The sequence below is a fragment of the Coffea arabica genome, chromosome 3c (assembly GCF_036785885.1).
Source record: "Coffea arabica cultivar ET-39 chromosome 3c, Coffea Arabica ET-39 HiFi, whole genome shotgun sequence".
Taxonomy (NCBI): domain Eukaryota; kingdom Viridiplantae; phylum Streptophyta; class Magnoliopsida; order Gentianales; family Rubiaceae; genus Coffea; species Coffea arabica.
The window spans coordinates 34176395-34248483 of NC_092314.1; the positions used below are offsets into that span (position 1 = coordinate 34176395).

Here is a 72089-nt window from a genome sequence, read left to right on the forward strand (position 1 = left end):
CAAAACATGAAGATTATGGGGCCCCAAGCATCAAGATTCAATCTTGGTACATTTGACATCAAATTTGTGCCATAAAACCTGAGCTATTATCGCATAAGATGAGCGGGAAAAATGCAGCAAAAGAAAAGAAACACAGGCTAGATTCTGACAATGTTTGGCCAAGATTCATTAGACACTTTTAACATACTTTGATGAACACCATAGCCATTAAAATACATGCGGAAAACACCAGGAAAAAGAACGCACTTGTGGATGAGATTAAACCAATCGAAAATAATTTCCAAAGCATTAAAAGACCAGCGAAAACTCCATGGATTCATCATATACCCCATAGAAAAACATAAATCTCTATCCCTCCAAATCCAGGCCAAACCCACACGTTGACTGTCAAGCGAAAGAGCAAGAAACAACAGAAAACCTAATGGAATTTCAACAAGAATCAGCGAAAGTTAATCAGGGAAACAAACAAAGAGAAGCCTTGCTTAGCACGCACACATGGATTACAACCCTTCTTCTTTCCCTCATACCCAACCAGATTCGCAAATACGACTCGCATGGAGGACGAAAACAGGTGTAAAGGCCAAACTTTCAGCAATCTATCATAACCCAGCAACATATGAACAAATTCCAGAGTAAAAAATGTTACCTTTAGCTTCTGATCAAAGCTTGATGTAATCCAAAGATGAAGCCTTTGTTCTCCGTCTCTCCCGCAGCTGCTTCTCTTTCTCTCTGGTCTCCTCAGAAACTGTAGCCTTTTCTTTTGCGTGCGTTTTCCCTTTGTCTTCCTAGCTTTCTTTCACTTGCTGCAATCCTTCGGTTCCTCTCTCCTCTCGGTTGCGGCTCTTCTTTCCTTTCTCTCTAGCCCTCCAACGCTACTCCAGTCCTCTCTTCCTTTTTCTTTTGCCGTCAAAACTTCTCTAAAACCCTCTCGCCGTTCCTCTCCTATCTTTCCTCTATCACCCCCTTGGCTGCGTTTCTCCTTTTTCAAAACCCTCACTGTTCTCCCCCAAAAACCCCTGCTCTCAGCCGTCACCTCTCTCCCCCTTTCCAGTCTTAGCCATCATTTCCTCTTTTTTTTTCTTTCTTTTTGCTTCATGGCTTTATATAGACATCAGCTACCCCTCAAACCTAGCATCTACGGTCCCCTCTTTTCTGCATTTTTCTGTGATCATCCGGGAGCCCTTGGATGGCTTTTGCTTCCTAAAATTTTAGTTGCCGGATAAAGGGTCGGATGGCCTTGTACCACGCTAATCTAATGGATCAAAATATTGGGCAAAATGACCGGAAAACCCACTGGACAAAACTGCATTTTTTGTTTCTTGTATACTGCTATATCCGCATTCTTTTTCTTTTTCTTTTTTTTTTTAAGGCCAACTAAATGAGCAACAAATAACATAAGAGAAACGGAAAATAAAAAATAATAATAACAATAATAATAATTAATAATCTAGAATACTATAAAATGCTAGAAAATGCCCAAAAAACATGAAATTGACCAATAAAAACATTATTCAAAATTTGGTGTCTACAGTTTGCCCCTCTTTATTTGGGTTTTGGAAAAATCTGAGACAAAGAAGTAGACACCAAATACTTACCTGTGTTGTTTGGCCGCAAAGTGATTCCAACGAATAGGAATTTAAAACGGGACTGACCCGAACAAGAAATTTAAAACGGGACTGACCCGAACAGAAATTTAAACGAGACTGACCCGAACAAGAATTTAAACGGGACTGACCCGAACAGAAATTTAAACGGGACCGACCCGAACAGGAAATTTAAAACGGGACCGACCCGAACAAGGAATTTAAAACGGGACTGACCCGAACAGAAATTTAAACGGGACTGACCCGAACAAGAATTTAAACGGGACTGACCCGAACAGAAATTTAAACGGGACTGACCCGAACAGGAAATTTAAAACGGGACTAACCCGAACAGGAATTTAAAATGGGACTGACCCGAACAGGAATTTAAAATGGGACTGACCCGAACAGGAATTTAAAACGGGACTGATCCGAACAAGAATTTAAAACGGGACTGACCCGAACAGGAATTCAAAATCGGAATGCACACTAGTGGGACTGACCCACGGCTAGTGGCAGTACAAGTGAAATGCCTTGACAATCGGTCAGTGGGATCAAACCCGAGCCTGCCGTGAAGAAATTTGATTTTTTTTTTGATTTTTTTTACTTTTGAGAAACTTTTCAAAGATAATTTGCCCCAGTATGATGAATTGGTCAGTGGGATTAAACCCGGCCCTGCCTCAGTTGCACAGAATCCAAGCCCAATCGGGATGTTGGCTGCAAAAAGTCCAGGCCCAACGGAATTTTTGTGATGTTGACGACACGAAATCCAGGCCCAACGGGATCTTTGGGATGTTGGCGGCACGAAATCCAGGCCCAACGAGATGTTGTTGGCGGCACAGAGTCCAGGCCCAACGGTGATATTTGTGATTTTGGCGGCACAAAATCCAGGCCCAACTTGATGTTTGTAATGTTGGCGGCACAGAATTCAGGCCCAACGGTGATCTTTGGGATGTTGGCGGCACAAAATCCAGGCCCAACGTGATATTTGTGATGTTGGCGGCACAAAATCCAGGCCCAACGTGATATTTGTGATGTTGGCGGCACAAAATCCAGGCCCAACTTGATGTTTGTGATGTTGGCGGCACGAAATTCAGGCCTAACGAGATGATGTTGGCGGCACAGAGTCCAGGCCCAACGGTGATATTTGTGATGTTGGCGGCACAAAATCCAGGCCCAACTTGATGTTTGTGATGTTGGCGGCATGAAATCCAGGCCCAACTTGATGTTTGTGATGTTGGCAGCACGAAATCCAGGCCTAACAAGATGATGTTGGCGGCACAGAGTCCAGGCCCAACGAGATGATGTTTGTGAATGGTCAGTGGGATAAGACCCAATCCTGCCATCCAATTGGTCAAGAAATTAAGTGTGATTGTCAAGAAAAAAGAGGAATAGAAGGGTACGCGGCGTACGCTGAGACATTGTCAACAAGAATTAAATTTGATTTTTCCAAGCAATTGAATTTGACATTTTTTTATTTTTTGACTTTTTTGATGATTTTTTGATTTTTTTTTATTTTTTATTTTTGATTTTTTTTTGATTGATTTTCCTTTTCTTTTTTGCTTTTTGCTTTGATCTTTTCAACAAAAATTTGCCCCAGTGTAGAGCCTTTTCCTTCTTTCTTCTTTTTCTCTTTTCCAGTATCGGCTTTCCACATCATTGGATGCTTCTTCATTATGTTCAGCCATGAATACCTGCAGGGGGATCACCAAAGTACAATATGCACTTAAATTTCTTATTTTGAAAATTAATGCAACTACTACTCATGAAAAGAGCAGCGTGATTGATTCAAAATTCTCAAATGTATTACAAAACTCTGCCCCAGTGTGGGATTATTTTGTGAAATCTCACAATAAAAATTTGCCCCAGTATGAGACTATTTTGCAAAATCTCTTGAATGAAAATTTGCCCCAGTGTGGAACCATTTAATTGCAAAAATTTGTTTGGATGACTCTCCATTTATTTGAACAAAGTAAGAAACTATGCTTCCTAACGGAAAATTTCATGATGAATTTCTCAAAATAATACCAAATTATAAAAGATTCATATGCTTTGGGTAACGGGTCACCATTTCTTGCTGGCTCATCTTTCAGGACCAATCAAGTGACTTATTTCTAATTTGGAGGTGGTTAAGGAAAATGAGAGGTTAGGATCTGCCTTATTCTTGTGCCCAATGGTATGTAATCCATTCAATATCACATTTTAGTGAAAGCAAATAGTTTGTCACCCCTATTTCTTAAGAAAATCTAGTCCACTACAAGCTTTTGAGGCTTGTAACATGTGGACAGAAACGATAGCTAAACATGTGGAAACAAGTTATAGTCTTAAGATCACAAATGATTGATGGATTCCTCGAAAGCATAATCCTCACTTCCAGTTGTCATGAAGGATAAGTCCACAATGGACTTTATGAGCTTACAATGTGGCTTGAAAGCGATAGTTAAAGGAATAAAATTTTCAAGGACATTGCACTGAAGATCGCATTTTTCCAAAATTGCCCCTATTTTGAATTCAAGGATCTTAGATTTTGTTTGACTTTTTATCATTACTCAACAGGGACTTCAACATCGAATCTTTTTGCATTTTTCTTTTGCATTTGTTTTTGCTTTTTCTTTTGCATTTGTTTTTTCTTTTTCTTTTCAAATGTGTCCTTGCGAATTTTCACATGAAGAGCAGTGTCAACCTCACACTTAATCAATTCAGATACATTTAAAAATTCCTTGGCATCAGTATATGAGAATCACTTGCCAATTAGAAATTTCTTGACAGAGATATTGCAAAGAATAGAAGTCAGGGCTTCCGGCTTTTATAATGGGGTCAGGTGGGGTGCTTAGTAAGGTTAAGGCTTGAAAGCGGATTTCAAAAGCGGTTTGAATGATCTGAGATCGCATTATTGCACCAACCCTATTTTAGGGTTAAATCAGAACTTGCCCCAGTTTATTCTCAATTGAGGCTCTTTTCTCTTTCATTTTGTTCTCTTTTTCGGCTTTTTGCCATTCTTTTGAACTTTTTCAAAATTTACCCCAATTTATGCTCAACCGAGGTTCTCTTTTCTCTTTTTTTCCTTTTGATTTTGTTGCTTTATCACTTTTCACCTCTTGGGACTTTTCTTTCTTTTCAACTCAAACTTGCCCCAGTGTGGGGTTTGCGATTCTCAGGGGTTGTCATACGAAGTATTTTATTCTGAAGGCTCAAAAGGGATAACTAGGGATATAATGTTCCGATGGAAAAGAAGAGGGTCTGACTTGTTTATTCTGTTCCTTACATTAACTCTGAAAGGAAACTTTCATTAATGCGAAATTTCTTGCATGTATCTGAATTAATTGATTGAGGAAGACTCCTGTTTATCCATATCTGTGAGATATAAATGATTCGCTGGACAAAACTCTTCCTTTTCCTTTTCTCTTTCTCTCTTTTTTTTTCTTCTCTTCCTTTTTCAAAATTGAAGCCCAGGTAGGATCAAATTTCTCTAATTTACAATTCTCTCTTTTCCTTTAATTTTAGCAATTTTGCTTTTCTCTTTCTTTTGGAAAATTCTCTAATCTCCTTCCCCAATGTGGGGTGCGATCGTAAGTGCCTTGTGAAAAGAACCACCGATTTTAGCTCAAATGAGGATGCAAGGGGTAAAACAATGTTTAGGTTGTAGAAACGATGGCCAAAGTATCATTCTTACGCTTCATGACAACCAAAGTAACGAATTGCTCATTGAAAATCCATTCCCTTTTTGATATTTGAAATTTTTCCAATGTTGGGTAGTGATCATTAAGGCTCTTATTTGAAACAAAATTATTCTTTCAAAGGCTCAAAGGGGAGAGCAAATGATAAAAGCTGTATGAATAGAGAAACGAACGCTTGAAGTATCATTCCAAATTTTCAAAACAAACAAGGATAATGCACAATTTTGCTTTCACTGAGATGTAAATTGAATATAATTAGACACAGAGGACATTTTTCAAGCCAAGACTGCTCCAATTTGCAATTTATCAATCAACGTGACTGATTTTATTTTGGGGTTAAGTGAAGGAGAAAAGGTATCGCATTGGGCCTTTTGAGTGACCGCTCACTTTCTTTTTCTTCTTTTTTTTTTTCTTTTAAACTCTAAGCACTCTTATTGTATAGCTTGGATCACCAATGGAGTGTACGTAAGGATTTTAGAAAGTATACACTCGTGAAATTTCAGGCTGGAGGTTGAGAAAATCTCAATTTAGCTTTATTTTCCAAAAATTCATCATGAAATCTCCGATGAGCAAAAGAATGAAATGTACATGAATACAATATTTATCCAAAAACTTTATTGCTGAAAAAGTTTGAAACAAAATTTCTTGTTCAATTACAATACAAATGGGAAAACTTCTAAAAACTCCACATATACACTTTTTGTCTCCTTTTCTTTTGGAACAAAAATGTATTGACAAACAAAACTTTCTTTGACTAACAATTATGAAGTTTCTTAGACGCTTTAGCTTAACGCTTCCAAATAGATCCTTCATGCTTTACATTGTAGGATCTGCCCAAGAATCAAGTAATACTTTTTAAACTTTATCGAATCAAAATTGTTATCAGATATGGAAAATATTTTCACCTCATTGAAACATTTTTATGAATGCAGGGGAAGGGGGGGAAAAACAAAAGAAAAACACCCTGAGTTAGTAAGTAAGATTATAAAATCGGTATGCATGTCCTATGGGGGAGCCCTTTTTATGCCAAGGGTAGGCTTAGCATGAAAATGCAATCCTCTAGGGTAGGCACCATACAATACCTGATGAATCCGATCAACTAATTGAGTGAAAAAATGATTTGAAAAAATTGGCCAATTGGAGTGAGAAGAGACATTTGTCTTAAAAATGAGGACAAAGTCCAAATGGATTGCTTGTTTTGATCGACGCATGATGTGAGAAAGAGCCTACTTTTGAAAGGGTTGCAATGTCTCGACTAATTTATTCAGTGAACCTTAGACTTAAACCCTAAAGGGAATAAACAAGTCAAATGGGTAGGATGAAATTGATGATTTATTCAAAAATTGACCGGATCACCTTTAAAAGGGTAAATGGTCAAATGTATTGAATGAAATTTGATTATTTATTCAAAATTGAATGGACAACCCTAAAATGAAATTACACTAATCAAATGAATTGAATGAAATCAATTGATCAAACAGATCGAGTGAAATGATGATTTATTCAAAATCGATCGAATTGCCCCAAAAAATAGGTAAACTGGTCAAATAAATCGGACGAAATTGGTAATTTATTCAAAATCGATAAGATTGCCCTAAGAATGGGTAAACCAATCAAATGAATTGAATGAAGTTGATGATCTATTCAAAATCGACTAAATTGCCCCAAAAAAGGGTAAACTGGTCAAATGAATTCAAAATCGACTAGGTTGCCTTAAAAATGAACAAGTTGATAAAATGGACTGGATAAAATTGATGAATGAAATGGTCCAATGGATTGAATGGAATTAACGGCTTATTTAAAAAGCAATCTATCAACTGGTAGTTTCAAAAATTTATTGCGATGCATTGGTCTATGAGCCTTCTAAAATCAGATTTTGGCCTCAATTCATTTATCATCTCAATAGTGAGGAATTATTTGTGAATTTCTTCGAATTAAAGTCCTTTAGGCAAGGGATTTTTACCAATGTTGACAAAATGGCCAAAAAGTGATTATTATACGCTCATATTCCAATGTGCAAAAATTGCTTTGCCATTTTTGAAAAGATCGGATCCTACCTTACCTTGTGCACTACCCCTTTGGATGGTACAAAATATAAACGTGCAAATCTCCTTGGATTAAGTATCCGAGACATAAGGTGGTTTTATTCCTAACACGGGATCCCCTAAATGGCATTCCCTTTCTAGGGTGGATGCATGATGCCATTTATAGCAATGTAAATATGTGATAATATGGCCTAAAGGACATAAATAATGCATCGGGGGAAAAGGGTCTAAAAATGAAATGTACTTATTGAAAATTAAGTGTAATGACTGAAATTTAAACATGTGAGTTATCTAGTAGGTAAGTCACTAAAAAAAGTGCCAAAGAGGCCTTTTATTGCTAAGGCACATGAATGCAAGCCAAGAAAACAATGAAATGGTTAGTACAATTGATAGTACACATAACATATTGGGAGCAATTAAGAAAAGAAATACAATAAAAGCAAGTAAAAGGGGTGGAACCCCTTCCCTCGTGCCTAATATGCTTAAAAAAGGGTGAGACTGACTCTTAACCTAGGAAAATTCTAATATGGATGCATGAAACTGGGGCTCACTAATGCAACTAGATTCGATAAGGCTTAAAAAGGTCCCCAAGCCTTCAGACCTAAGGGAATGGGTCATCAATCCCATGACCCTCGGTCGGTGGCTCGAGCGATCCCCTAGGTACTGCTATGGACGCAGAGCACACCATCCACATACCTAGAGAAACCATTCCTAGTTTGTAGACACCAAATTTTTAAATAATTTGTATGTTGCATCTAATTCATGATTTTGTTTTAGATTGTCTGCATTTTAGTTGTTACCTTTTTATTTGTCTTTTATTTGCTAATTATTTGTCATATTAATTTTGTTCACGTTTTAGTTTTAGTTTTAGTTTTAAGTTTTAACGTAAAATTTGTGAAAAAAGAAAAGAAAAGAAAAGAGGAAATTGATGAAAAATGGAAAATTGTGCTTTGTGGATTCTAGTTTATTTAGATTTAGTTTCTATCCAATGTTAATTAAATTTTTTTTTTGGTTGTTTTTGTTGTTTGTTATCTATTTTTATTATCAGTTTTATTTAATTAATTTTAAAAAAAAATCAAAAAAAAATCACAATTCTATTTCTGCCGAATCCATTTCCACTTCACATTCTAGTATTTTCTATCCTTAGTGCCGGTTTCTTTCTCCACTACCACACACCACTATATCAACTACTAATCACCACAACCCTTCCAGATTTTTTGGTTCCACATTTCCATTGCCTTATTCTGCCGTGAGCTGTGAGGGAGCAACTACATAGGAATTAACGACCGAGAGGGAGAGCTGAGCATCTCATTGTTTCCTTTCGGCCGTAAGCTAAAAAAAAAGAGAGAGGGAGACCTGCTGCTCACTCTTTACTCTAGCCGTGAGCAGCTGGAAAACCGAGAGCTATATTATCTTCAATCCAGCCGCAAGTTTGAGCAAGGAAGAGGGAGAGTGGCGGACTGAAATTTCTGGACTGACCGAGAAGGAAGAATTTGCAGCTGCTAGTCGTGTGTTTTAAGCTTCAAGCTAAGGTAATTTCTGAACTTAGATGAATTGTTTATGGGTTGATGAAGCTGACTATAAGCATGCATGTGGGATTGTGTGGTTAGATGATAGCTTAAATCATAGAAAAATTTGTTTGAGAAGGAAGTGAAGCTGCCGAGAGCTTGAGCTGGAAGTTTCGGTTTTTAATTTGCTAGCTGTGATGATCTGAGCTTAATTTTGTACTCAACCTGATAGATAGTTTCTTATTTGATGTTGCATGTGAACTACGTGCCTGAATTTCGGTTGCATGGCTGGAAATTTTAATGGAAGTTGATGGATTGCTGAAACAATTTTTCCAGTTTAGCCGTTGAAGTTGTTTTGGAAATTGCATGGGTATTTTAGCATGAAATTTGCTGGAAAGTGGTTGATTTTCACTTGGTTAGGTGTTTGACTAATTAAAATTAGATGATTAAGCTTTGTAGGAAGTTTATTGGTCCGGCTAAGCAAAAGAAAAAAAAATGAAATAGTGAACGGCTACATGCAAGTTCATCCAAGGATGGTGAACAGAATTTCTGGATTTGTGGATGTTTATAGTAGCTGTCCGAACTTGATCTGAACTAGAAATGATAGTAATTTCATTAAGTAACCTTGCATGTTAGTTTTGGGTACTTAACACAATGATTCAACCGAGATAAATTCGGATTTAAGACCAACCAAGTGCTGGAAAATTTATGTGATTTGCCGAGGGAGTGAAACTGGAATTTGCAGTTGTTGTTGGGATTTTTTCTCTGGAAAATAATGCTTGGAAATGCACGAAATTTTTTTTTTCTTTCCTCGCTTTTGGACAACTTAAATGTGTGGTTTCAATTCTGCAACAAGAGCATGCGTTTCATTTAATCGATAGTTTGAAGCTTTGGTATTTGCTATGGTGAAAGGGATAGAAAATCATGGCAGAAAATGGCAACAAATGAAACATTTCAGAAGCTGAAGTTTCTTGCCATTGCACGTATGCTTTCCAGATTTTTTTTTTAATGATATTTGGCTGAGTTTTGCTTGTTTGGATTGGGATGTTTATGTGGTTAGTTCCTTAGCCTAAAACTGTGATGTTGGGAACGAAATGCAGCTGGTTTCTTTCTCAAATTAGTTGCGGAAGCCTGTGCATAAAAGCTGCTGCAATGAGCTCAAAGCTCTTGGTCCTGTTGCAGCAGTATGCGCAAATATCTTTTCTTTTCCTTAGATGGCCGAAGCTTTGGCTTTGTTTCAAACGTTTGATTTGATTTGTAGCTTGACTGAAATGTCCTGTGCATGATCGGTAGTTTGGTGCCGAAGGTCATCAGTAATCTCTGGTTTTGATAAATCAGTTGGCATGATGAAACGACAAGTTTGGAAACAAAAAATGCAGTAGTCTTTATGTTTTAGTGGCAGAAACAGGTTTCCTACGTGAGTTGCATGCATTTTGCATGAATAATTTCCAATAATTACTCTTTAACCCCTCAAGTCCCTTCTTATTCTACCATGGCTTAAGCAATTGAAAAGATTAATCAATTGGGTCCTTCGAGTTTCCTTTCCCTTTTAACTTGGAATTTCATTTGATGAATATGGACTTGTTTGATTATCTAAAGGGATCTAATGGTTCAATTTCATAGTTATTAGTGGTTCTTTAATTTTTGTTTTTGAAGAATTTGTGTTGTTTGATTTACTATTAAATTGGTGCATTAATCCTTTGTTTAGTGGTTTTAGCTCCAATTTAGAACCTTTTCCAACTTATTAGCACCACAAAAGGGGACGGTATACTTTCTTTTATCTTTTTTTGTATCTCCCTATGTGATCCAACGTGCTAAATGAAAATTGCATGCCTATTTGGTTTTCTTAAATGTTTATTAATGCCTTTCATTTATTTACTTTTATTTCATTTTTAAGTCTTTCTTTTTATTTCATTTATGGGGTATGTGTACACCTCTTGGCTTGTAATAGATAGGGCGTAGCAAGTAATTTGGTCCATTTTCCCTTTCCCCTTTGTTTTAGTTAGCAAATGTAATGGTTGCATGCCTATGTGTTATATGTTAAATGCTTTATTAGGATCTTGCATTTAGTCAAGCATGATGAGTGCTACATGATTTAAGTGATTTGCATGTCTACTCGCTTTTTGTAGTATAGATGAATGGAATGGATGAATGTACGTCACCACACTAGTCCAACGCTAGTTGTGGTTCATTTTTTTTTTTTTTCACTAATCTAATGATAGTAGAATGTCATAGAAAGGGCTAGTCCAATGCTAGACCCAATAGGTTCTTTTTTCCCTTTTTTTCATTAAATGCATGATCACCACATATCACGCATTTTTCCTTAGTTTGTCATTTGTCATGTTCCTCAAACCCCTTCCCCTTCACTTTAGGACTTGCATCTCATGCTAGTTAGGGTTCATTTGCGTGAAAACCCCCTTGGGTAAGGGAAACGAGCGAGTGTGGCTTCAAAATAGCCTTAGCACGCTAGTTTTCCCTTCTAATCAAAGGGAAAATTGGAATCACAAAAAAAAAAAAATAGAGGTCATCCCCGTACCCGACCTGATGCATTCCTCTAAGTTCATGCATTTTCATATCATTTTCTCACTATTTCTCTCACTAAATATATATCTTAAATCCACATGCCATAATCACACACTTCTTCACTTTCTTTATTTTGTCCTTTCACACATTGCACCCATTTTACTTATATTTACTATTTTCGTTCACTTACACACGAGCACTAATATTTTCATTCATTTGTACACAAACACTTTCAAATGGCACACATGCATTTTTCTACACTTTGCACACTTACACTTTTATTTTGTGTCCTCATTTGCATCATTCACGATTTTCTATGAGGTATTTCTTATTGGCCTTCACAATTCATGTGAATGGGACCACAAACCTCATAAGAGACATTTCTTAGATTTAGGAGTGCATTTCTCATTCATTAGTCTTTGTCCAAATTTGCAATACATGTTTTTGGTAGAAAATATAGGAAAATAAGGGTTAAATCACGCAACTAGCCTTGGCTAGGTCGAAGGGGTGCCTTGGATTTTTATCCTTGCCTTCCCCTTCGTCAAATGTGACTCCCGAACCTTTTTTCGTTGGTTTACGTGGACTAGGAGTCGTTTAAAAGGGGTTTCTTACTACTTTTTCCTATTTTTTCTTTAAAAAATACATTTTTTTAGGTGACTTGGTACACCTTAACTCATTACCAAGTGGCGACTCCGTATTTAGTTTTAAAAACCCTTTTAAACTATAATGTTGGGTCAAATCGTCGCATTCTCAAACCCCCATTTAGACCCATTTTTCTTTTAAATCAAAATTCATTTTTCAATCAAAAAATACATTTTTTAAACCATTTATTCATTTTATCAAAAAACGGGGCGCGACAGTTGGCGACTCCATTGGGGACTTCCTAAGTGGGTCCGAGCATTTTTTATTTAACCATTCTTTTTCCTTTTTCTACCCCTTTTATGAATTGCATTTGGATATTAGGATTGCATTTTTCATTTTTTAGGACTTTTTGATTCGCTCACGTATCAAGCTCCCTCACTCACGTATGTATGATTGGATGTTTGAATGAATGTTTAATTGTTTATACCGCGCTTGTCATTGCACTTGGGGGTGTGTGTGTCACCCTTAGAGCCACACATTGGTTCTCGATCCCTCCCCTCCAAAACGTGCACTATCATACGCGCATACACTTTACTATTCATCCCCCTTTATTTTTCTTTTTAGTGGCTTGTCACGCCACTCCACCCTATTAGGATTAGGAGACCCACTTGGACGTGTGATCGTGACACGACGTGTGCGTAGCACGATCCAATGGGTCACTCACTCTTCCGCTTTAAACTTTGGGTTAATATCCTTAGTTTTTAGTCGAAGGTTGAGGTTTTTTATAGATTCACTCAAACATGCGGCCGTGACACGACGTGTGCGTAGCGGTGTTTGGGGAATCGCTCGAGCCACCGACAAAGGGCCATGGAATTGATGACCCTTGGCCCTAAGTCTGAAGGCTTGGGGACCTGAGCTTATCGAGTTAGATGCATTAGTGAACCCCAACCTCATGCATCCATATAGCTCACCTAGGGTAGAGTCTGCCTTACCCTATTAGGGACACCATTCACGAGGGGAGGGATCCCATCCTTTTCCTTATTTACTTTTCCTGTTTTTATCATTTAATTGTCCAACGTGTTATGTGATTATATGTGGAACTAATTTTCCTTGTTTCTTGTTTTTGCATTCACAACCTTAGCAAATAAGAGGTCTGGCATGACCTTCTTTTAAGAAGCCTACCCGTGTAGATAGGATATGGCACGTTTAAGAAGTTTTTGTATATTTTCGTGCATAAATAATAATGTCATGTCATTTTAGGCCTACCCTGGCAAATCAAGGGTCCTTTAGGTCATATTGCATATTTTACTGCTTTAATAAATGGCATCATGCATAAGCCCTAGAAAGGGAATGCCATATAGGGAATCCTATATTAGGGATAAGCCAACCTTTTTTCCCGTGGGTATTTAACCCTATTTTGGGAATTGCACGTTTAAATTCATGTTTAACTAGAGGGGTGGGACCCGTAGGTAAGGTATTTGACATCGGTTTTCGTTCTTAGATGGGAAATCCTCGCCGCGTCCAACAGATGTTAGCAATACCAGTTGAGGTGCAAAAATGGCCCACATTGCTTTCGCCAAGCGAGATTAATCAAGTATCCACTCGATTGGGACCTATCGGGGATTTTAAAGACATTAAGTCCGATGGATATTTGGTAGAGGCTTTGGTGCACTTATGGGATCCCATTTGTTCTACTTTTAGGCTAGGGAAAGAAGAAATGACCATAACAATTGAGGAGATCGCTGGATTTCTCAATTTGCCGGTTCAGGGAACCGCTGTAATATTCCCATTAGCATCTGACAGGGTGGAGTTTTGTCGTTTTACCGGTTTAAGGGAGTCAGTAGTACAAGAGTCAGACCAGAATATAGAGGCAAAATTCTTGTTTGACCGATTCGCGTTAAGGGATGGTTTCGAAAGACATCGAGGGGACTTCTTGTTTACTTCTAAGGAAATGTGGTATAGAAAGAGACTTTGGGTGTATGGATTAGTCATGGCGGGAACTTATCTTTTTCCCAGGAAAGACAAAAAGATAGCCTTCAAGCTCATCAAAATCATGTATGACCTGTTTTTAGGAATCAATAATAAGCCCTGTTCTATTATTCCAACCATTCTAGCCGATATTTTCATAACCTGCTCTACCTGTCAGAGAGGGGGAAAGTTCTTTTGTGGATCAAATTTAATCTTACATGTGTGGGGGATGGAACACTTCATGAGACGACCGGCTATTCCCGAGAGTCTACCAATGTCCGGATATAACTGGGTAATCACACATCATAAGAGGATTGATAGCAGCAATTTGCCGTGTAATGCGTCCGAATTTGTGGATTTCTTGACGAATATGACCAATCAAAATGTTAGATGGGTATTGGATTGGACCAATTGTACCAAACCTATTCTTCATACCAAGGCATCCGAATTTGTTCCTTTATGGGGTACTCAGGGTATCATGGCATACAATCCGAGGAGGTTTCTCCGACAATTAGGGCGAGTCCAAGATGTACCACCCGCAGTTGATCTGACTCCATTTGTCATCGTTTTCGACAAAGGGATATGTCCGAAGGAAATTCCAATGAAGACTCTTATTGATGAGGCCTGGGAAACGTTATCCGATGACGAACGCGTCAAGTACATTCCGGAACTCAAACAAAGGGGATTGACCACTCCGCAATATGAAGACTGGATAGGAAGGTCCGCCATACAAGAAACACAAGATGAGCCAGCCAAGGAGGTGGAAAGGTTAAAAGCCATTATTGAAGCAAGGGATAAGGAGATTCTGCAGTTAAGTAAGTCTGTCGAAGCATACAAAGGGATGGCCGAGCAAAGCAAGCAATTGTATGAAAAGGAACGAGGAAGGCGTCAAGAGCTGAAAAGGAAATGTGCAGAATTATATGACCAAACTGAATGTGTTAGAATTCCATATGCTAGGGAAACAAAGGACTCTGTATTAGATAGGTTCAGAAGTTTTGGTAATCTTGTACGGAATCGTCTTCGTGATATGATGTAAATATTGGCAAGTTTATCAATGAAAATGATTTTTCTTTTGCCCTCATTTGGAATTATTGTCAAAAACAGGTTTTTGTTACGGGTCCCATTTCGAAGGTGTTGCATCATGCTAGGCCTACCCTTGGCACAAAAAGGGCCCCCAAAATAGGACATGCATCCGAATTGTTTGAATAATTACTAACTCATGTCTTTTTCTTTTTTTTCTCTCTTTAAATTGCAGAAATTCAGTAATCATTGGTTTATCTAAAGAAGTCTTTTGCATTTTCAGGTAAATTTCAAAATAGCTTTTCGGAAAAGCCCCATTATTACGCGATCCCGAAGTAAAGCCCAAAGGAATCGTGTAGACATGAGTACTCAACCAGAATCATCCGATAAGGCCGTTGCAACTACCCAGCCGGAAGCTGCAAGTCCTGGGGTTCAGTTGACAGAGTTACTCACAAAATTTGGGGAAATGGCATCCGAGATGGCCGCTCAAAAGAGGTTAATCGACGAACTCGTTAGTAGCGGAGTGCAACCTGAGCCTGTGCCCGTCACACAACCACAATCTGAACCATTTGTTATTCCTCCCAGCCAGACCACGTTACCATTTGTTATTCCTTCAATGCAAACCACGTTTGAGGGAATTGTCAACCCGCAATATGCTTATACTCAAAATCCTCCGTTCTATCCTCCTTATGGGCAAGGGTTTCAGCCTCAAATCGACCCAAACATGCACCCGAATCCACAAACTTTTTACCAGGCTACCGCGGAGCCCGTGGTGCCGGAGCACACTTTTCAAAATAAGCCAGAAATGGGAGAGTCGTCTGCCCAGATTGATATGAAGCTACTTAAACGCTTGGATCGTTTTGATGAATTCATCCGGAAAAGCCAAGGTTTAAGCAAACAAGGGGTGTTGGATTATGATGATTTGTGCCTGTTTCCGAACGTGCAATTGCCGGTGGGGTTCAAGACCCCTAAATTCAACAAATATGATGGAACAAGCAACCCTAAAACGCACCTGCGCTTGTTTGCTAACAAGTTGGGCAAGCCAGTGGATGACGAGAATTTGCCGTTGAGATTATTTCCAGAAAGCTTAGAAGGGGATGCGCTTGACTGGTATTCCAACCTAAAGCCGGAGGAAGTGAAGACCTGGCTCGATCTGTCCAATGCCTTCATTAGACAATATGAGTATAACTGTGAGCTAGCGCCAACTCGGACTACTCTGGAAGGAACGAAAAGGCGACCATCTGAAGATCATAAGACATATGCCAAGAGATGGAGAAAGATAGCTGCGAAGGTGGAGCCACCGATGACTGAGGATGAAATTATTCGCACATTCATAAAGGCGCATGATCCTCCATATTTCGAAGAAATTTTCCGTATGACTGGTTGTTCTTTTGCTGCAATTGTGAATAAATTGGAAGAGTTTGACGACTTTGTGAGAGCCGGGAAGATTGTCAATGTCTCTGCCCTGAAATCTCAGTTGGATGCTTTACAAGGTCAAGGAAGCAATGTGAAAAAGCCGCCGTTCAGAAAGAAAGAGGGGGATGCAACATTTATTTGGAACCAAAACCCTTCACCCAGACCCCGATATCAACACAGCCCAATCTACCAACCCCATTACCCTTACTACTCAAATCCGCATCCTGTATATACTACCAACATCCACCACCCTCGATCTCGCCCAAGCTATCCAAACCCACCTTCAGCCCCTTTTCAAATTTCCCAACCAAATCCACCCCAAAACCGACCTCGCCCTCCATATAACCCAAGATTTCCTCCATCAAACAGACCTGTTTACAACCATCCTCAACCTCCTGAACCTTACAACCGACCCCCTAGCCGTACATTTACCAATTTAGGCAGGCCTCTGGACCAATTGTATGACCAGTTGAAGGCTGCAGGGAAAATTGGTACAGTACCCCCTCCTACCTACCCATATGGCATGCCCGCGTGGTATAATCCACAAGCTGTCTGTGCTTATCATTTTGGGGCCCCCGGACATGCCACCTTTGATTGCAAAGCGCTTAAGCATAAAATCCAAGATATGGTTGAAGCCGGGGAGATTGTAATCCGGAAAAGGGAGGCGCAAGGGCCGAACGTAAATAGGAACCCTTTACCGGAACATGTCAATATCATTGGGATTATTCTGGATGATACGGAGTATGTGGAACCAGTCAAAGAATTGGCAAGGGAAGCTGAAGTGTTTGGGGTCACAGACCAACCTTTTGTCATAGAACTGCCATTTGAAGAGGACGAGAAACCCTTTATCTTGGATCTCACGCCAGCTGAGAGTGAGTCTTTGGAGCCGGTGGTTATTGAATTCCCGAAACAGGAGCCTGTCCTGAGCCTGCAACAAGTACCATGGAACTATGATGAACCTGACGTACAGATTGGGGAAAGGTCAATTGCAAAGAAGGAAGTATCAGTGGTCACAAGATCGGGGAAAATTGCAAGCCCGTTTGAAGCAACCATTCCGATTCAAGCACATAATTCTGAGCCACCCGCCAAACCAACAATTACCGAGAGAGAAGCCTTAGATTTCCTTAAAAGACTCCAAAGAAGCGAATACAATGTGATCGAGAAGCTTAGCAAGTCGCCCGCTCAAATATCCATGTTGGATCTACTTTTTTCATCAGATGTGCATAGGGATGCATTGCTCGAAGTACTGACTAAAGCTCAAATTCCTAGAGACATTTCAGTTGATAATTTCTCACACGTAGTTGGGAATGTACTCTTCACCAAGCAAATTACTTTCTCCGACGAGGAATTGCCGTCGGAAGGCATTGGACATAACAAGGCCCTGTACATAGTTGTGAGGTGCAACGGAAAAATGCTTCCGAAGGTATTAATTGACAATGGATCCGCTCTTAATATATGTCCCTGGAGCACCTTGAAAAAGCTAGGATTGCAAGACGTCAAGCTGAGGCCTTCAGGGACCATAGTCCGAGGTTTTGATGGAGCGCCAAGAGAGCCAATAGGAGAAATTGATTTAGTAGTTGAGATGGGACCCGCGCAGTTTCAAATAACCTGCCAAGTCATGCACTTTTCTAGTGTTTACAACGTTTTGCTTGGCAGGCCATGGATTCACAAGTCTGGGGCTGTGCCTTCTTCATTGCATCAATTGCTGAAATTCGTAGTAAATGACAAGCTGATAACTATATTTGCCGAGGAGGATTGCCTTGTAATCACCGATTCCGAGTCCAAAGAAGAGGGTAGCCGAAGCTCCACAGTGACCCCTCATAGCACATCTGATATTGTCTCCGTCAGTTGGATAACAAAGGAGGAGCAAGCTCTATCAAGGGCCAGTGTCATGATGGCTAAGGAGATGATCCGTGGAGGCTATGAATTTGACAAAGGGCTGGGACGAGATCTGCAAGGAATTTTGAAGCCAGTGGAGATTATTGAGAAAAAGGATTCGTTTGGTTTAGGTTTCCAACCAACCGCCAAGGACATCAAAGAGATGAAGGAGCGCAAAAGAGCAGAGAAAGAGGGCAGGCAAAGGGTTTTTGACATTCCACCACTGCGGTATACTTTTCCACGACCAACAGAGGTTATCACATCAGAGGTTAATCCAGTCGACGAAATTGAAGCAAGTTTGGCTCAATTGTTCGTTGGGGCAACATTTGAAGATAGTGTTCCAGGCGAAGCTGAATTTCCTGACATCCCCGAAGGATCAATTCCCAATTGGACAGCCGAGTCCCTGCCCGTTCGGAAGGAGTTTCGGTAAACTAAAAGGGGTTTATCATTCATGTGAATTCATGAAAATACCTTTGCATCTGTAAATAGCCAATGAAAACAATTTTCCTTTTAACTAACGTTTGTGCATGTAAATATTGTTAAGTTTTCGTTTCAATTTGCTTTCAATCAAAGGTCTTTATGAAAATGCACAAGTTGTTCTTGTCATTGTTGTGTTGTTTATTCGATTGTTTATATTCATATTGCTTGATTCATTTGTTTGTTGTATGCTTATTTACTTATTATCCCACATTCGTTAATTCTTTCAGATGGCCAAAAATAAAATTATTTGACCCTTTGGATATCACAGTTCTGGAATACGATAATGGCAATCTCTATATCACTCACGACTTGGAGGTCTGTGAATCCGAACTCCAAAGCGAGAGTGATAATGAGGAGGTATTCGATTCTTTTGCAAAGGACTTTGAACAATATGAGAAAAAACCAAAACCGAACCTGGAAGAAACAGAAAAGGTTAACATTGGCACTGAGGATGAAGTTAAGGAGGTGCAAATTAGTATTCATTTGAGTGAAAGACAGAAAAATGAGATGCTTGAATTCTTGACCATGTTCCAGGATGTATTTGCGTGGTCCTATGATGATGTGACTGGCATTTCAACTGACGTGGTAGTGCATAGGTTACCCACAGACCCTTCTTTTCCACCCGTAAAGCAAAAACCCAGAAAATTCAAACCAGATATGAGCCTCAAAATAAAAGAGCAAATTGAAAAACAACTCAAAACCAACATTATCATTGTTTCCCATTACCCAATTTGGCTTTCGAATCCAGTCCCTGTTCCAAAAAAGAATGGAGAGGTGCGAGTTTGCGTTGATTATAGAGACCTTAATAAAGCCAGTCCTAAAGATGATTTCCCTCTACCAAACATTCACATTCTCTTAGACAATACTGCCGGACATGAGATTGAATCCTTTTGCAATTGTTTTGCTGGCTACCACCAAATTTTGATGGCAGAAGAGGATAGGGAGAAAACTGCTTTCATTACCCCTTGGGGTACCTTTTGCTACCGAGTCATGCCTTTCGGTTTAAAGAATGCTGGAGCAACGTATCAGAGGACCATGACAACCCTATTTCATGATATGATCCACCGGGAGATGGAGGTCTACGTGGATGACATCATAATCAAATCCAAAAGGGCAGAGGACCACTTGGTTGATTTGAAGAAGTTATTCGAAAGATTGCGGAAGTACAATTTGAAGTTAAATCCTGCAAAATGCGCCTTCGGAGCACCTGCGGGTAAGCTGTTGGGATTCATTGTTAGCAAGAAGGGCATAGAAATAGATCCGGCGAAAATCAAAGCAATTCGAGATATGCCAGTGCCGAAAACTCAGAAGGACGTGAAAAGCTTCTTAGGGAAGATCAATTTCATTGGGAGGTTCATCGGCCAGCTAACTGCCACATGCGAGCCGTTGTTCAAATTATTGAGAAAGAATGAGCTGTTGTATTGGAATGAGGAGTGTCAACAGGCTTTCGACAAGATTAAAGATTATTTGTTGCATCCACCAGTCTTAGTGCCGCCCAAACCGGGCCGACCTTTGATTATGTATTTATCTGTACTCGATGGAGCAGTAGGGTGTGTTCTAGGTCAGCACGATGAACCCGGAAGGAAAGAACAAGCCATTTACTATCTAAGCAAGAAGTTCACGCAGTACGAGGCTAATTATTCATTCATTGAGAAAAGCTGCTGTGCATTGGCCTGGGCAGCCCAAAAGTTGAGACACTACCTGTTGAGCCATACCACTTATCTTATTTCCCGATCTGATCCTTTGAAGTATCTTTTGGAGAAGCCGATGTTGACTGGGCGTCTGGCCAAATGGCAGATAATTCTATCAGAGTTCGACATTGTTTTCACCTCACAAAAGGCGGTCAAGGGGCAAGCTATAGCTAATCATTTGGCGGAAAATCCAAGGGATGATGATTATCAACCACTCCGTACTTATTTCCCTGACGAGAGGGTCCTATTTGTAGGCGCTGCAGATGATATAAGTGAACAAAGTCCTGAATGGAGGCTTTTCTTCGATGGAGTTTCGAATTCTCTCGGAGCTGGAATTGGAGCTGTTTTGGTGTCACCCGAAGGGAAGCACTACCCTGCCGCTGCCAAATTGCAATTCGCTTGCACGAATAACATGACTGAATATGAAGCTTGCATTTTTGGTCTCAAAATGGCGTTGGAAATAGAAATCAAAGAATTGATAGCTTTCAGTGATTCAGATTTGCTCGTGCATCAAACCTTGAAACAGTGGACAACCAAAGATTCGAAAATTCTACCCTACCATTGTAGTCTGCTCACTTTGGCCAAGCAGTTTCAAAATTTGGAGTTTAGACATCTCCCGAGAGCCAGGAATGCATTCGCCGATGCTTTGGCTACCTTAGCTTCTATGATCCAGTATCCTGATGAATTGAAGATCGAACCAATCCAAGTTCAACTTCAAGACAAGCCTGCCCACTGCTGGGTTACAGACGAGTCCTCGGATACTATTCCTTGGTTTAATGATCTGAAAGAGTTTCTCAAAACTGGGTCTTACCCTCTGCATGCTGGTACAAAGGACAAGAGTTTTCTGCGTAGAATGGCTTCAAAATTTTTCTTAAATGGAGAAGTGTTGTACAAAAGAACCTCGGATTTGAACCTTTTAAGGTGCATTGATGAAGATGAAGCTCAATATATGATGAAAGAAGTGCATAGTGGCGTTTGTGGACCTCACATGAATGGCCATTTGCTAGCAAAGAAAATCATGAGAACCGGATACTTCTGGCTTACTATGGAGCATGATTGTATAGACTTTGTCCGGAGATGTATAAAATGCCAAATGCACGGTGACATTATACGCGCTCCACCCACTGAGTTGCATAGCATGACCGCCCCGTGGCCTTGTTCAATGTGGGGTATGGACATGATTGGTACAATCGATCCTCCTGCTTCAAATGGACATCGATTTATATTGGTGGCAATCGAGTACTTTACCAAATGGGTTGAAGCGGAGTCATTCAAACATGTCACGAAGAAGGTAGTAGCCAATTTCTTGAGAGATCACATCATCTGTCGCTTTGGGGTACCCGAAACACTTATCACGGACAATGCCAAGAATCTGAACAATGACATGGTAGATGGATTATGTGAGCAGTTCAAAATCAAACACCGCAATTCTGCCATTTATAGGCCTCAGATGAATGGAGCTGTAGAAGCCGCAAATAAGAATCTGAAGAAAATTATCCGCAAAATGACAGAAAAGCATCGCGATTGGCATGAAAAGTTGCCTTATGCATTGATAGCATACCGGACTTCTATTCGGACATCGACTGGGGCAACGCCATATTCACTTATGTATGGGATGGAAGCTGTATTACCAGCTGAGGTTGAAATTCCGTCGCTACGAATCCTTATGGAAGCTAAATTGGAGGAGGCCGATTGGATCAAGCAGCGCCATGAGCAATTGACTTTGATAGATGAGAAGCGATTCAATGCTATCTGTCATGGGCAATGCTATCAAAAACGTGTGGCCCGAGCTTACAACAAAAAAGTCCATCGGCGGGCATTTGAAGAAGGTGATAAGGTACTGAAGCGAATTTTGTCAATGCAAGATGAAGCTAAAGGCAAGTTCGCTCCAAATTGGCAAGGGCCGTTCATTATCCAAAAGGTATTACCTGGCGGAGCTCTCATTTTGGCGGAAATGGATGGACGGGTTTTCCCTCAACCCATCAACTCAGATATGTGCAAAAAGTTTTTCATTTGATCATGCAAATTTTCTTTAGAAATTCATGCAAATGGCGAAATGCAAGTCAGGCCATCTTCTTTTACACTAAAAAAATATTTTATCTCTACTTGTCCCCTTTGAGCCATCAGAATTGACAAATTTCATTTGATAACCCTTGAGAATTGCAAACCCCACACTGGGGCAAATTTGTTTCGGAAAAAAAAAAAAAAAAAACCTACACTGGGGCAAATTTAGTTTTCAAAGAAAAATGCAAAAGTGAGGAAAATGCAATGAAAAATGCAAAAAGAGAAAAAAACTGATCAAACTGGGGCAAATTTTCCTCAGTTTTGGAGTTGTTTTCAGATAGTGCAATCTCAAGTTATTTCACCCCTCGTATCAAATCTGCTTTCAACCTTCAACCTTTTTCAAAGCACCCCACCGGACCTCATTACAAAGCCCAAAGTCCTGGCTTTCGTCACTTGCTGCATTTCTATTAGAAAATTTGTTAATCAACTGGCAGGTGATGTCTATAATGCTTTCGCCTAATCTCACAAGGGAAATGCATTCTACTGATGCCAGAAATCTTCATTTCATATTTCATATTTCTAAGTCGATAATGGTCGAGATATTTCATGGTTCTCTAGGTGAAAACCCGAAAGGGCGCCTCGGAAAAAAAAAAAAAAGAAGAAAAAAGAAAAAAGAAAAAAAGAAAAGAAAAAGAGAAAAAAAAAACAACAAAAAGGGTGGGGGCAACCTTGGTGAAAACCCGAAAGGGCGCCAAGGTAGGTTTTCTCAACAGACAAGCTCAAGAAGGAACAGCCGGTGACCTGGTTCATTTGGGGTTTTCCTCATATTTGTGATACTTCTGCCAATATCGGATTCCGAAGAGAAAATATCCAAAGTTTTGAATATGATATTCGTTGGTTAAATTTGTATTTGTTCTTTACAAATATTCTTTTGCAAAATGTATCTTTATAAACCTCTTGGTTATTCTCAAATTATTTGTGTATGAATGCTTATGATTGTCTACATTCTTTTGCATGCTCATCTTTGCCTAACATAGGAAATCATCTTGCATATACATTGATTTTTATATGACTAATTTTCATGCATCATTCTTTTACCATTAAATTCAAATGAATGATAAACCCTGAGGTTTATGCAAAGATAGGGGATTCAATCATCAGTTACAGGGAGTAACATACAACAAAGCTACCACCTGGATTGGGTGACGTGGTAAATCTGCATTTTATCAGTCTCAGAAATTGAAAGGTTTAAGGCAGACGCCGCCGAGCCGAAATAAAAGCATCACAAGACTCATGTTTACACGATTCTCAAGGCAAACCGGATCAAATAATGGTGGCAAGCCCATTATTTCTTCTTTTCTTGCAGGAATGTTGCATTTACAAACAAAAGCAGCCACTCTCTTTTTGGCACCTAAACTGATGTCAGACAAAGCTTCCCAGTAAACAAGGATCGATGTTATTTGCAAGACTCGATCATAAGAAACAACATCAGCTATCGTTTCAGTCACAGAAATCCAAATTTCCCTCTTGGTACAAAAGTTGAACTATTCTCAGGTGGTAAAAAAAAAAAAAAAAAAAACTCAATTCATTGTTTAAACTTCCCCAGTGAAGTCCCGTTTTAAATTCCTATTCGGGTCAGTCCCGTTTTAAATTCCTGTTCGGGTCAGTCCCGTTTTAAATTCCTGTTCGGGCCAGTCCCGTTTTAAATTCCTTATTCGGGTCAGTCCCGTTTTAAATTCCTGTTCGGGTCAGTCCCGTTTTAAATTTCTGTTCGGGCCAGTCCCGTTTTAAATCCTTGTTCGGGCCAGTCCCGTTTTAAATTTCTGTTCGGGCCAGTCCCGTTTTAAATCCTTGTTCGGGCCAGTCCCGTTTTAAATTTCTGTTCGGGCCAGTCCCGTTTTAAATTCTTGTTCGGGTCAGTCCCGTTTTAAATTCCTGTTCGGGTCAGTCCCGTTTTAAATTCCTGTTCGGGTCAGTCCCGTTTTAAATTCCTTGTTCGGGTCATTCCCGTTTTTAAAATTCCTGTCCGTTCAAATCATTTTGCAGCCGAATAACACAGGTAAGTATTTGGTGTCTACTTCTTTGTCTCAAGTTTTTTCAAAACTCAAACAAAGAGGGGCAAACTGTAGACACCAAATTTTTAAATAATTTGTATGTTGCATCTAATTCATGATTTTGTTTTAGATTGTCTGCATTTTAGTTGTTACCTTTTTATTTGTCTTTTATTTGCTAATTATTTGTCATATTAATTTTGTTCACGTTTTAGTTTTAGTTTTAGTTTTAAGTTTTAACGTAAAATTTGTGAAAAAAGAAAAGAAAAGAAAAGAGGAAATTGATGAAAAATGGAAAATTGTGCTTTGTGGATTCTAGTTTATTTAGATTTAGTTTCTATCCAATGTTAATTAAAATTTTTTTTTTGGTTGTTTTTGTTGTTTGTTACCTATTTTTATTATCAGTTTTATTTAATTAATTTTAAAAAATCAAAAAAAAAAATCAAAAAAAATCACAATTCTATTTCTGCCGAATCCATTTCCACTTCACATTCTAGTATTTTCTATCCTTAGTGCCGGTTTCTTTCTCCACTACCACACACCACTATATCAACTACTAATCACCACAACCCTTCCAGATTTTTTGGTTCCACATTTCCATTGCCTTATTCTGCCGTGAGCTGTGAGGGAGCAACTACATAGGAATTAACGACCGAGAGGGAGAGCTGAGCATCTCATTGTTTCCTTTCGGCCGTAAGCTAAAAAAAAAGAGAGAGGGAGACCTGCTGCTCACTCTTTACTCTAGCCGTGAGCAGCTGGAAAACCGAGAGCTATATTATCTTCAATCCAGCCGCAAGTTTGAGCAAGGAAGAGGGAGAGTGGCGGACTGAAATTTCTGGACTGACCGAGAAGGAAGAATTTGCAGCTGCTAGTCGTGTGTTTTAAGCTTCAAGCTAAGGTAATTTCTGAACTTAGATGAGTTGTTTATGGGTTGATGAAGCTGACTATAAGCATGCATGTGGGATTGTGTGGTTAGATGATAGCTTAAATCATAGAAAAATTTGTTTGAGAAGGAAGTGAAGCTGCCGAGAGCTTCAGCTGGAAGTTTCGGTTTTTAATTTGCTAGCTGTGATGATCTGAGCTTAATTTTGGACTCAACCTGATAGATAGTTTCTTATTTGATGTTGCATGTGAACTACGTGGCCTGAATTTCGGTTGCATGGCTGGAAATTTTAATGGAAGTTGATGGATTGCTGAAACAATTTTTCCAGTTTAGCCGTTGAAGTTGTTTTGGAAATTGCATGGGTATTTTAGCATGAAATTTGCTGGAAAGTGGTTGATTTTCACTTGGTTAGGTGTTTGACTAATTAAAATTAGATGATTAAGCTTTGCAGGAAGTTTATTGGTCCGGCTAAGCAAAAGAAAAAAAAATGAAATAGTGAACGGCTACATGCAAGTTCATCCAAGGATGGTGAACAGAATTTCTGGATTTGTGGATGTTTATAGTAGCTGTCCGAACTTGATCTGAACTAGAAATGATAGTAATTTCATTAAGTAACCTTGCATGTTAGTTTTGGGTACTTAACACAATGATTCAACCGAGATAAATTCGGATTTAAGACCAACCAAGTGCTGGAAAATTTATGTGATTTGCCGAGGGAGTGAAACTGGAATTTGCAGTTGTTGTTGGGATTTTTTCTCTGGAAAATAATGCTTGGAAGTGCACGAAATTTTTTTTTTTCTTTCCTCGCTTTTGGACAACTTAAATGTGTGGTTTCAATTCTGCAACAAGAGCATGCGTTTCATTTAATCGATAGTTTGAAGCTTTGGTATTTGCTATGGTGAAAGGGATAGAAAATCATGGCAGAAAATGGCAACAAATGAAACATTTCAGAAGCTGAAGTTTCTTGCCATTGCACGTATGCTTTCCAGATTTTTTTTTTAATGATATTTGGCTGAGTTTTGCTTGTTTGGATTGGGATGTTTATGTGGTTAGTTCCTTAGCCTAAAACTGTGATGTTGGGAACGAAATGCAGCTGGTTTCTTTCTCAAATTAGTTGCGGAAGCCTGTGCATAAAAGCTGCTGCAATGAGCTCAAAGCTCTTGGTCCTGTTGCAGCAGTATGCGCAAATATCTTTTCTTTTCCTTAGATGGCCGAAGCTTTGGCTTTGTTTCAAACGTTTGATTTGATTTGTAGCTTGACTGAAATGTCCTGTGCATGATCGGTAGTTTGGTGCCGAAGGTCATCAGTAATCTCTGGTTTTGATAAATCAGTTGGCATGATGAAACGACAAGTTTGGAAACAAAAAATGCAGTAGTCTTTATGTTTTAGTGGCAGAAACAGGTTTCCTACGTGAGTTGCATGCATTTTGCATGAATAATTTCCAATAATTACTCTTTAACCCCTCAAGTCCCTTCTTATTCTACCATGGCTTAAGCAATTGAAAAGATTAATCAATTGGGTCCTTCGAGTTTCCTTTCCCTTTTAACTTGGAATTTCATTTGATGAATATGGACTTGTTTGATTATCTAAAGGGATCTAATGGTTCAATTTCATAGTTATTAGTGGTTCTTTAATTTTTGTTTTTGAAGAATTTGTGTTGTTTGATTTACTATTAAATTGGTGCATTAATCCTTTGTTTAGTGGTTTTAGCTCCAATTTAGAACCTTTTCCAACTTATTAGCACCACAAAAGGGGACGGTATACTTTCTTTTATCTTTTTTTGTATCTCCCTATGTGATCCAACGTGCTAAATGAAAATTGCATGCCTATTTGGTTTTCTTAAATGTTTATTAATGCCTTTCATTTATTTACTTTTATTTCATTTTTAAGTCTTTCTTTTTATTTCATTTATGGGGTATGTGTACACCTCTTGGCTTGTAATAGATAGGGCGTAGCAAGTAATTTGGTCCATTTTCCCTTTCCCCTTTGTTTTAGTTAGCAAATGTAATGGTTGCATGCCTATGTGTTATATGTTAAATGCTTTATTAGGATCTTGCATTTAGTCGAGCATGATGAGTGCTACATGATTTAAGTGATTTGCATGTCTACTCGCTTTTTGTAGTATAGATGAATGGAATGGATGAATGTACGTCACCACACTAGTCCAACGCTAGTTGTGGTTCTTTTTTTTTTTTTTTTTCACTAATCTAATGATAGTAGAATGTCATAGAAAGGGCTAGTCCAATGCTAGACCCAATAGGTTCTTTTTTCCCTTTTTTTCATTAAATGCATGATCACCACATATCACGCATTTTTCCTTAATTTGTCATTTGGCATGTTCCTCAAACCCCTTCCCCTTCACTTTAGGACTTGCATCTCATGCTAGTTAGGGTTCATTTGCGTGAAAACCCCCTTGGGTAAAGGAAACGAGCGAGTGTGGCTTCAAAATAGCCTTAGCACGCTAGTTTTCCCTTCTAATCAAAGGGAAAATTGGAATCACAAAAAAAAAAAAAATAGAGGTCATCCCCGTACCCGACCTGATGCATTCCTCTAAGTTCATGCATTTTCATATCATTTTCTCACTATTTCTCTCACTAAATATATATCTTAAATCCACATGCCATAATCACACACTTCTTCACTTTCTTTATTTTGTCCTTTCACACATTGCACCCATTTTACTTATATTTACTATTTTCGTTCACTTACACACGAGCACTTATATTTTCATTCATTTGTACACAAACACTTTCAAATGGCACACATGCATTTTTCTACACTTTGCACACTTACACTTTTATTTTGTGTCCTCATTTGCATCATTCACGATTTTCTATGAGGTATTTCTTATTGGCCTTCACAATTCATGTGAATGGGACCACAAACCTCATAAGAGACATTTCTTAGATTTAGGAGTGCATTTCTCATTCATTAGTCTTTGTCCAAATTTGCAATACATGTTTTTGGTAGAAAATATAGGAAAATAAGGGTTAAATCACGCAACTAGCCTTGGCTAGGTCGAAGGGGTGCCTTGGATTTTTATCCTTGCCTTCCCCTTCGTCAAATGTGACTCCCGAACCTTTTTTCGTTGGTTTACGTGGACTAGGAGTCGTTTAAAAGGGGTTTCTTACTACTTTTTCCTATTTTTTCTTTAAAAAATACATTTTTTTAGGTGACTTGGTACACCTTAACTCATTACCAAGTGGCGACTCCGTATTTAGTTTTAAAAACCCTTTTAAACTATAATGTTGGGTCAAATCGTCGCATTCTCAAACCCCCATTTAGACCCATTTTTCTTTTAAATCAAAATTCATTTTTCAATCAAAAAATACATTTTTTAAACCATTTATTCATTTTATCAAAAAACGGGGCGCGACATAGTTCTATAAGGCGGTGTGGGAAAGTGCCCACGAAAATAAAACAAAATGGGATAACAACAAATAAATGTGCACGTATGAAGTGTTCCCTATTTTGAGGGAAAGGGTTGAGACCCAACACGAGGCTCTAAAGGTGACACACCCCCCCCAAAATGCAATGCAAAGCGCGATATAAAACAAGTAAAATATACATCCTAGCAACCAATCATACATACGTGAGTGAGGGAGTAGCTTGATACGCGCGCGAGGCAAAAGGTCCTAAAATGGAAAATGCAACCCTAATATCCAAATGCTACGCATAACAAGGGTAGAAAACGGAAAAGAATAGCTAAATCAAATGCTTGGACCCACTTAGAAGGTCCCCAGTGGAGTCGCCAATCTGTCGCGCCCCACTTTTTGAAAGCTGTGAAAGTAGTGTGTAGGAGATGTATGTGAACGTGTGTGAAAGTGAAAATAAAAGGCCGTGGGATTGTGAAATGCGACGGTTTGGCCAAACAAAGGGTTTTAGATAGAAAAGGAGTCGTCACTTGGTATAGAGTTAGGGTGTACCAAGTCACCCAAAAAGTGATTTTTTTTTCGAAAAGAAAGGTAAACAAACCCTTTAAAGAATTTTTTAGGTCTACGTAACCGAAGAAAGGGATCGGGGGTCACATTTGATAAGGGAGAAGGCAAAGGCAAAGCCTAAGGCACTCCCTTACCCTAGCCAAAACTAGTTGCGTGACTTAGCCCTTCTTTTCCTAATTCTTCTACCCAAAGTATGTGTTGCATGTCGGATATGACTAATGGATGCGAAAAAAAGAAAATGCAATCCTAAATCTAAAATGTCTCTTATGAGGATTTTTTGTCCCAACCACATGAGTTGTGATGGCCAATAAGGAAAACTCTCATAGAGGTCACGGGTAATGCAAATGAAGACCTAAATATGAGTGCAAGTGTGAAAATGTAAGAAGAATGCAAAATAAAATAAAAATACAAATGTAAGTGCAAGTGTGCAAATGTAAGAAAAGTGCATGTGTGCAAATGTAAGAAAAGTGCATGTGTGCAATTGAGAAAAATGAAGGTGTATATGTGCAAGTGGATGAACATATGGTATAATAATAGTAAATATATAAGTGCAATTGGGTGCAATTTGTGAGGTAGAAAAATAAGAAGAAAAATGCGCGAACATGGCATGTGGATTGAGAAAAATATAAGTAGTGAGAGAATGTGGATAAAGAAAGTGAGGAAGTGATATGATAAAAATGAGAGTGTATGATCCTAGAGGAATGCATCAAGTCGGGTACGGGAATGACTCCTAACTTCACGATTTTAATTTTTCCTTTGATTAGAAGGAAGAACTAGCGTGCTAAGGCTATTTTGTAGCCACACTCGCTTGTTTCCCTTACCGAAAGGGGACTCTCAAGCAAATGTACCCTATAACTAGCATGAGGATGCAAAAACCTAAAATGAAGGGGAAGGGATTGGAGGAGCATGCCAAATGCTAGAAAACTAAGAAAAATGCATGAAATGTAGTGAAACATACAAAAAATGCACTAACGAGAGGGATGGGTCTAATGGGTCTAGCATTGGACTAGCCCTTCACTAAATGCTTTATCACAAGCGTTAGACCTGTGAGGATTAAAAGGGAGGACCATGACTAGCATTGGACTAGCCATGGTATATGCATTCATCCATCATATTCATCTAGGATTATAGAAAGCAAGTAGACATGCAAGTCACCTATAAACACGTAGCACATAACACTTAGCATGCTCGACTAAATGCAAGAGTCTAATAAAGTAAATTAACATATAGCAACAAAAACATGCAAATCACATAGGGCAAATAAAGAAAAGGAAGCCCTATCTATTACATTAGGGAAGCCCTACTACAATCTAAGGGGGAAGGAATAAAATGAAGTAATAAATACCTAACTATTACAAATTGGGGTTCAAATGCCCCTAAATGACTTGCTAATTAAAACAACGAAATTAAAAGAAAGCGAAACAGACAATTAGACATGAAATGAAAAGCGGATTAAAACATGCATATTCACACATAACACGTAGGAGCACGTAAGAGAAATAAAATCAAGAAAAATAGAGGTTACCTCCGTTGCAATGGTAATGAAGTGAAGGGAATGTTAGCTTCAAAACAATAAAAAAAGGTCAAGACACCTCAAATAGCCGGATAAACATGTAGCTGAACCATTGAAAGCATTTAAGCAACTAAACAGTCCATGATTCAAAAATTAGGGTCCGATTGAAAGGAAAAAGAAAGTTTGAGGGATCAATTTGATTGGCTTTTCCAATTACTCGGGCCAAATTAGCATTATGGGAGACTTGAGAGGTTGAAGGACAATTTCTTCTTTTGGTTTTCATGCATGCATACGTAGAAGGCTGAAATTTCTGCAACTAACTAAAAATGAAACCAACTGCCTTCTTCAGAACAGCAAGTTCCGCAACCTAAAGTGCAAGTCTGCTACATTTGGCTTCCAAATTCGAATTTCAGATTCAGATAGACAAAGTTTGTTCGAGACCTCTTCAGCCAAACCTCACATAAACTTCAAGTCCTAGACCCAAACATGATTTGTACAATTCCCATGGAAGAGTTTCAGGCCAAAAAGACAAAAACAAAAAAACAAAGATGCAGCCGAGGAGCTTTTATCATATACTCGCAACGGCACATTAAACATTCAACCAAGAACATTCCACTTCTTTAACCAAACACTGAGATCATCACCAAGGAGTCAGACAAGCTATGCTTATGAACAAGACACTTTAATTCCTCCATGCATCAAAACCCAAACAAGAAAAACTGAACAAATAGCGCATGGTGCTTACTTCTCCTGATCTTCAAGACTATGTTTTCCCTAAATGCAGCCTTCATAGCATATTCTTCATGTTATCTCAAATAAGCAATAAACAACAGCAAGAAAGTCTAACCAACTACCACTTCAACGACCCAACAGAAAAGAAAAGGACCCTTCCAAGCTGCTGCAACATGCCAAGAGACCTCAGCTTGTTGCAGCAGATTTTTAGGCACAACTCTTAAACACAAAAGCATTCTAAAAACAGGCGAAAAGGCTCATCAAACATTCTTCCTAGTTTTCAACATGAAATTCTTAAAACTGAAACACAAAATTCAGAAAGAAAGAGAGTGCCCAAACTGGAAACAAAATTTCTGCAATTTCGCTGCTATGGAATTCATACCCAACCCAGGTAACAAAAATCCAAGCAAAACATCAAGTTTTAGACCAAAACATGAAGATTATGGGGCCCCAAGCATCAAGATTCAATCTTGGTACATTTGACATCAAATTTGTGCCATAAAACCTGAGCTATTATCGCATAAGATGAGCGGGAAAAATGCAGCAAAAGAAAAGAAACACAGGCTAGATTCGGACAATGTTTGGCCAAGATTCATTAGACACTTTTAACATACTTTGATGAACACCATAGCCATTAAAATACATGCGTAAAACACCAGGAAAAAGAACGCACTTGTGGATGAGCTTAAACCAATCGAAAATAATTTCCAAAGCATTAAAAGACCAGCGAAAACTCCATGGATTCATCATATACCCCATAGAAAAACATAAATCTCTATCCCTCCAAATCCAGGCCAAACCCACACGTTGACTGTCAAGCGAAAGAGCAAGAAACAACAGAAAACCTAATGGAATTTCAACAAGAATCAGCGAAAGTTAATCAGGGAAACAAACAAAGAGAAGCCTTGCTTAGCACGCACACATGGATTACAACCCTTCTTCTTTCCCTCATACCCAACCAGATTCGCAAATACGACTCGCATGGAGGACGAAAACAGGTGTAAAGGCCAAACTTTCAGCAATCTATCATAACCCAGCAACATATGAACAAATTCCAGAGTAAAAAATGTTACCTTTAGCTTCTGATCAAAGCTTGATGTAATCCAAAGATGAAGCCTTTGTTCTCCGTCTCTCCCGCAGCTGCTTCTCTTTCTCTCTGGTCTCCTCAGAAACTGTAGCCTTTTCTTTTGCGTGCGTTTTCCCTTTGTCTTCCTAGCTTTCTTTCACTTGCTGCAATCCTTCGGTTCCTCTCTCCTCTCGGTTGCGGCTCTTCTTTCCTTTCTCTCTAGCCCTCCAACGCTACTCCAGTCCTCTCTTCCTTTTTCTTTTGCCGTCAAAACTTCTCTAAAACCCTCTCGCCGTTCCTCTCCTATCTTTCCTCTATCACCCCCTTGGCTGCGTTTCTCCTTTTTCAAAACCCTCACTGTTCTCCCCCAAAAACCCCTGCTCTCAGCCGTCACCTCTCTCCCCCTTTCCAGTCTTAGCCGTCATTTCCTCTTTTTTTTTTCTTTCTTTTTGCTTCATGGCTTTATATAGACATCAGCCACCCCTCAAACCTAGCATCTACGGTCCCCTCTTTTCTGCATTTTTCTGTGATCATCCGGGAGCCCTTGGATGGCTTTTGCTTCCTAAAATTTTAGTTGCCGGATAAAGGGTCGGATGGCCTTGTACCATGCTAATCTAATGGATCAAAATATTGGGCAAAATGACCGGAAAGCCCACTGGACAAAACTGCATTTTTTGTTTCTTGCATACTGCTATCTCCGCGTTCTTTTTCTTTTTCTTTTTTTTTAAGGCCAACTAAATGAGCAACAAATAACATAAGAGAAACGGAAAATAAAAAATAATAATAACAATAATAATAATTAATAATCTAGAATACTATAAAATGCTAGAAAATGCCCAAAAAACATGAAATTGACCAATAAAAACATTATTCAAAATTTGGTGTCTACATGCATCACGTTTGAAAATGGTTAAAACGGTCACCAATTTCATTATACGAAAGTATAAAAGTTTAAATAATATGTAGCTCATCTAACACCCTTCAAGAGGACCAAAGTAGTACTAAACGCAATAAGTCCAACTCGGTACAAAATCACATTTCCAAATCTCACTTTTCTCAGTCCAATTACAAGAAAATAAATGGCCAGCATTTCCCCTTAATTTCTTCTCTTTCAACCCTACAAGCAAACACCAAATCTCACAATAAACAACCACAATTGCACGTTTACATCATAGGCTATTAAACCCCCTTAATATACAACCAATTGGTACCTCCAAAACTAATCCCAATTACACCAAAATTGGAAACCCTAAATCTGAAATTATGCACACAAACCAGAAATTTCTTTAGACAAACTAAACTATCACTAAAACACTAGATATTCCACATATCAAAACTAGTAAATCATGGCTAGCCTTTAAACTTCATATATAGGCAGAAAAATTCACTATAAAACGAAAAATTCACATATCACCACTTCAATCCAAGAACTATTGAATAAACCTACCAAAGTGGCAACCACAAGTCACTAATTTCCAATTATTAGAAACAAGGAGAGATGTTCTTAAGAAATCACCTCAAAACCCCAAAGAAATGGTAGCCTAGTCTTTCCTCAACCAAAATAACTCCACCACAGCCTTTATTCCTCTTTAGTACACACTTGTATTGAGTAGTTTCAAATTTCACCTGTTAAAACTCAAGATTTGAGCAAAGATTGAAGCTAGAAAATGAAGAACTTTCTCTTGGTTTTTCCTCTCTAAAACAACCGGCCAAGACAAAGAGAAAATGAAGACATCTTAGCCAAGAAACAGGATAAGAATGAAGGAAAAACAACCAGTCAAAGTTGGCTGCCGAAGTGCCGCGTCACAATCCTGTCAGAATCTGGCCGGATTTAGGGTAGTGGGGAAATCATTTTTTTTTTCAAAACCCTCCAACAATCTGGCCAAAAACTGGCCGGATTTGGTACTAATGTTTTTCCACCAAAAAATTTCTTTTCCCCTTAGTTCAAATGCCGCGCTCGTCCGTCCTTCCAACACAGAAACTTACAACCATGCACAATTACACTTGATATACACAACACACACTCATATATATCGAATGACACCCCTCCTTACAAAACTGGATAGCAAATTTCTAGAGAAGGGGAGTGAAAAACAAAACAATGCCTAGAACAAATGTAAAATTTTTTTTTCCAGGTTCTCACAGCATGACCTTGTGGTACCTCATTAAGCAAAAGCTTATTCCATTATCCTTGTTTTCCTTTCAAGGGTGAAGACTTGGGCTGGTGATTTTGGGAAAGATTTGAGTTAGGTTTAGACCCTTGGCATTTTGTTTAAGCTCTTCTGTATTAGTAAACCTCATATGTATTTGTATAAGATTGAATACTTTGACTTGTACTTTAAGCTTGAATTGTTAATGACTCCATTGTACATAGCTTTGGGTTGTAGTGTTTGAAGTTATGTGGTTCGTTTTTGTGCCTATTGGGAATTTTGGATTGTTGAGTCCTGGCGAGAGTTGAGCAGGCAGTCCGCTAAACCTTGCGGCATGCCCTAAGGGAAGGTGGGGCTGTCACAATATTTGTGATTGCTTGTGAGGTGAAATCATTATGAAAACTTTTCAAACTTGAGTGAATCATTCAATTTGTAGTTTTGTAAGGGTTAACTAGAGTTAGTTGTAGAATCTTTTGGGTCAACCAAGGAGTGCTTGGGATGAACAAAAGGTGATCCCTCCATTATTCAAGATTGGTTTGCCTCACCAAATTGAAGAAGGTTCATTAGTGGAACAAAACTTCATGTTTTCTTATACTTGAATGTTCTTGGTTTGAACTTTCTTACCCTTTCTCTCATTCTCTTATTTTACTCATCTACTTGTTTTTCATTGTTTGATTCCACTTGATTATACTTGATTGTTGTGTAATAGGTGATCTGATCACTTAGGTAACTTTGTAAATTTCAATTGTGCAAAATTGTCTCTAATCTAACTAGGCTTTTAAACAACCTAATTCACCTCTTCTTAGACTACTTTGGGACCTTACCATTAGTATCAAAGTTTGGTCTCCCAAAGATTAAGTTCAATCGACTTGGAGTATATCATGGCAACCAACAATACATTGTTTCTTGAGGGTCAATCCATCACTAGGCTACCTATGTTTAATGGAGTCAACTATATTAGTTGGAAGGAAAGAATGGAGATATTTTTGCAATCTCTTGATAGTGATGTAGTATATAGTAAATGAAGGTCCTTACGAGACCACTATTGAAGATAAAGAAACCGATAGAATTAGACCTAAAATAAGAAATGAATTAAGTGCTCTGCTTACCTTGAATTCAAAAGTCATGAATGTTTTCTATAATGCTTTGGATGCAAATGAATCTACTAGAGTAAATCGGTGTAAAACAACTAAAGAAATATGGGATAAGTTAAAAAAAATTCATGAGGGTAGTGATAATGTTAGAGAACAAAAGAAATCCTTGTCACCAAATATGAGTAATTTAAAATGGAGCCACATGAGAATATTGACCAAATTTATTGTAGATTCAATGACATCATTAAAAACCTCGAAGTATTTGGCAAATAATACACCTGGATGAGAAAATAGAAAAATCTTGAATGCATTATTTAAAAATTGAAAAAAATAAGGTTATAGCCATTAAAGAGGCTAGAGATTTAAATATTATATCTAATGAGTCGCTTATAAATTCTCTAAACTCCTATGAGTTGAAACTTAAATCCAAATTCCAAAAGGAGAAAGATGCAAGAATGAAATGGAGCATTGCCCTCAAAGCCTTCCAAGAAGAAGAGGATGTATTCTCAATTGATGGTGAAGATGTAGACATTGCAAACAATGGCCTCGCACTCCTCACCAAAAGTTTCAAAAAATTGCTCTCTATTAAAAGAAGGTTTAGGAGAGATGGGCCAAGCAACAATGCAAATCAACTCAATGCCTCGAGAGGAAAGGCCAAGCAAGAAGTGAACAAAAAACAAAATGGAAAGTACTATGCATGTGGTCAAATGGAACATTACATGAATGAATGTTCTATGAAGAAGAAGAAAGAAGGCAAAAGAGAAAGAAGACAAAAATTTAACAATTTTCAAATAACTTGGAGTGAATGTAATTCAGATGGAGAAATTGATGAAGAGAAAGAAACAGTTCAAATGGCCTTTATTACCATAGGTGATAAGGAGGTATCTATTAGCAACTATTCTTTCGAAAAAGATGACAACTTTGAATCTTTTGTGGCAAAATTTTATGATAACTTGAAGGACTCTTATGCTAAAAACAAATATTGAAAATCAAGATTAATGCTTTGCTAAATGAGAATTTAAAACTTTTTCAAGAAAAAAAAAAGTTGAAAAAAGAAAATGATGATTTGAAGAAACTTGAAGTTGATATTGTTCGTAATCAAAATAATTTGAAAAAGAAATTAGATGAAAGAACAAAGTTTTATGAAAAGATTAAAGAAGAGTAATGTTTGTTGAAAAAAATAATGGATGATTTGAATGATTTTCTTCAAAAGGAGAAACAAGGAGTTTTACAAAAGGAAGTTGGTAAAACTATTTTTGGTGTAAATGAGTTTACTATTTACAGAAAAAGAGGAATAAAATTTTTAAAACCAACTTGTGTGAAGGATTTGAATATTACGTGTAACTTTTATTGTCAAGTTAGACATATGATCAATGATTGTTATATGAAAAAACATATGAGAAGAAGAATGAGATCTATGTTGATGCAAACATCATGGTCATGATGGACTCGAGGGTCAAAGAGCCAGCTCGCTTCAAGTTCAAGTTCAAGTTCAAATTCAAACTCAAAGAATTGTTGGATAAGCCATCCATGTCAAAGGAAGCTCTTGCAAAATGGATTGAGTAGCTTGGAAGACATTGGCTTAACTCAAAAAAGAAGATTAATTTATTGCCCACAAACCAGTCCACTTAACCAGTGAAGTTTATGTGCAATCCATCCAGAGTTTGCGTCACTATATTTTTTTTCACTATCAACAATAACTCTTGATGAATAGTGTAATGAACAGTATGCAAAAATAGTAGCACAGGAACAGTGACGCTATATTAATCGCTATAGTAATTGCTATAGTACTTTTTTTAAAAAAAATCAACAAGAAAAGGTAGCCACAAATTTAATACAATCACAACAATGAATAACACAAGAAACAATGAGAAAATAGACAAGAACAATATGAATGGAATATTTAAAACCCTAAAAGCAGATAAATCCTAATTCATGATTTTTTAAATGACTAAAAGGAAAACAAGAAATTAAAAGGGATATAACCTATCATCTTGAGTCGAGGCTCTAACACCAAGTAATACGAATTTTCCTAGGATGAGAGAAATTCACAATCCCACAAGTTTGTAAGGAGACAAGTTTGGACAAAATTTGGATGAAATTTGGGTAGGCCAACCATAATTTGGATGAATACCAAATTGATACAACACTCAAGAAAACTCTCAAAGTGAATCAAGATTTGGAGCTAAACAAAAGAATCCACTCAAGTTTCGGGAAAGTCTCAAAGGCTCAATGACATAAATTCTCAACTGTCTATTACAATGAAATTTGAACCCTTATATAGGCAAAAACCCTATACCAAAATTCAAACTGGACTTGGATTGACTTCACTTATCTAATAACTAAACTATTGGACTCAGCCAAATTAACAGCCCATTAAACTGAAGGATTAACACAAAATTGGCCCTTTTATTGACTAAATACATCTAACCAAACGACTTAATAAAAAGTCAAACAATAATTAATTAAAACAGACAAAAATAGGAAATTTCTAAAAAAATTAATGACACGAACGCCAAACGGATTGCATATAAGCACCACTGATTAAGTGGACTGGTTTGTGGGCAGTAATTTAATTTTCTTTCTCGAGTTAAGCCAACGTCTTTCAAGCTCCTTCACCTATTTAGCAAGAGCTTCCTTTCACTTGAACGGCTTATCCAACAAGTTCTTGAGTTTGAATTTGAACTTGAACTTGAAGCGAGCTGACTCTTTGACTCTCAAGTCCATCATAACCTTGATGTCCGCATCATATGTGGATTGTTAAAACATGTACTAACTCTGATGGATCAAAAAATGAAAGGGTATCAAACATTATTTCTTGATTTCTTGTGTAGATTTGCATCAAAAATACCACCAAACAATCAAAGTGGTACATAGATGGTAGGTGCTTAAGCCATATGACTAGAGATGCTTCACAGTTCATCAAACTAAGTAAAAAAGTACTAAAAAGATCACCTTCAGAGATAATAACAAGGACAAAACTAGTGGTGTAGGTGGCATTGATAAATATGGTGAAACTTTGACTCAAAATGTGCTTCTAGTTGATAACTTGGGTCACAATTTGCCATGTGTTAGTCAATTATGTGATAGAAATCTTTATATCTTGTTTAAAAGTATGAGTGCTTGATTCTTGACACTAATTTCAATGTTGTTTTCGAAAGAAAGAGATGCAATAATACTTATATATTTTATCTTGAAAGGATTGAGAATTTCAAAATCAAGTGTCTCAAAGTGACACGAACCCAATTCTCCAAACTCCCGCTCTCGAAGAAACAAATTGCACATACAGCGGAAGGATCTATCTTGATCAGATTATGGATTCAATAGATGGATTATAAACCAATCAAGGTCAACTTAAGATTGATTAGAAAGGTAGTAGGGCGCAACAATTTAACACAGTCTTGAATTGATAAGCCAAATTTGAACAAAGGAGAGACAACTTACTTTATATTTAGGGACGTTCCCAAGGAACAAGAAAGAGAAAGAACTCACAATTTTATTCATAACCACCTAACTTTGAAAAATTGTATAACGTTGAGTATTTATAGCCTTATGTGAGGACTCATGTTTTATTTCTTAAAATTGTCATTTTTATAATTATTTACCCTAGAGTTAGTTAATTATATTTTATCGCGCGCGAGTCGAAAGTTCGCGCATTTCGCGTCGAAATGACTAAGTGAGGATTTGAGAAATTTATATTAGACTAGTAAAAGTGAGTAATTATAGTGTTAAAGGAATTACATTGGAAGATTAGTGCACTAGTGCAACGAACAAGAGAGAATAGTGGTGGTACGAAACACTATTTGTCTACTATTCAAAGTTGACTTTGGCTAGCTTTTTGTTCCTTTTTCCCTCCAATCTTTCAAGGTAAGCTTCACACAAACAAACACTCTCTCTCTCACCTCTCTCTCGGCCAACTCTCTCAAGGAAGGAGGAAGAAAAACTCCATTTCCATCTTGATGTGAGACGCGGAAGCAAAGATTGGATCTTAGAGTACACGTTGCGAATTGGCGGGGTTGAATCCAACTTGGACCACTCAAGAATGAATTCAACGGTGGAGGACGCCACAATCAAGTGTGATCGCTTGATTGATAAGTCAATAAACAACCTAGGAGCCACGCTAGGATGTTCAACTTAGCTTTCACAAGCTAAAGGAATTTGCCTTAATGCAAGACGAAATTCTGAAGGTTTATTAATAATATCGCAAAAACTGTATGTAAAACATGACTTAAGGCTATTTATAGCCTTGACTAAACCCTAATAAAGCTTGGAAAATACAAAAGAAATTCGGCCAGCACACATCCTTCACTTGGCCGTAAGCAATACTTTAGTAGCCTTGCCAGGATCTTCAAACTCAATCCCTTCGATGGGCGGTTTCTCTTGGGCTTGGGCGGCATGAACCAGGGCTTGAAGCGACTCCTTGAATCTCTTGGATCGTGCTCGTGTCATTGGCCCTTGGGGCACCTTTACAGGGTCTACTTGAACACCATGGCTCTCGTCCGCATCACACCTAGCTTCATTTCCCTCACAAATCTTCCACCAAACCACATACTACTTGGAAATCAACTCCAGTTTGAAGAAAGACAACATCTCGTGGGATTTCTTGGAGTGTTTTTGGTGAAAAATTCTGGTTTCATCTAGGGTTCAAGAGGTAACCTTCATCTCCTTTAACTCTTTCCATTTAATCAAATTTTAATGGTTAGATTTCATGGGGTTTACAACCCTAAGCAAGAAACTAGGTTAGAGGGCTTGAGGAAACCATTTATTTTGCTGTAATCTCTAGGCTAGTAGTCTTGAGGCAGCTTGTAGTAGCTGCCCTGAGGATTCATTGCTTGGTTGATGTTGTTTGTGTGATGAATGAAAGGATTACAGTTAGAAAATGGAGAGAACGTTGAGAAATGTGTGAGATTAGAGCTGGCCAAAAAATCTGGTCAGGTTGCTCTGTTTTAATTCGAAATTTTGATGCTTGTTTGGTTGTGAAATTGATGGTTATATGGGTGAGGACTCGTAATTTTTCTTATTTTTATTTTATTTTACTAGCTTTATTAATTATTTACTCACCCATTTTCTCCGAATAATTTATTTCAAATATTTTTAACTTATTTTCATGGAATAATGTCCCAATTATGTTTTTAAGACGTTTCGTTAGTAAATTTAATTTTTCTACAACTCATTTAGTGAGAAATAGCGAATAAATATTTTTCGAGGTAAATTCGATCCGAGAGTACATTAGTCTTGGATACCTAATGATAATTAAGAATAGACTAAGAAAGGTTAATTGAGGGATTAGATGTAAGTAAGTTTAAATTTAATCTTATACCCAATTCTGAAAACGTCCAGAATGGCGCTCGCGCACGCATCGAAAGTTTCCCGAAAGTCGCGTCGGTACAAACTAATTGGAGATTTAGAAAATTAATATATGTGGGGACTCGTGTTTTTATTTCTAAAATAGTTATTTTTATAATTATTTACCATAGTAGTAGTTAATTATATTATCGTTCTAAGAATTTCTTTTCAATTTCGCTTTAACGCGCGCAAATTGGAAGTTTGCATAAATCGAGCTGGAACGGTTCAGTGGAGATTTAAGAAATTTATACTAGACAACTAAGAGTGAATAATTATAGTGTTAAAGGAATTACATTAGAGGTTTAGTACACAATTGAAACAAACCCGAGAGAAATCGGATACGAAACGCATGCGCGACCACTAGTGAGAGTTGACTTTTTGCACACAACCTAAAGCTACTATTCCATTTTTTCTCCCCAAGTTTTAGCACACAAAAACCTCTCTTTTCTCTCTCATCTTGGTCGGCCATGACAGCAAGAAAAGAAGGAAGAAAAGCTCTCCATCATCTTGCATTATTCTTGCTCCAAATCATCTCCAACTTTGCAACTAACCACAAAATCACTTGGAGATTCACTTGAGCTTGGAAGAAAGCTTCATCTTGGCAGTTTTCTTGGGTGTTTTAGTGGTAAAATTTCTGGTTTCTCTCAAGGAGTAGGAGGTAATCATCCAACCATTTAATCTTAGCTTTAGATGGTTTAATTGTTGCTATGAAGCTTGTAGCCTCATTATGGTTGTTGTTATTTGGCTTTAAATGGTTGGAGTGGGCTCTATGAATTACCACATTCGATATATGGGCTGAAATGATGATATAATGATTGTTTGAAGTTGTTTACATGTTATTTGAAGAGATTATGGATAGAAAAATGAAAGAAAGGTTGAAGGAAATTTCCTAGGAAAGCTGACCGAAAATCTATTCTGTTTTGCCGTGCTTTAACTCGAATTTTTGTTGTTCAAATGACTTTGAAACTGATGTAGATATGTTGTATATGATGTGTTCTACCAAGAATCAATTGATTTGGTTGAGTAAAAGTTGAAATTTTGAAATTAAAGGCAAACTGGAAAACGTGTTCTGGGCTGATGAACAGTGTCTCTTTAATTGAACATATCTCTCTGTACAGAGGTCAGAATTGAGTGCTGTTAGTGGCATTCGAAACTAGATATCCGTAGTTTTCTAACGCTATAAAATGCATCTCCTAATTCGAATTGAGTGAACCGTAGTAGTTCACCAAAGTTTCCTGTTCTGTTCTACTGTTCTGTTCAAATGGTAGTGATAAGCTGTGTCTTGTCACTTGAATTTGAACTACCTATGAACTGATTTTCAAAACAATATCTTATGATGAAATGTAGTCTTTTGAATCTAGTTTCCAACGCCACTGACCATTCTCAATTCCACGTTGTATTGAGTGAGATATGGTACAATTTGTAAACTGCAGCAGAGCTGGAAAACCCTTGCTTGTGTTGGCCGAATGGTTAGGCTAATTGAGGGATGCTTTGCTTTGAAAACTGATGCGATTGAGCACGAGACCCAAAGTGTACAAGTAGACCCTGTGAAAGTGCCCCTAGGCCCGGTGACACGAGCACGAGCTAAGAGATTCAAGGAGTCCCTCCAAGCCTTGGTACGTGCCATCCAAATCCAAGAGAAACCGGCCATTGAAGGAATTGAGTTGGAATATCCTTGCACGACTACTAAAATGCTGCTTACAATTGAAGATGCAAGTGTTCAAGCTCCAAATAGCGGGCCAAGCTGCAGTTAAGTACCCTCGCTGAGCCGTACGGGGATCTCGCTGAGCCGTATGGAGTAAAACTATTACTTCTTTCACCACTCATGATAAAGAAACCAGAAGAGATTATGTCAAGAGGGGCTCCAGTAGGACAGATACAATCAAGGGAAACTTCATAGGCTAGTCAAGTCATAACACCTTGTCTGACCTATGGATATTGTGGAAGGATGAATCATACCGAAGAAAACTGCTAGGTGAAGGAGCGAAAGTGTATGGAATGTGGGAGCACCAACCATAAAGTTCATGACTGCCCAAAGAGGTATCCACGAGAGACTACTATTCGATAAGGAAATAGAACTATACCTGGACAAGTCAATGGAGGAGGAAATCGACCAGTGGTGTGACAGCCCCACCTTCCCCTGAGGCGAACCAAAGAGGTTAGCGGACTGCCTGCCCAACTCTCGCTAGGACTAACGGTGCAGTTTAGAGCGATCTATTTCGTTCCGGAACTTATAAACGCGCGTAAACAAGGCAAAAGGGCAAAATAACCCAAAATAAAAAAAAATAAAATTCGGAGTCGGTCATGAATAGTAATTGACCCGTCAGAACGCAACCAAATATCGAACAAACATTCACATCTTGAACTTTAGCAAATACAATCCAAAGTGACATACAAAAGTTGTCAAAAGTGAATATATACACGGTTTGCCAAATTGAAAGGGAAAACGGCCCTAAAGATACATTTAGGGTTTCACTTCATATACCATACAAAAAAAAATATATACATCTAGTTCATTCGGCAACCATCTATCAAGATTCATTCCAAAAAGAGTCATATTCCTGTAAGGAAAACAAAAGAAACGGTGTGAGCTAATTGCCCAGTGAGATACTATCACTTACGCAACCAAGTGCACATAAGCATCAAGCTTTCATTCAATATAGTAAAATAAGCAAAGGCACACGTCAAATATGGTGATAAAAGGATACAGATGGCTCTCAAGAGCCCTTTTCCTCGTTTGCATTTCTTGATCGGACGTCATTGACTCTCCGTCAATGTTCAAAAATAACCAACCGTAGACCCCACTTTACTTCCATTCCTTCCACCTAACATTCCCCAACCGGGCCCGAAATCCAAACACTTGCATTGTGGTATTACTCGAGTAAACTGGAATCGAGAGTCTCTCATACTACAAGATTCCATATAACATTGCCCTAAGGCACATTAATTGGCACGACCAAACCCTCGCCGGCTCGATTCAATCAATTACCAATGGGGTTGAGCTCAAAGATAACAATTGTCGTCGTTGGAGACTCGTCCAAACGACACCAAGTCATGTATTACATTTCATATAACATTTCATATAACATTCCAATCACTTTCCAATAACATGCAAAACAATAAGTGAGACTGATAAAGTACACTCTCACTTCACTCAATTAACATTCAACACCTCAAGGTCAAGTATCAAAGCCATATAATAACACACAAGTGAGTAGTACACTCACCAAGCTCGCAAATGTGGTTTCATGCACTTCCGTCAAAAGAACGTTGTGCACCACGGTCACGTCCTAAAACATGCAAACAAATACAATGTGACTCGATAACGAGTCATAAACCAAGGCCAAACATGATCCCAATAGAGTTCCATAAGCATATACAAACATTAAAGGAAACCAGAAATTTTGGAAATGTAACTAGCTTTGGCCCTGAAAAAAACAGTTTTTTGTCCTCATTTTACGGTAATGGCACCAATTTCACTACGATTATCGGATGAGGGTGCAAGACCCACAATTTCGAAGCTAAAAGACAGGGCTACAACATCACAGAAGGTCACTCAACCCAGTTTTGAGTGCAAACAGGTCAAAAATGCAAGATACTACATCAAAAACGTAAAACAGATTCACCAAAACGCATTCTAGCGGAAACATCATAACTCAGGCTCTACAAGTCCAAATCCAGAAATTCCAAAGCCAACTGAAAGCTAAGAAACAGGGCTAAATTTAATCAAAAGGCCTTAACAACCAATTCGGAAGCAATTCCAGCCAAAACAACCAATTACAGGCGCAATTCTTACATTCGGGTAAAACCAGAACAGCAATAGTAATTTCGACTTTTCTCATCATACACTACTCCGATTGATCTGAAATTTTGTAGGAACCTCTAAAATGTCATTCCCTACAATGTTCATGTTTTAGGCCAAGGCCAATTCAGCCTCTAACTAGGAGCTAAAAATTCAGGCAGAATTGAAGGGTATGAAACCCTAGTCTTCCAAATTTCCCTCCAAACCAAAAAGTGCTTGCAATTAGCAATCATTTACACCTACTAGCCTCATTTAGGCCATTGCCAATCATCATACAAGGCCACACCATCAATTTCATATATAAACAGAAAAATCACCAATAAATGGAAAACTTCACCACTTCATCCAAAATCAAGAAATAAACCACAAAATTCAACATTTTAACCACCACTAGGCACAAATTAAGCTTCATTAGGTGAAAGAGAAGGTTCATTCACTACTCACCTAGTAAAACAAGAGAGGGAGAGTTGCTTGTCACCTTAGCTTCCCCAAACACTTCACCGAACAACTCATTAACACCTAATGAAGAGGTTTTATGGAGTATAAACAAGTTTAAGTGATTGTTTTGGAGGATTCGAGCTAGATGGAAGCCAAAACTTTGAAGAGGTTTCTTTCTTCCTTTGCTAGAGAAGACCGGCCAAGATGGAGAAGAAAACAGTGAATTTTTGGTAATTTTTGAGGTATTTTAGTCAAATAGTAAAAAGGTGAATAGTTGTAGACAACTCAATCCAATCACATGGTGATACTTGTCACCTCATTTAATGACTTGCCTAACTTTTTTGTCTCTCATACACCTATCCACTTGGTACCTCTGAATATCTCACAACACCCGGTAAATTAATTCCAGTATCCAAAACTTAACCTAATTGGCCGAATTTTTCCTAACTTTTCGCACTAGCGGGTCCCACGTCCGATATATATCCTTAATTTTTCAAAAACTATCCAATACTAGAAAAATCATCTAAAAACTATAATTACTCATAAAATTCACCAAGAAAATTTTCCCTGAGCCAGAAAATGCAGAAAACATGCCATTATGGGGAAAAACCCTAGGAAAAATATTAGGAGGAATTTACGGGTTCTCACACTCTCTCCCCCTTAAAAGAATTTCGCCCTCGAAATTTCTCACCTTAACTCCCGAAAAGGTTTGGGTATTTCTTTCGCATTTCTTCTTCCACTTCCCAGGTAGCTTCCTCTATCCCATGGTTTCTCCATAGTACCTTCACTAACGGAATCTACTTGTTTCAGAGCTCTTTGACTTTCCGGTCAAGCACTTGGACAGGTTTTTCTTCGTAAGCAAGCGATTCGTCTACTTCGATCTCCTCCGGTTGTAAGATATGGGATGGGTCGGGATAATACTTTTTAAGTATCGAGACGTGGAATACGTCGTGAATTCGAGAGAAACTGGACGGCAGCTCTAATCGATACGCGACCGCTCCTACCCTCTGGAGGATCTTGTAGGGTCCGACGTACCGCGGTTGGAGCTTCTTTCCTTTGCCTACTGTGACACTTCGTAAGGGTGTGATCTTGAGGAATACGTTGTCTCCAACTTCGAACTCCAAGTCTTTTCTTCGATTATCCGCGTAGCTCTTTTGTCGGTTTTGAGCTGTTTGGAGTCGTTGCCGTATCAACTTGACCTTCTCTCGAGCCTTTTCCATCCATGGAATAGTTACCGGGTCTAGTGCCTTCTTTTCGCCAATTTCGTCCCAGTAAATCGGCGACCGGCATTTTCATCCGTATAGGGCTTTGTATGGAGCCATTTGAATTGACGAATGGAAGCTGTTGTTGTACGCAAACTCTACTAAGGTCATGTGTTGACCCCAGTTGCCTCCAAAATCTAGAATGCAAGTTCGTAGCATGTCCTCGAGAGTTTGAATCGTTCGCTCCGATTGTCCATCCGTCTGAGGGTGATAGGTCATGCTCAAATTGAGTTTAGTCCCCAGGGTTTCTTGAAACTTCTGCCAAAATCGAGATACGAACCGTGGATCTCGATCGGAGACGATGCTCACAGGAACGCCGTGTAGCCTTACAATCTCGTCCATGTACAGTTGGGCCAACTTGTCCATGGAATACTTCATGTTCACCGGCAAGAAATGGGCCGATTTGGTTAATCGATCGACGATCACCCAAACGGCATCGTGCCCTCTTTGCGTTCGTGGTAAACCCGAAACGAAGTCCATGGTGATGTTTTCCTACTTCCATTCAGGTATCTCAAGGGGTTGTAACAAGCCCGATGGTTTTTTATGCTCTGCTTTCACCTGTTGGTAAACGAGACATTTTTGTATGTACAACGCGATTTCCTTCTTCATATTATCCCACCAATAGGTTCCTTTCAGGTCTTGATACATCTTGCTGCTACCCGGATGGATTGTATACTTGGATCGATGGGCTTCTTCTAGAATTTCCGTTTTCAATGATTCATCCTTCGGCACCACTATTCGGTTTCGATATTTTAAAATACCCTCAGGACCAAAGGTGAAATCAGTGGTTTCTCCTTTTTCCACTTTCTCTCCCCACTTCTGTACCATCAGATCCTCCTTTTGAGCTTCTTTAATCCTTTCCAACAGGGTGGAAGTCACTTTAATATTGCCAAAAATCATCTTATGACTCCCAAGGCAAGGTTTCCATTCACACACGGAGTCTAACAATTCCCATTCTTTGATCATTAGACTTGCAACCTGAGCTTTACGACTTAGGGCATCGGCCACCACGTTTGCTTTTCCCGGATGGTAGTTGATGGTACAGTCGTAATCCTCTAGAAATTCCATCCACCGTCGCTGCCTCATGTTTAATTCCTTCTGTGAGAAAAGATACCTCAGGCTTTTATGATCGGAGTAAAGTTCGAAAGTTACTCCATATAAGTAGTGCCTCCACTTCTTCAGAGCAAAAACAACTGCAGCTAACTCCAGATTGTGAGTCGGGTAATTTTGCTCGTGGGGTTTTAACTTCCTCGAGGCAAAAGAGATCATATTTCGGTTTTGCATTAATACACAACCCAAGCCTTCTCGGGATGCATCAGTGTACACAGCATATCCGTCCACCCCGTTTGGTAAGACTAGAACTGGAGCCATGGTCAATCTTTTCTTTAATTCTTGAAAACTTGTCTCACTTCGGGCGTTCCATAAGAACCGACCATGTTTCTTCGTCAAATCGGTTAAAGGACCGGCTAGTTTGGAGAAGTCCTTGATAAAACGCCGGTAATATCCAACCAGTCCTAGAAAGCTGCGGACCTCTGTGGGAGTTTCTGGCCTCTTCCAATTAGTCACAGCCTCTACTTTCGTCGGGTCGACTGAAATACCCTCTTGAGAAATTACATGCCCCAGAAAAGCAATTTTCTCCAGCCAAAATTTGCACTTGCTGAACTTGGCATGCAGTTGATGGTCTCTCAGGGTTTGCAAGACAGTCTTCAAGTGTTGCTCATGCTCTTCACGGGTCTTGGAATAGACCAGGATGTCATCGATGAAGACTACTACAAATCGATCCAGGTAGGGCTTAAAAACCCTATGCATTAGGTCCATGAAAGCGGCAGGAGCATTGGTTAATCCAAAGGGCATCACTGCGAACTCGTAATGCCCATATCTCGAGTTGAAGGCGGTTTTCGGAATATCCTCCTTCCTGATTAGTAACTGGTAGTACCCTTGGCGGAGGTCCAGTTTCGAGAAGATCACCGCTCCTTGCAACTGATCAAATAGCTCATCGATATGGGGCAGTGGATACTTATTTTTAATTGTAATATTATTCAGGCCCCGATAATCAATACACATCCTCAAACCACCATCTTTTTTCTTCATAAACAGTACAGGAGCTCCCCAAGGAGACCCACTCTCTTGAATGAATCTTCGCTCCAAAAGGTCCTGTAATTGCAACTTTAGCTCCTTGAGCTCTGCAGGGGCCATTCGATAGGGTGTTTTTGAGATGGGTGCGGATCCCGGTAGCAGGTCTATTTTGAATTCAATTTCTCTTTCTGGAGGTAAGACTACTAATTCATCAGGAAACACGTCCGGAAATTCCTTCACTATGGCCACATCCTCCACTTTCAACTTATCCGTGGGGGTGTTAATCAAAAAGGCCAAAAATTCTTGTGCCCCTCTACTTAGCAATTTCCTAGTCCGAATGCCCGAAATTAAAGCAGATGAGGCTAACCTACCTCTTATATCCAACCTTAAGGTCGCCTCACCAGGAATGCGAAATTCAACCACTTTTGTTTTATAGTCCAGTTGGGCATTATACTTGGTTAACCAGTCCATACCCAATATCACATCATACCCTTCAATAACCAAACTTATTAAGTCCCCGAATAATTTTTTCTCTCCTACCCACACTTCACAATCCCTATAAACCATACTAGTAACCAAACATTGATTCCCCGCAGGTGTACTAACTTCTAGGTCGTAGGGTAAATGTGAGGACCCGAAAAATTTCTTATTTTTATCGAATATTAATGGTTTAATTAAGTATTAATCCACCTGTTTTCCCCAAATAATTTATTACGACCATTTTAAATCCATTCGTATGGAATAATGTCTTCATTATGCTTTTAAAACGTCCCGTTAACAACTTCAATTTTCGGAGGATTGTTTGAGTGAGAAATAATGAACACGAGTGTTTCAAGGTGATATTGTATATGAGAGTATGATTATCCTGGGGAAATTAAGAACGGACAATAGCAGATTAAGAAAAGTTAATCGCGAATTAAAGGTGAATAAGTTCTAAGTGAGCATATACTACTCACGCGTGGATAGTTTTCCAAAAGACGCATGGCTACAAATTTATTGGAGATTTGAGGAGTTAATACTCGACTCATGTGAGGACTCGTAAAACTCCTATTAAAACCCTAATTTGAGCTTATTTAATTATTTACTTGTACATTTATTCCGAGTATTATTTTCTAGACCTATTGAACCTAATTACGTGGAAATATAGCTTCGTTATATTTTTAAAGTGACTTGTTTCAAGAATTAATTTCCTGGAGTACGTTTAGTAAAAATAGTGAATAGTGCTTGGAGATTTTATCCGCGTAGTAGCACAATAAGCTTGGAATATTGGAGACTTGTACTATGGTCCTAAAATAGGTAATCTTATGAATAAATACTCAAGTGATAGTTAATAGTGCAATCGTTATAAGAATTTCTCGGAAGTTTCGCGTTATAACGTTAAATTTGACGGTACGCATTTTCACACGCGCGACTTTATTTGAGGGACCTTAGACCCTTATTTCGAGACAATTAAGAGTGAATAATACTTACATGAATATATATGCATTGGAGGTTTAGTGCACTAGTGAACCAAACGCGCGAGAAATCGAGCCTAAAACGTGCCAAACGAGCCCTAATGAGAGTTGACTTTGGAGTGAATTTACACCACTCATTTAATCTTCTCTTGGAAGCTAACTTGGATCAAAATTCACTCTCTCTTCTCTCACCAAGAGTGCCGACCAGCCTTCCCTCTCTCTCTCACTCTCTTGCTTCACAATTTCCTTCATCAAATCAACCCAAAACCTCAACCAATCTTCACCAAACTTGAAGATCATCTAGCAAACTACTTGGAGGTTGGATTTAGCTAACTAAAGGGCTGCATTTTCACCGTTTCTTGGAGCTCTCGAGGGCCGAAAATTTCTGGGTTAAGGCACTAAGGAGGTATAACTTCATCCTACACCTTAAACTTGGATTATGATGGTAGAAATGCATCTTTAAGCTAGTGCATGTGTATGGATGGCTTGATATGGTTGTAAAATGTGAAAGTGGGCTCTTTGAATTCCCACACTTGGGTTGTTGTTGCTGATTTGATGATTGATGGTGGTTATACTGTTGGTTTAGTGGTTAAAATGATGCATTAGTGGTGGGTAATTAGTAGAAACTTCATTGGGTGTAAGAAGCAAAAATTTTCGATTTTGCCCCTGCCGTGTTCGACCATTTTAAGGCCAATTTTTAATGGTCTAATGGCTTGAATTGGATGTTTATAGGATGTATTAGATGTGTGAAAAATTTCATTGGAAAATATTGAGATTTGATTGAGCTAATGAATTTTTTTTAAGAAACTAGCAAATCTGGAAAAACTGTTCGCGTATGACTCTGACCAGTGGTAGTAATTCGGCCATAACTCTGTCCTCGGATGTCGAAATCAAGTGCCGTTGGTGGCGTTTGAAACTAGACATTCCTGGCTTTAATTTGGTATATAATGCACATTCTGATTCTTTGTGAGCAAGCCAAACCAAATGTTTTAAGTTCGCTGTCCTGTTGCTCCGTTCATCTGGAATGAAGTGTTCAGGCAGCAACTTGATGCCCGATTTTGAACCAGATGGGTGCCGAATTTTGAAACGATTTCTTCTGTGGTATTTTATCCCTATGAATGTATTTTCCAACGGCGTAAGCCATGCTCGATTCCGAGTTAAATTTTGATTGAGTTGTGACTAAAACAAGAGGACTGCCCTGTTTTGGAAAAACGTAATATTTGGACTGATTTGGGACAAAAACTTGGGAGTGATCTTATTAATTGAAATTTTGGTGCTAAACCATTACCAAAGGTATCATGGACGTATCTTAGACCTTTATTTCACCAATGAACCATGGTTGGATAGCTTTCTTGATTAAACGATTGGAAATTGGGAAATGAAAGTTTAAAGGCAGATTGCCTTACAATTTTTCCCGAACTTTGGTTGACTAATTAACTATCTTTCCGAAGGTATTTTTCCCTGAAATTTGATAGAGCGGTACCTTTCATATGGGAGTGAAATACTGCCAATTTTGGTACCAATCCAAGTTCGTTTCGATACCCAATTAAATTACTAAAGTTAGAGGTTCAAATCTGGAAATTCTTCTCCAGTCTTGAATTTCCCCAACTTTGAGCTACCGTATCTCGGTACTCGAAACTCCGATTCCTGATCCGCTTGTTTTTTTATAAACCTCGCTTGCAACTCTAATTGAATGACAAATTTCAGAGGCTGGTTTGCAACGTGTGAATCGTGCCGAATTTTCAAAGTTGGCCAAAATCCAACTTAATTCTGCCTTGTAAACCAACCCTGCATCTTCAAGCTCATTTTTGAACACTTTTCACTTCGATTCATGGAAAAATGTCTTCTAGGAACTTATAGTACTTTCTAAGAGGTTTCCAACGGTATAAAGTTTTCCAATTCTTGACTTATGCCGAGCGAGTTACGATTTTTCAAAGATTTAGGATAAAACTGAAATTTCTCAATTTTCAAGGCAAAGGAGTTTTTCCAAAATTCTTAATTCTCTTAGTATTATTCAAACGTTTTGCCCTCGCTTTTCGTGATAAAAACTCAAATAATATTGTACATAATAAAAGGCTAGTTGAACCTCGATTTGCGTGTAATTGAGGTTCCTTTTGTGAAATAATCTTTCGATTGTGTTAGAGTACAATCTTTCTTGATAAGTGGGTTATTTGTGTGATTATCCGCTATTAATTGCCAGGCGCACAAGGAGACCTTCAAGAGGATCTCACTGTGGACACTTGAATCTCCAAAGAATAATCCCTATTGAATTGCTCGGTGAGTGTCAAGTGTGTGAATTCTTGATACTTGCTTAATTGTGGTAATTGTTGGGAATTTAAAAAAAATAAGGGCGGATGCGTACTTTATCGCACTCGTTCTAATTTCAAATGAATGATTGAAGTGTATTGAATGAATGAAATGTATTGAATGGATGAATGAAATGAAATGTTATGTCATGAATGCATGTGTCGTTGGAGTGAACCTCCTCGACTTTCAAATGAATGGGGGACGCCCAAACTCATAGGCCGACCTTGGACTCGAGCCGGCAATGGGCTTGGTCGGGAATCTAGGCGAGCCATGAGATATATAAGCTCGACCTAATAAGAGGTCTTGCTTGGCATACTAGTAGAGTATCGCCTTATAATAGACTTGTGGGCCCTTGGGGTGTACGGTGGACGGAGGGAAGTAAGTGGTGATCTACGGAAATGGAAATACCGACTCGGTTGACAGGAGGGTCAATGCGGGAAGGTATACGAATGACATCGGCAGAGCGAGTGGAACTTAGCTCCTGAGAGCTACTATATCCTTGAATTGTTTCTGATTACTTTTCCTGTTCGAATGGTTGATTATTGAAACATCACGGTTTTATGCAATAAATTTGGGATTGCTATTTGAACAATGTGCTTGCATGTGTGTTCTTGGCCTCACGAGCGTTTTACTCACCCCGTAGATTTGTTTTCCTTAACAGGATTGGACTTGGAGAAATGTTGGAGAAACCCCTCTTGGCGTACTCTTGTTTTTAGGGTTTCCGTTGCACTTTGGGGCTAGACTTGTGATTGATATATATATATTTTGAATATTGATGTATTTCGAGATTTCGATGTAATGATTGGGCAGATGTTGAATATTGATAAGCTTGAATGCTTACGCACTGATTGTAATTATGATATTTAATCGTAACGTCTAGTATTGTATTAAGCTTGAACGGAAATTTCTTGAGTCCTGGCGAGAGCTGGGCAGGCGTCCCGCGGATACCCTTTGGTTCGCCTTAGGGAGAAGTGGGGGCGTCATAGTAAACTAGCAGGTTTTATATCGATGCCACACATGAACTCAGGATTAACAAAGGAATGGGTGGCACCAGGATCAATTAAAATTATGGCAAAACGGTGGAAAATAGGGATCGTACCTTCTACGACCTCTGCGGAATCTGGAACCTGTCGAGATTCTAAGGAATAGACTCGAGCTGGCACCTTAGGTTTCGCCTCATTCCCCTTATTCGGTCCCGTGTTGGTCTTTGACGTGGGTTGAGCTCCCCTTCCTTCTTGCATTAAAAGTGGGCAGGTAGCAAGCTGGTGGTCTGCGCTTCTGCAACGCAGACATTTGCCTCCCTTCTTCCAGCAATTGTCTTCCGAGTGATTCGGCTTTTCGCAGTACCCGCAAGGTCCACGGGACGCCGAACCTGAGCCTTTTTGGAAATTTTCACCTTGGCCTCTCCCGGTCGGGCCGCCCCTAGACTGAGCCCCTCTGCCGGAACCTGACTGTCGCCCACCTCCAGCTCCACGTCCAAACTTGGAGGGAGTACCTTTGTCCCCTTGTCCGGAGTTACTTCCAGGGAAGCCTCGCTTCTTGGCCTGGAAGTTCCGAACTTGCAATCAAGCACTCTCTACCCTTTGGGCCTTTTCTACGACCTCGCTAAAAGCATTGATTTGAGCCACTGCGAGATCCTTCTGAATTTCGATGTTCAAGCCCTGGATGAAACGCCTGATTCGCCGTTGCTCTGTCATGATCAGCTCAGGCGCAAATTTGGACAGGCGGGTGAATTGACTCTCGTATTTCGCCACCGATTGAGCCCCTTGCCGGAGTCGAATAAACTCATCTTCCTTCCTCTCCTGAACTAGAGGAGGGAAGAATTTCGCGTTGAATTCCCTGATGAAATTCACCCAAGCCCTGGGCGTTTGTTCCCGTTCCCATTTTTGTCATATCACGTTCCACCAGGAACGGGCCACCCCTTCAAACTGGAAAACGGCAAAAGTCACCTGCCGTTCATCGGTGTAGTGCAGGGCAGCGAAAATATCAACCATCTTTTCGAGCCACCTTTCGGCGACATCCGGATCGGGTCCTCCAATGAACTTGGGTGGAGCGAACTTTTGAATCGTTCGAGAGCTCTATCTTCGCTCTCGACATGATTGCCAGGGTTTCCAGGATTAGGGTTTGGATTCTGGCCTTGTTGCTGCACCACTTGTGCCAGCAGGTTGGTCATTTGCTGCATAGTGGCAGCTATCTGTACATTGGGGTCAACTCTCGATTCAGGATTGGGTCCAGAGGAGGTTTCCCCAGCACCCCGGTCTGGCGTAGCTTGCCTATTCCCGCGCCCACGCCCCCGTCCACTACGTGTGCCTTCAATAAGTTCTATTTGATCTAGACAAACGTACTAGAACAATAAAATGACAATACATGTAAGTAAAACCCAAAAACTTTTAAAAACATATATATACATTCCAAACAAGGCAACAACACACATATAAACAACCAGTCAAGTCAAGTACAGTCAAGTCAAGTACAAACATGGACAGTCCACGAGGGAAAAGCCCCATCAAAAGAAATATACACGTAGCTAATCCAACATACAAAACGATTAGCTAAGGCTCTTTCCCTATCCCCATATACAGAACAAAACTATCCCAAAAGAAAACCTAGGAGTCGTAACCTAGTCCGACGACGAGCTAGTAGACCCACCCGACGGGGTAGATCCAACCCCAGTCTCGGGCCCCGCACAAGAGTCCTCGTCGCTCACGCCCTCGACCACGTCAGTACAAAGGTTCAGGATCGAGGCGGCTCGAACCTTCACCTTTCGGGCTCTCTTCATCTCACGCTCACGAATGTCCCTAAGCTGGGTGCAGAGGTCATCCACCCTATCCTCCACCTCAAGCACATCATACTCTAAATCCTTGATTCGCTTGGCTTGTTTCTCATTATCTGCCCTCAACTGCTTCACCTGAGTCTCAAGCCTAGCGTTATCTTTCGCCAACGCCTTCCACTCCTTTGCCACGGCCAACACTAAGGTGTTAGGGTAGGCGTAGGCGTGGCGACACTCACACCGATGAAGGCGACTCGCCGGACTCCAACGCAAGACGGCCCCTCTCAGCCGAATCTGGTACGGGATCACTGGGAGCGCTACACGGGGTCGCTCGCCTGCAGGGCCATCACTCGGTCCACTAGATCCGTCCATCCTACACCAAAAGTGTAAATAAACATAAATAAGCTTAAAGGCCATAACGAAGAACCCTCAAATCAAGCAATTCAAATACACCCAGGCAAATTCAAACCTAGGCTCTGATACCACCTGTGACAGCCCCACCTTCCCCTAAGGCGAACCAAAGAGGTTAGCGGACTGCCTGCCCAACTCTCGCCAGGACTAACAGTGCAGTTTAGAGCGATCTATTTCGTTCCGGAACTTATAAACGCGCGTAAACAAGGCAAAAGGGCAAAATAACCCAAAATAAAAAAAATGAAATTCGGAGTCGGTCATGAATAGTAACTGACCCGTCAGAACGCAACCAAATATCGAACAAACATTCACATCTTGAACTTTAGCAAATACAATCCAAAGTGACATATAAAAGTTGCCAAAAGTGAATATATACACGATTTGCCAAATTGAAAGGGAAAACGGCCCTAAAGATACATTTAGGGTTTCACTTCATATACCATACAAAAAAAATATACATCTAGTTCATTCGGCAACCATCTATCAAGATTCATTCCAAAAAGAGTCATATTCCTGTAAGGAAAACAAAAGAAACGGTGTGAGCTAATTGCCCAGTGAGATACTATCACTTACACAACCAAGTGCACATAAGCATCAAGCTTTCATTCAATATGGTAAAATAAGCAAAGACACACGTCAAATATGGTGATAAAAGGATACAGATGGCTCTCAAGAGCCCTTTTCCTCGTTTACATTTCTTGATCGGACGTCATTGACTCTCCGTCAATGTTCAAAAATAACCAACCGTAGACCCCACTTTACTTCCATTCCTTCCACCTAACATTCCCCAACCGGGCCCGAAATCCAAACACTTGCATTGTGGTATTACTCGAGTAAACCGGAATCGAGAGTCTCTCATACTACAAGATTCCATATAACATTGCCCCAAGGCACATTAATTGGCACGACCAAGCCCTCGCCGGCTCGATTCAATCAATTACCAATGGGGTTGAGCTCAAAGATAACAATTGTCGTCGTTGGAGACTCGTCCAAACGACACCAAGTCATGTATTACATTTCATATAACATTTCATATAACATTCCAATCACTTTCCAATAACATGCAAAACAATAAGTAAGAGTGATAAAGTACACTCTCACTTCACTCAATTAACATTCAACACCTCAAGTTCAAGTATCAAAGCCATATAATAACGCACAAGTGAGTAGTACACTCAACAAGCTCGCAAATGTGGTTTCATGCACTTCCGTCAAAAGAACGTTGTGCACCACGGTCACGTCCTAAAACATGCAAACAAATACAATGAGACTCGATAACGAGTCATAAACCAAGGCCAAACATGACCCCAATAGGGTTCCATAAGCATATACAAACATTAAAGGAAATCAGAAATTTTGGAAATGTAACTAGCTTTGGCCCTGAAAAAAACAGTTTTTTGTCCTCATTTTACGGTAATGGCACCAATTTCACTACAATTATCGGATGAGGGTGCAAGATCCACCATTTCCAAGCTAAAAGACAGGGCTTCAACATCACAGAAGGTCACTCAACCCATTTTTGAGTGCAAACAGGTCAAAAATGCAAGATACTACATCAAAAACGTAAAACAGATTCACCAAAACGCATTCTAGCGGAAACATCATAACTCAGGCTGTACAAGTCCAAATCCAGAAATTCTAAAGCCAGCTGAAAGCTAAGAAACAGGGCTAAATTTAATCAGAAGGCCTCAACAACCAATTCGGAAGCAATTCCAGCCAAAACCACCAATTACAGGCGCAATTCTTACATTCGGGTAAAACCAGAATAGTAATAGTAATTTCGACTTTTCTCATTCTACACTATTCCGATTGACCTGAAATTTTGTAGGCACCTCTATAATGTCATTCCCTATAACTTTCATGTTTTAAGCCAAGGCCAATTCGGCCTATAACTAGGAGCTAAAAATTCGGGCAGAATTGAAGGGTATGAAACCCTAGTCTTCCAAATTTCCCTCCAAACCAAAAAGTGCTTGCAATTAACAATCATTTACACCTACTAGCCTCATTTTAGGCCATTGCCAATCATCATACAAGGCCACACCATCAATTTCATATATAAACAGAAAAATCATCAATAAATGGAAAACTTCACCACTTCATCCAAAATTAGGAAATAAACCACAAAATTCAACCTTTTAACTACCACTAAGCACAAATTAAGCTTCATTAGGTGAAGGAGAAGGTTCATTCACTACTCACCTAGTAAAACAAGAGAGGGAGAGTTGCTTGTCACCTTAGCTTCCCCAAACACTTCACCGAACAACTCACTAACACCTAATGAAGAGGTTTTATGGAGTAGAAACAAGTTTAAGTGATTGTGTTGAAGGATTTGAGCTAGATGGAAGCCAAAACTTTGAAGAGTTTTCTTTCTTCCTTTGCTAGAGAAGGGCGGCCAAGATGGAGAAGAAAAGAGTGAATTTTTGGTAATTTTTGAGGTATTTTAGTCAAATAGTAAAAAGGTGAATAGTTGTGGACAACTCAATCCAATCACATGGTGACACTTGTCACCTCATTTAATGACTTGCCTAACTTTTTTGTCTCTCATACACCTATCCACTTGGTACCTCTAAATATCTCACAACACCCCGTAAATTAATTCCAGTATCCAAAACTTAACCTAGTTGGCCGAATTTTTCCGAACTTTTCGCACTAGCGGGTCCCACATCCGATATATATCCTTAATTTTTCAAAAACTATCCAATACTAGAAAAATCATATAAAAACTATATTTACTCATAAAATTCACCAAGAAAATTTTTCCTAAACCAGAAAATGCAGAAAACATGCCATTAAGGGGAAAAACCCTAGGAAAAATATTAGGAGGAATTTACGGGTTCTCACAAGTGGCATCTGCAACAACATAAAAAATGATCACATAACAAAGTTCAGGGTTATCTGAGATTATGGAAGGTATAAATTTCGAAAACAAAATTCTATTAAGGAGGGAAGGTTGTGAGGATCTGCAATTTTTCTTATTTTTATTTTATTTTATTGGTTTAATTAATTATTTACTCACCCGTTTTCTATGAATAATTTATTTCAACTATTTTAAACTTATTTTCATGGAATAATGTTCCAATTATGTTTTTAAGACGTTTCGTTAGTAAATTTAATTTTTCTACAGCTCGTTTAGCGAGAAATAGCGAATAAACGTTTTTCAAGATAAATTCAATCTGAGAGTATATTAGTCTTGGATACCTAAGGATGATTAAGAATAGACTAAGAAAGGTTAATTGAGAGATTAGATGTAAGCGGATTTAAATTCAAACTTATACCGCGCACGCGTCGAAAGTTTCCCGAAAGTCGCGCCGATACAAACTAATTGGAGATTTAGAGAATTAATATATGTGGGGACTTATGTTTTTATTTTTAAAATAGTTATTTGTACAATTATTTACCTTAGTAGTAGTTAATTATATTATTATTATAAGAATTTCTTTTCAATTTCGCTTTAACGCGCGTGAATTGGAAGTTCGCGTAAATTAAGCCGGAACGGCTAAGTGGAGATTTAAGAAATTTATACTAGACTACTAGGAGTGAATAATTATAGTGTTAAAGGAATTACATTAGAGGTTTAGTGTACAATTGAAACAAATTCGAGAGAAATCGGAGACGAAATGCACGCATGACCACTAGTAAGAGTTGAATTTTTGCATACAACCTAAAGCTACTATTCCATTCTTTCTCCCCAAGTTTTAGCACACAAAAACCTCTCTTTTCTCTCTCATATTGGCTGGCCATGACAGCAAGAAAAGAAGGAAGAAAAGCTCTCCATCATCTTGCATTATTCTTGCTCCAAATCATCTCCAACTTTGCAACTAACCACAAAACCACTTGGAGATTCACTTGAGCTTGGAAGGAAGCTTCATCTTGGCGGTTTTCTTGGGGATTTTAGTGGTAAAATTTCTGGTTTCTCTCAAGGAGTAGGAGGTAATTATCCAACCATTTAATCTTGGCTTTAGAGGGTTTAATTGTTGCTATGAAGCTTGTAACCTCATTATGGTTGTTGTTATTTGGATTTAAATGGTTGGAGTGGGCTCCATGAATTCCCACATTGGATATATGGGCTGAGATGATGATATAATGATTGTTTGAAGTTGTATACATGAAGAGATTATGGATAGAAAAATGAAAGAAAGGTTGAAGGAAATTTCCTAGGAAAGCTGACCGAAAATCTGTTATGTTTTGCCGTGCTTTAACTCGAATTTTTGTTGTTCAAATGACTTTGAAACTGATGTAGATATGTTGTATATGATGTGTTCTACTAAGAATCAATTGATTTGGTTGAGTAAAAGTTGAAATTTCGAAAGGAAAGGCAAACTGGAAAACGTGTTCTGGACTGATGAACAGTGTCTCTTTAATTGAACATATCTCTTTGTACAGAGGTCGGAATTGAGTGCTGTCAGTGGCATTCAAAACAAGACATCCGTAGTTTTATAACGGTGTAAAATGCCTCTCCTTATTTGAACTGAGTGAACCGTAGCAGTTTGCCAAAGTTTCCTGTTCTGTTATGCTATTCTGTTCAAATGGCAGTGATAAGCTGTGTTTTGTCGCTTGAATTCGAACTACCTATGAACTGATTTTCAAAACAATGTCTTCTGATGAAATGTAGTCTTTTGAATCTAGTTTCCCATGCCACTAACCATTCTCAATTCCAAGTTGTATTGAGTGAGATATGGTACAATTTGTAAACTACAGTAGAGCGGGAAAACCCTTTCTTGTGTTGGCCAAATGGTTAGGCTAATAGAGGGTTGCTTTGCTTTGAAAATGTTGATGTCAATTGACTACCAATTACTTGTTAAGTGTTTTTTGGACTTTGGTTTCACTAAAATGGGACTGATTTCATTGTGCAAAATGTTCGGAAACAAACTAAGAGCAAGAAGACAGATTTACTAGGAAATATTTTCCAAACTTTGGTGGTCTTGTTAACTGTCTTTCCATACTAGTTTTTGCGTGAAATTTGATAGAAAAATAGTACTCATATGAAGTTTATGTGTACTGAATTTGGTGTTATTCTAAAACCATTTTGATACCCAAATGATGTCCCAAAACTTACTTTTCAAATCTAAAAAATTTTTCTTTTTCTCTTGGCCAAATGGTTAAACTTGTTTTGGAATGTTTTGTTTCAAAAACTTTGATGTCAATTACCCCTAAATTGCTCATTGGATGTTTATGGAACATTGGTTTCAACATTTGAATGAATTGAGGTTGATTGTGTGGGACAAAACTTTTAAAAGGAAAGAGAAACTCTAATAGGCAGATTAGCCTTGAGAGTTTCACGAACTTTAGTTATTTTGTTAACTACCTTCCCGTACGAGTTTTTTCCTAAATTTTGGTAGATATATAGTTGACATATGGAAGATTTAGTGTATCAAATTTGGTGTATTTTCAATGCCATTTCGATGCCAAATGATACTTCAATGATAGTTTTTCAAATCTAGAAACTTTTGGTCGGTGAGTAATTTTCAGCCAAATTTGAGCTACTATATCCTGATGCTTAAAACTCCAAATTTCATTCCATTTGTTGTTTTTGAAACCTTTATTGGAATTCATATTGTGTTAAGAATTTCAAAGGCTAGTTCACTTTCTATGAATTTTTCCAAATTTCCAAAGTTTGCCAAAAACAAGACTGAATCTGCCTTGCTGACTTAGATCAGCTACTTTGAGCTGAAAATTGAATGCATTCCATTTAGAATCTTGGAAAAGTGTTTTCTAGGAACTTTTAAAATTTTGGAACTAGTTTCCAAAGGTACCAAGTTTTCCAATTTTGGACCTATTGAGTGCAAGATCCGATTTTTCAAAGATTGCTCCTTAAAACTGAAATTTTCGAACTTGTTGGGAAATGAGGTTTTAGAAACTCTTCACTATCCTTCGTTATTGAATGACTGTTTTAAACTTGATTTCATGAAGGAAATCAGTTTCCCCTGTATTATTAAACTCCACTTTTGAGTCTCGATTTACGAGTAATTAAGGCTCTCTTTCATGATATATTCTTAATATTGTGCAAGTGTACAATCTTCCTTGTTAACGAGGGGTTTACAAATAATAGTGTGTTATAACCAATTATTATTTGCTCAGGCGCTCAAGGGGGCCTTCAAGAGGATCTCCAAGCGGATGCTTAGAAGTTTGTTTGAGCACTTACACTCTATTTTGAATTGGTGAGTGTTCCATATAGAAATACGTAATTTGTGTCGCGCCCCATTTTTTGATAAGAATAATAAAAGATGAGTTTAGAAAAAATGGCTTTTGATTCAATTTTTGATTGAAAAATGAATTTTTGATTTAAAAAAGAAAATGAAAAACATGGGTCTAAGTGGGACTTGAAAATGCGACGATTTGACCCAAAATATAGTTTAAAAAGGGTTTTTGAATAAAAAATGGAGTCGCCACTTGGTATAGAGTTAAGGTGTACCAAGTCACCTAAAAATGAATTTTAAAGGAAAAAGTAGAAAACCTTTTTTAAACGACTCCAAGTCTACGAAAATCAGAGAAAAAGATTCGGGAGTCACATTTGAAGAAAGGGAAGGCAAGGATAAGAATCCAAGGCACCCTTTTAACCTAGCCAAGGCTAGTTGCGCAATTTGGTCAAAGATTTTTTTATTTTAACGTAAAGATTTATCACATTTGGATGTACTATATGAATGCAAACCCTAGACCTAAGAGGGTATCGGGGATCGAAATTCCTCTTCAAAGCTCAATTGGTGCCAATCATTTTAATTATGATGCCCAATGTGGACTCTTTGAAGAGGTCACGAATAATGCAAGTCATGAGGCTCGAAAGAAAGAAAAAGTAAAAAAAATAATAATGTACAAATGTGTATGACCTAAAGGAATGCATCATGTCGGGTACGAGGGACTTATATTCGTGACTTTCAATGTTCCCCTTTAATAGAGGAAATACGAGCGTGCTAAGGCTAGAGAAGCCAAACTCGTCCATATCCAATATCCAAGGGGTTTTCCCTAGTCTAACCAAGCAAATGCACTAATCTACCCCCTAATTTCCTAAATGAGATGCAAATCTAAATGATATATATACATAGGGGTAAGGGATATTTTATTAAGGGGGAAATATTATGTGAAAAATGATAAAGATCCTAAAAAATGGAAAAATATGCATGAAGTGTAATGTAATCATACAAACATGATCTAGCGAGGGAGGTCCCTACGGGTCTAGCATTGGACTAGCCCATGTCTATGATCCTCACTAGCATTGGACTAGCGGGAAATCGGAACAAAGAGCCACAACTAGCGTTGGACTAGTGTGGCGATAGGAAAGGAATCACAGCTAGCATTGGACTAGTGTGATAACATGCATTTATTACAGTCTAAGAAATCAGATAAAGCATAATAAAGCAAATAAACACATAAATCACATATAGCACATAACACATAAGCATGATATCTAGATGCAAGACCCTAAGAAAACGGTAACACATAGCACATAGACATGCAAAACACCCATAAGGCAAATAAAGCAAATAAAGCCCTAACTATTACATCCGGGGAGCCCTACTACAATCTAAAAGGGAAAAGAATAAATAAATAAAATAATAACCTAGCTATTACAACTTTGGCATTAAATTGCCTTTCACAAATAATTACAAATTAAATTAAAATAAAATAGACAAAGATTGAAACAAAATAAAACAAATAAAAAAATAAATAAAAACATTCAAAAGGCATGCAATTAAGCTCATGTAGTCACATAAGTGAGCACATAGGGTCAAATACAGTAAAAATAAAGGATTAGGGTGTACCTCCCTTGAATTGGGGCCCTAAGAAAATGGAATTGCTCTCTTATTTACCCTCCAAAACAATAAAATGGTCAGGGTACCACTTTAATTAATAAGTAATCACAAAAGATAAAAATAAACATGAAATTAAATCAATTAAATCATGTAGACAACCAGATCTAAGAAGCCAAAAAAAGAAAAGACTTGATTGCAAAAATTAACAAAGCTTTGGGGTCGAAATTAAAGAAAAATAAAGTTTAAGGGCCTATTTGCAATTAAGTTAGGGATCCAATTGACAGAAATGAAAAGTTTTCAGGGCTTTAGTATAGTTATTTAAAAATGCAGGGGCTGGTTCGCAATTCGTTTCTGGTCTCTTAGGAGACAAGGCCACTGGGCCATTTTTAACTTTTCTTGGGCCAAGACCACTTGGCCCAATCAGAAGTCCAAGATACTAAAATGGGTCAACCCACTTTTTACCAAATAAAACCCAACCAAATGAATCAACAACCCAATCCTAAAACCCAACCAAAAGTTTTAAATTTTAACCTTCCTAAGCCCAACAAGAAAACCAAACAAATGTTACTAAACCCAACAAGAAAAAAACCCCACTAAAAATTACTAAGCTTTGATTAAGCATTAAATCCCCAGAATTAATCTATCCAAAAAATCACATTAACTTATATCACAGAAGAAACATTTAAAGGGACAAAATTGGTTAAGCTGTCTAATTCTCTGGGCCACATCAGAACAGGGGAAACTTGAGAGGTCCCAATGCAACAAAAATAGGGGCCTAATTGAAGGAATTATGAAGGTTTTGAGGGTCACAATCAGAAGCTCTGGAACTCTGGGACTAAATTACAAAATAAAAAGCAAATGGAAGGACTGAAATTTTGATTTTAGACAAACGATCATCTTCCCCAACAGATTAAACAACAGTCCGCCATTCCTGTCCTTCTTACAAGCAAAGCACTATAAAAAAAAAAAAAAAAACAGTCGCAACTCTAGACATTCTCCTCAGACAACGAAATCCACAGTTCCCTCTCCTAACATCAATTCAGGAAGCATAACAGAATGGAAAAAATGCCAAACGCCAATACATCACAATTTTTCAAACGCCAGGAGATGAGCCCGCTGACTTAACCAGTTTTCCTCACACGCAAAAATGAAAGCAAATTGATTTTCAATTAGAATTTCCAGTCAGGCATTTCGTCGAACGGGTTGTAGGCATCAAAATTTTACCAGATTTCTGCTCAAATTGAAACATAACTAATCCAGCAATTTGTCGGAAAACCAAAGAAATTCAGTCCAATCAAGCAAGTAGAGCATGTATGTTCAGAATTGTGGACAATCAGTAGGCAGTTTGCAATAAACAATTCCCGGTTTTGAGAATTTTAAGGGCCTAAACTTGAAAAGAAAATGAAATTTTAAGTGAGGAAGATGACTTACAACCCTTCCTAAATAAAGATTCTCAGGCGATGGTGGATTCAGGGGAGGTGATGGCGGCTTCCTTCTCTTGAAGGTGGAGTTCCAGTGGTTCTTGATAGTGTCATCAGTTCGGCCTGCGGCGAAAGTGGGTTACGCCAGCGGAGCCCGTAGGATTTCTCGAATCGACCCGGAATCGACTTGCTAATCAGGGACCACTTCCAGGGACCATGCTTCTCAACAAACCTCTGCAACAACTCATCGTCTTCGGGCTCCACGGACCCTTAATCCGATCCGATTCTTTTCTGTGTGCGATCGTCCCCAACCTCCCCGAGCTCTTTATGTCCGCCGCCCTCCTTTTTTTTCCCTCTCTTTGCTTCTGTTTCTTTTTTTAGCCTCTGATGAGGCACTCCTCCTTTTTTTCAACCGAAGCCCCCTTTTCTTTTTCTGTTCTTTTCTTTTTCCTTTTCCTTAGACCCAGCCCTCTGTCTCTTCTCCTCGTCCGTCCCCCTCTGTTTTTCTGGTTCCTCCCCTTTCACCCTCTTTTCGGCCTTGCTCCCTCTGCTCCACTAACTCAGCCACCAACCTTACTCCTTTTTTTTTCCCAAAATCCCTATCCTACAAGTGTCTAGACACCTTGCCACCTAGGTGATGTGTTGTTAAAAAACAAGAAAGGACACTTGTCCCACATGCAAGTTTCCACTTGTCATTTTTCTTTTTTCTTTTTTTTCCTTTTTCTTTTGTTTTTTGAAATTAAAAAATAAAATAAAATAATAATAAAATAACTCAGAACAAAATAAAATAAAATTAAATTAAAGAACCCTAAAATTGAAACACATAAAGCTAAAATTAAATTAATTAAACAAAGTTTAAAAAAATCAAAAATTTGGTATCTACAGTTTACCCCTCTTTGTCTGAGTTTTGGAAAAACATGAGACAAAAAAATAGATACCAAATACTCACCTGTGTTATTCGGCTGCAAACTATTCGAACGACTGAGAACTGACCCCTTTAACAAAATTTTAAAATGGGATTGACCCAGACAAGAAATTTAAAACGGGACTGACTCGAACCAGAAATTTAAAATGGGACTGACCCAAACGTGTAATTGAAAATCGGGACTGACCTGAGACAGGAAATTTAAAATCGGGACTGACCCGAACAAAATCATGGGACTGACCCGAACAAAGTTTAAATCATGGGACTGACCCGAACAAAATTTAAATCATGGAACTGATCCGAACAAAAATTTAAATCACGGGACTGGCCCGAACAAAATTTAAATCATGGGACTGACCCGAACAAAAATTTAAATCATGGGACTGGCCCGAACAAAATTTAAAATCATGGGACTGGCCCGAACAAACTTTTAAAATCAGGGGACTGACCCGAACAAAATTAAAAATCATGGATGCAGTGAAGTGAAATGAAGTGTTAGTAGGACGAATCCATGTCTGACAGCAGTGCAAATAAAAAATGCTCACTAGTGGGACTGACCCAACGGCTAGTGGCGGTGTAAAATAAAATGCTCACTAGTGGGACTGACCCAATGGCTAGTGGCAGTGTAAAATGAAATAATAGTATGTGTGAAGAAACTGTATAAGACTTGCTTGAAAAATTATCCAAACATTTGCCCCAGAGTGATGAATTGGTCAGTGGGATTAAACCCGAGCCTGCCTAGAGAATTGGTCAGTGGGATAACACCCGAGCCTACCATGAGAATTGGTCAGTGGGATTAAACCCGAGCCTGCCATGATAATCAGTCAGTGGGATAACACCCGAGCCTACCTTTCATTTGGTCAGCGGGATTAGACCCGGTCCTGCCATTCCTTTGGTCAGCGGGATTATACCCGGTCCTGCCATTCATTGGTAAGCGGGATTAGACCCGGTCCTACCATTCATTTGGTCAGCGGGATTAGACCCAGTCCTGTCATTCATTGGGTCAGCGGAATAAAATCCGGTCCTGCCGAGATTGGCGGGAAAAACCCCGGTACCAATCTGATGTAAACGGTCAGCGGGATAAAACCCGATCCTGCCGAGATTGGCGGGATAATACCCGGTCCCAATCTGAGATAGGCAGTCAGCGGGATAAAACCCGGTCCTGCCGAGATTGGCGAGAAAAAACCCGGCTCCAATGTGAAATAAGCGGTCAGCGGGATAAAACCCGGTCCTGCCGAGATTGGGGGGATAAAATTCGGTCCCAATGTGATATAAGCGATCGGCGGGATAAAACCCGGTCCCAATGTGATATAAGCGGTCAGCGGGATAAAATTCAGTCCCAATGTGATATAAACGGTCAGCGGGATAAAACCCGGTCCTGCCGAGATTGGCGGGATAAAACCCGGTCCCAAACAATATGTTGGCGATACAAAATCCAGATCCAACGTGATGTTTGTAATGTTGGCGGCACAAAATCCAGACCCAACGTGACGTGACGTTTGTGATGTTGGCGGCACAAAATCCAGGCCCAACGTGATGTTTGTGATGTTGGTGGCACGAAATTCAAACCCAATGTGATGTTGCGATGTTGGCGGCACGAAATCCAGGCCCAATGTGATGTTCATTTTTATTCGACGAGTTATTTTCACAACAAGCCGCTTTGATGCTTTCAATTTCTGACATTCCATTGAAGCAAACTTCTCTGTCTGGAATCAATGATTGTCAACTGTTCGTTGTTCCATTGTGCTTTCCCAAGGATGAACAGATTCCAATTGCGCTTTTAGTAAATCAAAAGATTGTCACTTACCCAAATCCCATGATTATGATCATACACTGTGCAAAACCTTTGGCATGAAACTTCAGCCTTGGCCCTTTCAAATATCTCTGCTCCGGAGTCCGGTGTTGGCGAAAGCACTTAGTGCCCTTTTGGGGTTTTCGCTAAGGTCACCTCCACCCCTTTTGTTTTGTCTTGTGCTTCTTTCTTTTTTTTCTTTTTTTGATTTTTCCAATTTTTCCATTTGGGAGAATCTTCTCAAAATAATTTGCCCCAATTTTCACCAATTATTGTGCTGCCGATTACTTGATTTGCGTTACGGCATGGTTGCTCCTCCTTAAGGTCTTGATTCGCAAGATTCTGACTTACGCTTCTTCATCGATTTCAAGCCATGAATTCCTGCACAAGGGGCTTATCCAAGTACAACATGCACTTAAATTTCTTGATGCATTTACCACTCATGAAAAGAGCAGTATGATTGATTTAAAAACGTCTTGCTTGACTCTTGGACGAAATCCTCAATTGGGTTACAAAAAAAATTTTTTTTTTTTTTGCCCCGGTGTAGGCTCATTTTGGAAAATCTCTCAAATGAAAATTTGCCCTAGTGTGGGCTTATTTAATTGTAAAAATTTGTTTGGATGACTCTCCATTTATTTGAACAAAGCAAGAAACTATGATACCTAACAGAAAATTTCATGATGAATCTCTCGAAATAATACCAAATTGCAGAAAATTTCTTCCTCATCTTAGCATGGATGTTTAGAGTAATGAGTCACCGCTTCTTGTTAGCTCGCCTTTCAGGACCAATCAAATGATCTTATTTCTGATTTTGAGGTGGCTAAGGAAATGGGAAGTCAAGATTTGTCTTGTTTTTGTGCCCAGAATTGTATGTAATCCATTCAACATCACATCTTAGTGAAAGCAAATAGTTTGTCACCCTTTTTTCTTAAGAAAACTTAGTCAACATATAAGTTTTAAACTTGCAACATATGGGTAGAAACGATAGTTAAATATGTGAAAACTGGTTATACCCTTTATGATCACAAATGGTTGATGGATTTCTTATGAGCATAATCCTCACTTTGGGTTGTCATGAAGGATAGGTCAGCGATGGACTTTATGAGCTTGTAATGTGGCTTGAAAATGATAGTTAAAGCATAAGACTTTCAAGGACATTGCACCGTAGATCGCATTTTTCCAAAATTGCCCCTATTTTGAACTTAAAGATCTTAGATTTGGTGACTTTCGTCATCACTTACGGGGACTTCGCCATCAAATCTTTTCCATTTCCCTTTGCATTCATTTTGCTTGCCGTTTCTTTTCTTTTCAAAGGTGCCCTTGCAGATTTTCACATGATGAGCAGTGTCAACCTCACAGCTAATCAATTCAGAAATACATCTAAAAAATTTCTTAGCCTCAGCATATGAGCATCACTTGCCAATTAATTTAGAAAATTTCTCGATAGAGATATTGCAAAGAACAGAAGTCAGGGCTTCCGGCTTTTGTAATGGGGTCAGGTGGGGTGTTTAAAAAGGTTAAGGTTTGAAAGCGGATTTCAAAAGCGGTTTGAATGGCCTGAGATCGCATTATTGCGCCAACCTTATTTTAGGGTTAAATCGGAACTTGCCCCAGTTTATTTTCAATTGAGGTTCTTTTCTCTTTCATTTTGTTCTCTTTTTTCGGACTTCTGCCATTTTTTTGAACTTTTCCAAAAATTTGCCCCAATTTATGCTCAACCGAGGTTCTTTTTTCTTTTTTTGCTTTTGATTTTGTTGCTTTATCACTTTTCACCTCTTGGGACTTTCTTTCTTTTTCAACTCAAACTTGCCCCAGTGTGCGGTTTGCGATTCTCAGGGGTTACCAAACGAAATATTTTATTCTGAAGGTTCAAAAGGGATAACTAGGAATAGAATATTTGATTGAAAAAGAAGAGGGCCTGACTTTTCATTCCGTTCCTTACATTAACTCTGAAAGGAAACTTTCATTAATGCGAAATTTCTTGCATGTATCTGAATTAATTCACTGAGAAAGACTCATGTTTGTCCATATCTGTGAAACATAGGTGATTCGCCGGACAAAACTCCCCCTCCTTCTTTCTTCTTTTTTTCTCTTTTTTCTTTCTTCTTTTCAAAATTGAAGCCCAGATATCGATGGTAGAATCAAATTTTCTTTTTTGGGGTTTCTGTGACGACCCCACCTTCCCCTAAGGCAAACCAGAGGGTTCGGCGAGCCGCCTGCCCGGCTCTAACCGGGACTCAGTCGTTCACTAAAGTCCTCAAATGAATTACAAGAATAAACCTCAAATATACATCACTTGGTCCACAAATATACATCCAAATCTCCAATAATTACATGTCACAAATGCAGCGGAAACTAATTCCCAACTATAAATCAAATGATTCCAAATCCAAAACTGTACAAGATATAGGCCATCCATTCACGTGAATAAGCACAACAAGTCCTGCCTTCACCTTGAGCCCTGTGGAGGGGAATAAAATATTTTTGGGGTGAGCTAGAAGTTCAGCGAGTAATCAGAAAATCAGTAATCAAATCGGTTTAACAATATTTCTTTTAATGATGTCATAAATCAAATGATAAGTCCAGAAACGATTACAGCATTTACAAAACATTAAATATGGAGTATCAATAATTCAAGAAACATGTACAATAGAAAGCGATAGTAACATTCATGAAAAGGATACGTTCATTTTTTTATAAATAATCCCTCGTTCATCTTTTTATTCGTTTATCTTTTTTTTTTCCGGACGTTGGCCGGTCTCCACCCATCCGGACGTAGCCGGACTCCACCCATCCGGACGTAGCCGGACTACAAGGTAATACTCGAGTATACCAAATTCACCCAGGGTCACCATATCGCCCGACCGAGTCTGCTTCTGGCTCGAGTCGATCGGTAACGAAGGGCAGGGCCCAATTCAGCCAAACGGCTTACATTCATGCGCAACTAGCATTTAATCATTAATCATTGAAAATTTCATATTTATTTAGGTCGAGTGCGATAAAGTACACACTCGCCTAGAAAACTCGTTTTAACAATCATTGAAAGCACTTAACATATTATCAATCAATAATAACAAGCCAATAAATCAAGTGATATAGCAAACAAGGAACACTCATATGCAAGCACGCATGATATGCAAGAAAACAGTTCAAAAGTAACATTGAAAATAGTTTAAAGGTAAATAAAGCAAAAAAAAACGGTTCATAATTAACTTTAAAAATAGTTTGAGGTCACTCACCTCCATGGCTCAGAAACCATCCATCATATATCATTGCCTTGCTCAAATCCAAGTCTTAGATCACAAACTCAATGCAAACAAGTCCTTTAAAAGTTCGGACAGCACTTCCCCTAAATTTGCTTACTTTTCCAGCCATCATGGCTTCATTATTTCCTCAGCCAGTCCCAAAGGTACACACACAACAACAAGTTCATCCAATAGCCATTCAGCAAGCTCCAAGTAGTACAAAGACAAGTCAAGCTAGGAAAAAGTCCGGAAATGAAAGTTAAGCTCAAAACCAGAAAAATAGTTTTGACGTCATTTTACGGTAATGGCACCAAAGGCACTACGATTGTCGGATGAAGGTGCAAGATCCATCGTTTCGAAGCTAAGAGATAGGGTTATAATATTACAGAAGGTCACTCAACCCAATTTCGAGTGTAACCAGGTCAAAAATGCAAGATACTATACCAGAATCACAAAAACCGATTCACAGAACGCATTATAGCGGAAACATCATAACTCAGGCTCTCCAAGTCCAAATCCAGAAATTCTAAAACCAGCTGAAAGCTAAGAAACAGGGCTAAATTTCATCAGAAGGCCTCAACATCCAATTCGGAAGCAATTCCAGCCAAAACAACCAGTTACAGTCGCAAATCCCAATTTCGGGTAAACCAGAACAGCAATAGTAATTTCGACTTTTCTCACTCTACGCTACTCCGATTGAGCTGAAATTTTGTAGGCACCTCTAAAATGTTATTTCCTAAAACTTTCATGTTTTAAGCAAAGGCCAATTCGGCCTCTATCTAGGACCTAAAAATTCGGACAGAATGTTCATCACAAAACCCTCACTTTTCAATTTTTGGTCCAAAATAGAAATTGGTTGCAATTAACCACTTTTTCCACCTCATAGAGTCCTTAAACATCATTTCCAATCATCATATATAGCCACACAATCATGTTCATATTAAAACAAAAAAAAATGCCCAAAAATAATAAAACTTCATCACTTCAACCACAAATCAAGAAATAATCCATAATATTGCATCTCATACCACCACCAATCATGATTTAAGCATCAATTAAGGGAGGAAGGGGATCCTTCACCACTCACCTTGGTAACCAAAGAGATGGAGCAACCTTGCACTTAAATCTTCCAAATCACTCCAATAAACACCTCACAAATACTCACTTAATGTTTTTTATGGAGCAAAAACAAGATTCAATGGTTGATTTGGTAGATTGGAGTAAGATTGAAGCTAGAAAGTGGAGTAGAAAATGAAGTTTTTTCTCTCTTATTTTTCTCCTCTTAAC

The 72089-nt window shown here is 38.7% G+C and overlaps 1 protein-coding gene across 1 annotated transcript; it reads left to right on the plus strand.

Annotated features, from left to right (window-relative positions):
- The first annotated feature begins 16845 nt into the window (after window positions 1-16845).
- LOC140037919 (uncharacterized) lies at window positions 16846-36791 on the plus strand. The gene is made up of 2 exons (XM_072083091.1): window positions 16846-18496; window positions 36622-36791. The coding sequence occupies exons 1-2, from the start codon at window positions 16846-16848 to the stop codon at window positions 36789-36791; spliced, it is 1821 nt and encodes a 606-aa protein (XP_071939192.1).
- The last annotated feature ends 35298 nt before the right edge of the window (window positions 36792-72089 follow it).

Excerpts from the sequence above, each read along its gene's own strand:
- LOC140037919 (XM_072083091.1), top strand. The coding sequence starts at position 16,846 with ATGCCCGCGTGGTATAATCCACAAGCTGTCTGTGCTTATCATTTTGGG. Across the intron at positions 18,497-36,621 it reads AGTCGACGAAATTGAAGCAA|ATGGAGAAATTGATGAAGAG; the intron begins GTTTGGCTCAAT and ends AATGTAATTCAG.